The 72089-nt window shown below is 40.6% G+C and overlaps 1 protein-coding gene across 1 annotated transcript; it reads right to left on the reverse strand.

The window, feature by feature from the left end:
- Positions 1–859: 859 nt before the first annotated feature.
- mvb12bb (multivesicular body subunit 12Bb) lies at positions 860–31024 on the reverse strand. The gene is made up of 9 exons (XM_071927880.1): positions 30914–31024; positions 26144–26239; positions 24073–24163; positions 22908–23037; positions 22630–22740; positions 16766–16827; positions 5665–5720; positions 4929–4988; positions 860–901 (listed from the first exon to the last, which is right to left on the reverse strand). Exons 1-9 carry the CDS (start codon positions 31022–31024, stop codon positions 860–862), a joined length of 759 nt encoding a protein of 252 aa, XP_071783981.1.
- Between the last annotated feature and the right edge of the window lie 41065 nt (positions 31025–72089).

Consider the following 72089-nt stretch of genomic DNA (forward strand, 5'->3'; position numbering starts at 1 on the left):
CCAAGTGAGTTATCCTCTAGAAAACGCACGCTTTTCCCTCGGAAAACTCCTGCAGGATATTGTCACAGTCACCTTTTCCATCTTTTCAAATTCATTCTGCATAGAGCTGTATATAGGAAGAGCATATTTCAAAGCCGAGATGTAATGGTATTCTATTCTTTAAGACCTGACTCGGTGCGGGAGTCACTGCTGAGGTATTGTGCTGGAGTGGGTGGGCGTCTGGGGTAAAGGCGTCCATATCTCAAAGCTCTGCTCGTTCTTGCTGCACGCTGCTCATGATGAACTTTGTGATGGAAAGATGCTGTTGCTGGAAGATGAACGTCAGAGAGGGGCCTGTCTGTGCGTGATGAGGCTGCTCTCGATTCCCCGTTGTCCCGCTGACTGCTACTCACTGTCAGCGTGGCCCTCTTCTTCTCTTCTTCTGACGAGCAACACGGAATCAAGCGTGAGTCAGAGTTAACATACGTTTATGAATTCACCTCTTCCGGACATGAGTCATTTCAGATTTATTTCAAGCAAGGCATTCATGTAAAACTATTTCTCACTATTTCACGCTTATCTCACACACAAAAAAAACGAATTTTCAGGATAAATTACAAGTTAACATCTTAAAACTGAATGTCTATGTAAAGACTGTATATTTAACATACATAATACAGCAACTGAATCATTCAAGTTGAATTCATGAAGGTAAAAATGATACAATAGTTGAGACGTTTTCATTCATGAATTAGTATAATTGCATATAATTTACTTTAGTTTTACATTATTTAATATTTTTACAAACTATCCCCGTTAGTGATAGTGTTTCTGTCCTTGTGGTTCTGTCACTGCAGGCTTTCTGAGAGCTGGGTGGGAGTTACAGGGCAATGCTTCGCTCTGTGCTGAAGTTGTAGTCAAACTGCATGGGAAGAGAAGCACACACAAACAAAGATTAATAAAACTATATTCTCAAAAGTAAAACAAGACACAAAAATCCCTACAGGCAACCAAAAATATACATTTATAACAAATGCTGCAATAAAATACAGCCTCATACACAGGATAATACAACAATATACTACTTGTTGAATGTAGGAGACTAGCATTTAGTTGGCCTACAGGTTAGAAACGAAATGATGGTGCAAATGTTATTCAGCCTCTTGGAAACTACAGGCCTATAACTTTCCCTACAGCAGAGTGGTTAGATGGCAGTATCAGGAAAGAGGGACAAAGAAATATGAACAAACACTGCCCCCTTATGGCATGGCATGGCATCAGCATGGGTCTCGAACAATAAAAAAAAAAACTCTGCCAAGGACAGAACAACAAACAAACCTTTTAACCTGGCAGTTAAAAGGTGGGAGAAAGCAAAATTGGAGTGATTTTTTTTTTCCTGTTTCTCAATTTTCTGACAAACAACTCATGGTAGCCTTCTGACTATAGATATTCATTTCGGTACCTATTGACAGTCTGTTTTGTCTATTTTATCCCATTTTACCACTAACTCTAATATGAAGGTCAAAGGTAACAGTGGTTATAGCTCTGGCATTATGGCACGTGAAGCACGAACTGAAATAAATTATTCCAGGATTCTATAGAAGTGACCCTAGAATTTTTTTTTTTTTTTTTTTTGGTTTGTTTGATTTTTTCTGTTTTATTGCATTAATGTGATTTTTCCCCCCCTGAATCTTATCACAGCTGTACAGTATATGGTAACTGAGTCATATCCAAGCTATGTAACTTAAATCAATCAATACACTTTACATTACATTTATTCAGTAGATCAAAATTATGAAGAAATTAATGTGAAAAATACAAAATTCTACGTCATCATGGTTAAAGAAATTAAACAGTCTCAATGAAATAAATCAATCAAAGCAATGAAAACTATGATATAAACGGTATAATTTGTTATACTGAGGGTGTTAGACAAGTATAAAATAGAGCAGAAAACAAAAATAATACGCATTTTCTTTCTGGATAGTTGCATGAACTGAACAGTAAAGTGCCATTATATGAAGCAGTGATCATTTCAACAAGTTAGAGAGCTGTATTACTGCAACACAGCACTAGGTGATGCTGCATGATCACTGAAATAAGTTTCCAACTCCAAGAGAAGCCACTGAACCACAATGGCTGAAATAGGGTTCTCTCGATCAAAATACCTCCTACCCCGATTTTCATCTACTTGAAGGGAGCTGCAAGTTACCCAAAACCTGTCACATATCACAAGCCAGTTAGTTGCGAAGAAATCCAGCACCCCTCCCGTCCCCCACCCCACCCCACTGCACAAAAAAAAATCAGTCTCAACATCTGGCACTGTAAATAAATAATCCAGTGCGTGTGTGTATGTGTATGTGTGTGCGTGCGTGTGTGTGCGGATGATGGATGGGGGAATGGGGTGTTATCAGGGAGAGCATGTATCAATGTCTGCCACTTTTACACACAGGCTGACAGGACAGTGACACACTAGAACATGGGCGGCAGTCACCCAGACGAGCCGAGCTTCATTTCCTGTCCCTGCTCCACTGCCAAAAATATGTGACATGTTGTCTTCATTAATTCCACCTCTATTTGGAGCTCTCCCTCTAACACCTCTCACATAGCCCCGTACACTACTGTCCTTCCATACATTCAAATAGAAACACACACACACACAAGCATACACAGGCACACAAAGACACCGTATGCACACACACACACACACACACACGCGGATAACTCCCCACAAATGCTGAGAACCCATCATACATAGGTGCTAATGAAAATCTTGTCATGTGTGCGTACGCAGTTCCATCCACGCCGGCACACTCCCTCACGCACTCCCTCTGAAAATCATTAGCCAGCCGCCAACAACATTTTTCAGCAGAGCAAACTACATAAAGATGTCACTTTAAATCGCTTACTAATTAACACTTAAAAAGACACAAATTAGATATGCGTGGCTAAAAGCAATTATAATATCCGCAAGTTTTGCGAGTCATTTGGGAAATGAAAAGAATGCCTAATTGCTGGAACCAACATCATCTGAGACATGGCTTAAGTGATGCCTGTTAGGAAATGGTCTTATCTACAACTATGTCTGTGATTACAACAGTTTTCCTCAATTACATGTGCATATGTATAATACTAGAAAGTACATCTCTTTCATGAATATATATTTTTTAATGGATTTAGAAACTAGGCAATTAGATTCTGTGCAGAAAGTGCCTCTTACTTCCTGAGGAGGAAAAAAAGCCTTGAATAGAGCAGAGCATTGACAGTGACCTCTTCTGGACAACAGCAAAGAATGGCTGTGCAATACTTAGAAACCTAGGGTGCAGTTTCATATGAAAAACAGCTTTTTCTTCTGGACTTCAATCTTCTAATAATAAGAAAATGAGCCAAAACTTCCAAAGAAGTCTATAATAAACACAGTGGAATTTAGATTTATACTGTAATGTTGATAGACGAACAAAAGTCACAACATTAAAGTAACAACAGTACTACAAACACTCATCATTTCCTATAAGCAATACACTAACAAGCAATACTGATGTTCTGCATGTTAGTGGGAATATCACTACCACTATATTTCCCCCTTGCTCCGGAGATATCATCGTGGGATAATAATAAGAGCAGAGAAGTAAAAATAACACAATGGTGAGGGATGTTTCCACTTGGAAACTAATTATCAAGCTAAGCTGTGACTTCATCCTCATCAGCCTGGCCCCGCCATTAATCTTGTGCTGTCGTCCACTTCACTAAATCCTGTGTGTTACACTATCTCACATTTACTTCATCAGCTCCAGCGCGGCGGTAATTAATGATTTCTCGCGCCCTTCCCTTCCCTTCCCCAGCTCAGCTCACCATGTGTCCTCCTGCTAATCACACTCTCTGAGAGGAGGAGAAGGAGAAGGAGAAGGAGAAGGAGAAGGAGAGGAGAGGAGAGGAGAGGAGAGGAGAGGAGAGGAGAGGAGCTGGTAGAGGGGGAAAGGAGAGGAGAGCGTACGGGACGAGCTGCCAGGCTGTCTCCACACTGGACACACACACACACACACACACATACATGTGTATACGCCATTAATACCTGAGCTGACAATGAGCTTCATTCAGATGACCATATGACAAGATGGCGACTCTGTGTGATTTGGATAGTATGTGACAGAAGACAGAGGCAGAGTGCAGAACAGACACCCAGTTTGATGAGGGAGTGTTTGCTCTGTAACACATCTCAAACCCAACAGCACCTGTTCTTTTACAGTGGTCTGTCACTTCCTGGCAGTTCTGATACCAAGATACCGTGCTAATGAGAGAGAGAGGGGGGGTGTCACTCTCTTTAATGCACACACACACACAAATACGACGCACGCGTGCACACACACACACACACGTGACACTCGCACACTCACTCGCTCTCTCGCTTTCTTTCACTTGCTTTCACAAACACATGGGCCCGTCTCTATAAAGAAGCAACTGTACACACAGATGATTTTCTTCCTACGAATGCCTGCAGGCTACAGTGTTTCATCAGAAACGGGGAAGTATTTGTACTGCTTTTATTTGCTCTGCGTAAACTCCGCGTGATCTCCGCTTTTTCACTGTTGCTGTGGAGTGAGGAATGATCAAGCCGATCGGAGAACTAAAAGTTTAAAAACACACAGGATCCGGTCCTGGTCGTCATTTTGCACCGTAAAGCTCCTGAAAATCCAAAGCACTCCGAGATGTGCTAGATTGAGCTGTGTGAGAGAACAATTGGGGAATAAAAGTCAAGTGTTTTGGAACAGGACACGAAGCTTTTAAGAGAGAATGGCTGCCTAGGCTGGCCATGCTTTTATTCAATTGGGGCTTAGTGGAGCCAACAGGGCCTTGCTGTCTCAGACACTTAATTACAACCCCAAGACCGTTTGCTTTGCATTCTGGGCCAGCGGCGTCAGTGGCAGCCGAGCGTTGCAGCCCCTACTCACTTCCTCCTCGATCTCTGCCAGGGATTTGATCGTAATGCCCATTAAATTGACTTGCTGCATCTGAAATCAAAAGCAGGGAGAGGAGAAGAAAAAAAAAAAACAAGAAACATGGCGGTTAGGCTCATGGCTAAGTAAGCATGCTTAAAATCTTTAATCCTCTCCCTCTCTGTGTCAATACAAACGGGGCTATAGTGACAACCACCGCCAGCCAGCCAAATGGACTGCATTGAGCCAGCTCTGCCTGACTGCACGCATTCATCACTCAGTCTGCACTGGAGGAGAGGAATGCAGAGGAAAGAGGAGAGGAGAGGAGAGGAAAGAGGAGAGGGAAGAGGAGAGGAGAGGAGAGGAAAGAGGAGAGGGAAGAGGAGAGGAGAGGAGAGGGAAGAGGAGAGGAGAGGAGAGGAAAGGGAAGAGGAGAGGAGAGGAGAGGAGAGGAGAGGAAAGGGAAGAGGAGAGGAGAGGAGAGGAGAGGAGAGGAGAGGAGAGGAGGACTGATTGTAGTTCATGACCTGGAGAGAGGAATATGGGCTGCATGCTGTGAGGAGGGAGAGGACTAAATATCACTTGAGAACACCGTGCAGATCATAAGCATAATGTGGCCCATGATCCACTTAAGGATGCAGGATAAGAAACTGTGAATATGATGATCAATATCATATTAAATGTAAAAAAAAAGAAGAAAAAAAGTTGAATCATTTTGCATTACATTGCTAGTTCCACCAACAATCTTTACCTCTTTGGCGGTGCCATGAAATTTCTCAGAGATCAGGAAGGGAACGTCATCCATGGCTACAAAGAAGCAAGAAAAAACAAAGTTGAGCCGAAACACACACAAAAGGAAAATTATTTGACATTTTTATATGAAAAAAAAACATTACTCCCTATTTTTTGATCCCGAGTATCTCAACAAGACTAAACGTTGGATTATAAAGCGGCAGAGCTATCAACATCCCCTGCAGCCCCAACACCTCCCCTTCTTCCCTCCATGGAGCGAAGATGAAAGGCTTTTTTATTCTCCGCTGTATTTGAGCACCTCCGCTCTCTCCTCCACCCAGCCCTTCCCACCCCTCTTCCAGTTTAATTACTCTTGATTATTCCTGATTCTGTCTTGTCTGAGAGATGTTCACCTCCGAAACAAAGACACACTCGCGCTAGCACAGAAAAGCGGAAAGAAGGGAGACAAAACATTCACCAGATATCAAATTTGCATGAAAATAAGCCGCACTGTTCAGCCGGCAAAAAGTGGATTGAAATGAGGACTTGCCAAGAGCGTGGTGGTATAATTAGCATTTGACCAAACAAACGAGCTTCAACAGAGCTATAATTAAGCAGGCCTGTAATTAAGTGTATGCCCTTTATCATAATGATCGTGGTTAAAACGGTGTGATGGCTGCCAGTTGATTATTAATGGTGTAACCCTGTACTGCATGCATCCTGCACTGGAATCAAGGTGTCACGACTGTCAGGCTAGAGAGCAGCCCTTTGTTTATAAAATACATTAGGGCCCAAATTAACACGGGGTGACAGGGGACACAAAGCCTCTCGTTTCCAGGCTGAAGGGAAAACTACAGCTGCTCGGCTTCATTATAAAACTCCCAAATCTGGAGGCACAAAACTTGCTGCCGCTGGCTTCGGCGGGAGCCCCAACTATCAGGAGGCCGAGCTTCCAACTGGTGTTCCTTTACCCACAGTCCATCAGGCCGCTGGCACAGGAAAAGGAACTCATAAATGTAAGCCAAAGCTGTTCATGAGTCATCGTTTTGGAACTGACACTCTTTTTAGTCTTTCCTCTTCACGGCAATATTTAAAACTATGAAATTTTTAAATATCCCTCACTTTGACACTTATGTGACTTGCTTTCCTTTCGAGGCTATTACACAGATCCATGGCACTGCACTTTCCACGCGAGTGTAGTACAATGTGATCTTTGTAATCAAAGCGTGACCCTCAACCGTCGCGACCGGAGGAAAACCTATTCCGTTTCTTGGCTCCCCAAACTACCGTCTCCCACAGTAAATCTGCAGCATTAGAGAATTGCAAGGACTGAGAGGTTTGCCCCCCCGGCCCCATTTACACTCGCCCAAGGGCCATTCAACGCCCCGGCCTTGACACCCAACTTCCTCCGGCACTATTTAGCAGCGGCGGCTTCGGATACGTGGCCGTCCGGAGCAGCAAGCCAGTGTGATTGGGTGGGTATGATGGCTTGTTTAAGCCCATAAAAACAAGTGAATAAACATGTGCTACCGTGTCGCCGGGAGCACCAACACCAGGCAAAGAGGTAGGCGGGGGGAATACATTTGAATCAATACCCGGCAACGGGAGGCAGAGATTGTGGCCGCTGATGGATCTGTGTGGCACGGACAGATGAGCGCGCAGAGCTGAAGGCCAGAGAGTTTCTTTATTGCTCAAGGATTACATTTAAAACCAGATCTCACTTTGTATTCCTCGACCATCTATACTAGAGAGGCTATCTTACAGCCAGACAAATGGAGAGGCACGGAAGATGACTTGGTGGTAAGGAATGGATACCGGTACCAGGGGAAAAATCTGGAGGGGCAAAGGGCAAAAATAATGTAAATCCAATCTTCTGACCGGGAATCCCACTATGAAGCATGTTGCAGCCGCTCAAACGGCCAGGCTACAGTCCATTAACTCATGAGTGTATTGCAGCATGGGGAACTGCGTGCTTATTTGGCATTTGGAGTATGCGAACGCAGCCAATACTGAAACATCTGGCTGGAATTTTGGTACAATGACTACGATGATGATGATAATGATGATGATGATGGTGATGATGATGATGATGATGGCGGCGGCGAGCTCAGAGGTGGCGTTAAGTAAGGAGGACCCTGTGGCTTGAGTGATGGTAGTGTAAAGAACGGAGTCAGCACGGGCCCCGTGTGGATCATTGCCTTATTAATGGCTCCGTCAGGTGCGATGAGCAATGGCTGCATTGTCATCTCCAGCCCCTGGGCACAGATGAATGGCTGTTTCAGGGCGGGAAGGGCTCCCTCGTACGCTGGGCTGAGCACTAATCCCTCACTCTTCCATTGTTGGATGCACTGTCACCCAGGACTTCGGCAGCCCCACTCGCAACCATACATCGCATTTGCAGGGCTCCAACACACGTGGGCACACACACACACACACACACACACACACACAGGTATAGGTTTGTATGCCCGCACACACACACACTGACACAAACACACACACAGAGTTGCGCCCAGACATTGACTGATGGAAAAATGTGCGTGGGTGATCGAGCATACCCCATATTACCTGAACCACAACTCAAGAGTAACACCTTAGGAATGTTGATGAACTTTTATTTTACACTTCACTAATTCAGCAGAATTGCATTGATCTCTGTCTAGTATGATTACTCGGGTGAATCTGTCTCTGCGCCTGAATCAAGCGAGAAAGTCACACACAGTCAGAGTAATAGCTCTGACAAATCTCATAACTGCAAGTAGGCTAAGTGTGCATATAAATAAAAGTATCTATTATATGTTTTAACAGATGTTTCAATTGATTCCTATTGTATAATACCATCAAATAATAAGAAATAACAAGTAATCTATGCAAAAGAGGTTAGATCGGGATAGAGTTTGGAGCATATTTCATATTCCAAACAATTGGATGTTGCCATTCCCCCATGTGTAGCCAGCCTAGACATTGCACACATGCAATACCTTTCCTGTCGGCGTGACTCTCAATTTGAGGCGGATTCTTTATGCAGACCATGGAAATGCTATTCTAGTTGCAGACCCCTCTCTCTCTGTCACCTCTGCGGATAATGGTGAGTAGACGAACAGAGAGCTGGAGGAGGACCCCCTATGCCCACTCACAGCCCTTAGCCCCGCTCTGACATGAGAAATAGTGCCCGGCCCTGACAGCATCTCGGAGACATATTGTAGTTTATTTTGTCGCCCGGGCATGCCATCTGTGCCATTCCAATAGAGGGTGTGTGTTCAGGCTGCTGCAAGAGAGAGGGCGCGAGGCTCCGGGTCCCTCAGTAGCTCTGCAGCCACGGCAGGTCATTAGTCAAATTGCCTAATGAGAGAGAATACAAATGGCCCCCTACCCTGACAGGAGGAATTTTGGAGGTGTCAGAGCTCCTGACCCGTGCTATGAGAACAGATGATAGCGAGTTGCTATTTTCAGATTCTTTTAATGACTATGGCTCTATGAAACCCATTCTTTTTCTTTTATCTTTCTCCCCTTTTTTCAAGCCCTCCAGACAGAACAGTGAAAAAAAAAAAAAAAAAAAAAAAAAAGAAAAAAAGAAAAAAAATCTTCAATTTACAGAAAATCTCACTTGGAAAAGTGGAAGTGTAACTTTTGAATTATTAAAATGTTTACTGGGGATTCAATTAACATTATAAAAAAAAAAGCCTATAACGTCGATACTAAAATAGACCGTGCACTGAAATGATGTTGAGGATTTCTGATGATCTATTTTTATTTTCCTTTCCGCCTGCTGTGTACAGCTTATTTCCCTAGTCTCACTGTAGTGTATGCAGGCGGTTTTCTCTTGCAATTCTCCTGACAGCCAGTCAGGACATGCAGTTACTTCATACTAAAATATTCATCTCAAGGCTCTCTTCAGAAATGTGCGAAATAAAGGTCATAAAAATACTCCAAAAAGAATTAAAGTGTTTTTTAATGTTAAGAATTTTTTAATATATGGGTGGAATCCAGCGGGTGAATGTGTCTGTAGTTAGGTCGGCTGAGAGGGGGGGGTGGGGGGTGGGGGGGGGGGGCTGCTAAACACTTTTTATGGAGAGAAACTGGGGAGGGAAAGCAGAGGAGTAGTAAGGGGGGAGTGGAGTTGGGTCATTCTACATAAGCTTGCCATTCAACCACCTTGAAAACTATATTTCAAAACCAATTATTTTTAGCCATTTGCTGGAAAAAAGTGTTGCACTAACTCAGGATATCTTCTATTACTTTTTAAAACAATATTTCTGAAATGTATTTAATGCATCGTCAACCTTTAAACCAGCCTAAAATCTAGCAAAATACCATAACTGTATATAGAATGGACTTTTTTACTCTGAGTTTAACTCTGACAGTTAGGTGGCATGAAATGTTTCACTTTTGCAATTACAAATCCAGACATTTATAATCATAAACATCAGAAAATACTCTGTTCTCAAAAAAGCAATGAACAGAATCATACCACTGATGTCTTCTGATTGGTTCACTACAAATTCACCAATATTAAAATTTCACATTTTTTTTTTTATTATTATTTTTTACCAGTGGGATGCAAAATGACAAGCTTATGCAGAATGACCCACTTATTTTTCCATCTGTGACAAGCAGTCCTTGAAATCTGGTTGTGGGTAGGGAGCCAGGAGGCAGTCCCAGTCAGGCGCTGGTCCATCAGTCTTCCAGAAAGTGGGCAGAGCCAGCAGCACCTACGGTGAGTTGGCCACAAACACTGCTGCATAACACAGAATGCTTTGAGGAGGAGTGTACATGTGTGATAGCTTCTCCTATATGGGCACTTGTGCTGCACATATAGGCTAGAAAAGACATTGTGCATATAGGTTAGCTATGTGGAAAGGGTGTTTGCGGTAATACTGTAACTATTACCAATATCTTATGCTTGCGGTCATTTGGTATAATAACAAAACCTCAACCTTGTGCAGCACAGCAATTGTTCAAAAGGAAAGCATATATTGCTGTCAGGGTTTGAGAAGTACTGGGAGAGCTTTTCATGGTGCCAACTATTAAGAACCCTCATGAAATTAAATGGACAATCAGACTTTAATCAGCCGCACAGTGTCTTTTAAGACATTGCCATGGCACTGGCATTGATCCCCAGCTGTGGCTGCTGGTAAATGTGCAGCAGAATGTGTGTGTATAAATGGGGTACGCCTCTCTGGACAAGTGTAAAAGCTGGCAGAGTGCTGACAGTAAATTGCATGTGCCGGATGGGACACAGCAGAAGGCACAATTACACAAATCCCCTCTTAATTAGCGGTTCTGTGGGCAAACTAACCCGTAATGATGCGAGGGATGTGGCGAGCCCCAGAAATCCTAACAAGAAACACTCACCAACACTGGAGACTGGGTCATATGGCCCTGGTTCCCCTGAAGTAGTGACTGACGTGTGATCTGTTTTGATCAGTGCAGCTGTAGGAGATGATTCCCATGCTGCCCTGCTCCCCCCAAACCCCTAGCCCTCGCTGAGCTACTTGCCCTCTGGACTGTGGGTAAAGCAGCAGGCCCTGTGTGGTTGTGGGTGGCATTATTAAGTTCTCCATGCTCACAGTACCAGGCAATGTAAAGTGGCACCTCACACGGTGAGTAATGAACTGTGCCAGAGCGGAAGCAGGAGGGATGACAGCCAAAGAGGCCTCCTTGGCAGCCACTAACCTGGGCATCCACCAATTTATCATCCCCCAGAACCAATCCACCAATGCCGCTCTGCCATTTGTCATTAATTATGCTAATAAGGACACCATTACTCTCCTGATGAAACAGGCGACTGTTATTAGTATAATGCATTTACAGTTTGATACATATGCATTTAGTTATCAGTTGCATGTGGATTAGTCGACTTTGAAAAAGGATATCTTCCACTGCATAAACAAAACAGTTGCACAATGTACTGCAGAATGGAAACACCATATAAGTACAGATAAGCCTAGGACTTTACTGTACAGACTAATTGCCCCTTGTCGAATCACAAAGGAACAATTTCTTAATCATGCCATTTGCCTCGCTCCCTCACACGGAAATGGCCTCGTCTATGTAAAGAGGCTGATCGGTTTGAACTTTTTCACAGCAGACTTCATGGCTCTCAGCAAACCAGTCTGAGCAGAACTATTTAATATAGCTTCTGGGAGCCCCAGATGCCCTTTTCCAAAACGACTTCATTCCCAGAATCTCATTGTGCTTTCTAAATCACACCACAGTATGTATTAGAAGATCATTAATTACAAACTTAACAAGTCAGCAGAGCCATTAAAAGATCTTTAAGGCATATTTGACCATAAATCTCCTTAAACTATATTTAATGACTGGATTTTTGTGAAATATTTTTTATCAAGTTCTAATTAGATGTGTGATAACAAACCCTGCTGTACATGGGGCAAATGAGGGAGCCGTGACAGGCCCATCCATTGAGGCTGTCCACGTCTGGACACTGAAACTAATGGAGCACTGCTTCTATCTCAGGGATGGATAGAAAGCAATGAGGGATGAGACTCCAGAGTCCAGTCTGGCCTGCAAATGCAAAGCCATTCAAAGTCGCTTATTTGACTGTAATAAGGGCCCAAAATGCCTAAGGGCCTCATGGCCTTAGTCAAAAATTCCACTATGAATCATATAGGATTGGTCGCCAAATACGACATGGCACAATCCCATTGGGATCTTTCATATTTTGGAACCAAACCTGGATAATCCAATAAGATTTCTGACACATCGGAAGGATAAACAGCCACAGGGTTTGTACAAAAAATATGATTTTACTGTTGGATTCCAAAAGTACTTTTTGACTAGGGTGACGTATACAGTCTATAATACTCATATGTGTAGATTTGGGGGGACACAGGGGGACAAATTCCCCTCAATATCAGGAGAAGGAAAATTGTCACGTCCAATTAAGAGTTATACCAAAGCGCATGTTGTGACTGGCTTTGGTCACAATAAAGTGGAGACCTGCTCCTAATTTTAATGCATCCATTTAAAGTCATTCTGACAACAAACTAGACAGCAATGCAGTCTTCAATCTAGCAATTTCATAATAACCCATAATTCTCCTCACTCTCTCTCATACCTGCATACTTTTCTCATGCACATGTATAACTTTTGTTTTAATCTCACTGATGAAATGAGGGAAAATACAGTTGCATTTAACCTACCACTATGCCCATAGCATGCCAGTGTGTTTTTCTGCCCAAGGTTTGACTCAGAGTGTGTGTCCTCCGAAAGGTGAAACGATAAGCTATTTCAATATGGTAAATGCAAGGATAGCCAATGCAAGAATATGATTTAAGGCAAATTTAAATAAGCATAAACTACTGTTTAATTTACAAATCACCAACTCATTAATAAGAAATTCACCACCCATTGATAACACGAGTTGTTAGGAGTGTGTGTGTGTATATGTGTAAATACTGTTCAATAATATTCTAGTGCTGAACCTCTTTCTCTCTCTGTCTCTCTTTTGCCTTTATGCTGACCACGGGAATAAAGAAGCGAAATGTAGGTTTTAAGAGCGTTCCTTTCATGTCTTAATGTAAGCTTTGGCATTACTTCAGACATCAAGATCGGTTTCATAGAAATCCCGTTCCATCTAAAGTAAAAGCTCGGCAGTAAATCCGCCCATACCTCCCCCATAACACTTTCATAAATGATTCATTCAGCTCAATTTAGCTGATGCAAAACAGAATGTTAGTGAGTTGTGGATGGAGCCCAAGCTGCAAGTGGAGGACCAACCCCACTGCTTAGTAATTTCATCAATCCCTGGGAGAGGAAGAGAAAGAGAGGGGAAAAGAGAAAGAGAGAACGGCATACAGTAATAATAACTTTTGTGTCACTATCCAGAGGTCGTGTTTTTTAATCCCTCAGCCTAAAGAATTGTGTTATTCTAAAATATAGCCCCAGCGGTGCAGAAGCAGTTGAGATCCATCATGGTTTGAGATAAGAGCCGGCTGATCTCCTCCCTCTGCACAGCCTCGCCCAGAACTACACAGGGAGATAAGATGGAACTTTTGTTTGAAACCTGATGAGAACCCTCTTAATGAAAGTGCTGGGCCAAAAATAATCTTTTTTCTCCGTGTTAGTCAATCAAAAAATGGTGTAGTTGGGGGAAAAAGAGGAGAAAGAAAGTAATTTTGCATAATCAGTGAGCACCATCTGGAACAATTAACCAAATTCCACAGAACTCAGAGGATCAGTCATATTGGCTTATTAAAGATCCAGAATTATACAAGTAATAAATCCTTGGAAAAACGAAGCGTACCCCTGCCTGTCACGACTATTTTAACTTCAAATACAGTGGAATACTTGATAAGGCTGAAAAGAGGAGATTAATATATGCAAATTATGTCGAGCATTTAAAAGCCCCCCAACAACTGTCTCGTTTTTTTTTTCTGTCTCTTATTACGGGGCTTTATGTTTTATTCATACACCAACTCACCTGTCATTTCATAAGCTATAATATTATGAGGGTATTATTAAACAGCATAAAGTGGCGCTTTAATTGGAAAGCTCCATTGCATTTTCCAATTATTTGCAGCAAATTAAAAGCAGATGCACATAGTTTAATAAGAATTCTAATATTGTTTCCTGAAAATCAAAAATCATTGTCATCCTGCCAAGATATTTTGCAAACCCAAGTTAATTTTGAGTCTCCCATTTTTTCTCCCCTCTCCTCTAAAGGATGAACTGTCTCGTGTCTGTTAATTGAAGTTCTCCTAATGGATAGGGAAATAATTGCTCTCCATATTACGTTAGATCAGGGCCAATGTCAGGATTTATTTTTGATTAATGCGATAGATATGTAAATGTATTACTTTTTATTAGGTTTACCTTTTTATCAGGAGGATGTCTGCTGAATACTATATGTTGTTCCCTGGGTAATGAAGAGAGACTGCAATGCAACAGACTGCTGCTGAATGTCACATAGTGTTCTTTAAATTTGTCGCACACCTTCAAAAGAACTGGGACTATTGCGGATGTGAATAGGGCTTCAACTGGACAATTTTCACCACCTTTTATGTTATTTTTATGCAAAACTATGCTTTTTTAGGCACGTTTCATGAATGCAGGTTTAATTTTAATTACCTTTAAAAATAACCTGCTCCTCTGTAAATATATGGATAATAGACCTAATTGGCAAAGGAACTTGGCACGGATCAAACCGACCCTGGTGCAGAAAAGCAAAGGGTTGGAGCTGCTGTGAAAACTTGATAACTTTTCAAATGAGCTTGAACTGTCAAGTGAGAGAGGGCTGCAAAATAAATGTGAATTAGTTTTTAATATTCTGGTAATAAATGTCAAAGCGCCTGCACATCACATCTGTACATGATGTGACTGCAGATGACAGATTTCCCAGACATGTTACCTCTCCTCCCCTCAACTCGCTCTTTTTTTTTTTGTGTTGGGGTTTTTGTTTTGTTGGGAAGTGACAGAGGGTTTAATCAAGAAAGCAGGCAATTCATCAATCCTAAAGAAGGCGCCTGTACAACCCTGACAGAGCGCACATGGTTTTAGACCAACTCGAACCTGGCCAGCTGTCAACCCACACACACACACAGAGACACACACACGCACATGCACACACACACACGCGCGCACACACACACACACACACACACACCAGAACCACCACCACGCTAACAATTAACACAAATAGGCTGTCGGCTACGACCTCACACTTGGTCTGCAGGCTATCACATTGTTAATGAAGGGAAGTTGCGTTCTCTCACATTCACAATGTGAGGCTGGGAGGTTGACGAGTGCACAGTCTGAGGCAATAAAGCAGGAACCTTCTCAGGAGAACTCCATTAAAGGTTAGATCCTCTTTTCTTTTAAAATCTCACCCAGTGATGAAGAGACACATAAAGGTGGAGGAAATAGGGAGTGTGTGCGATTACAGAGGACAGTTTCTGGTGATAAATGATGATTGCTGGCAGCGTACTGTATCTGCATGTTCTTCACTGTCACTCAAACCCCGTCCCAGTGGACGAATCGCACACCAAATGCCACAAGCCATTCGGCTGTGTGTTAATGTCTGCTCCTTCAGGGGCGCGCTTTGCACTATCTTAACTAACTTATAATGTGACTGTCACAGCAGCACAATAATGTATTAATCAATTTCTAATAAATTATTTCTATGTGTTTTTATGTTAATATGAGTAGTGGCATACTGAAAAAAAACAAAATAAACAAAACAAAAAAAACAGTGTTGAGCAATTTGAATTTAGAAAGAGACTTTCAAATGAAAGAAATTATTTGAAATTTAAACATGTCCTTATAGAGTGCATCTGCATCATGTAAACAAAGCCCTATTGATCATTTAGTAATTGTTGTTAAATGCCTAGATGGCAGAATGGCAGTGCAGGGTGTAACGTGGATAACTGGTGTGGCTGTGGCTTGGGTGTGCCTCTGCTGGGGAAGCAGGAGGATTCCTCACCACATGGTGTCTCTCTCCAGCTGGATAAAACCTGCCCGCCTCGTTCACCTCGTCTGAATCACACACTCTTAAGGCTAGACCGCCTCAGCCAGCCTCTGACTGTACGGGCCGGGCCGTCATCGCTAAGCTCTGCTTCCAAACGAATTAGCCTTTCTCCTGTTTTAGTCACGGAGTATTGTAGCTGAATTCCTACTCGACAAAGAGAAGGGGAACTCGTCCAGCGCCGCGTACAGTACAGATGTAAGTATGGCGTGTGATGAATCATCTTTGACAGCTGTTAAATGTTCTCTTGAGTGTAATGCGGAGCTCCTCTGGGAAGCCACGTTCACTCAGATAAGCACGGCTCTGTACAGTACCCATCAGTGAGGAAATCTAGACGTACAGCATTTGTAGATCAAGTACCAGAGAAGCTGTCTCTGCACACAGGTGGAGATTACACCGTTTGTAAAGGCATGCAGTGTATTGTAGAAAGCATAATTCCTGGATAAATAACTGTTACCAAAGACTGAACCTGTTATCTAAACATATAAGGCCCTTTCTTCAAATAAGCTGCCTTAAAGTGAGAGATCTACAGTGTAAGAAACGAAAATAACACAGGGAAAACTGTTAAAAGCCTATATAGAGGCTGTCATAAATGCTGCTGACTTATATACATTGAAAGTGTGAGACAGTTTACCTGACATGGTGTAGATGCCACTGCTCTGGTGCTGATAGTCAGGCTTGCTGGTGGTCTTCCTGCTGGGTTTGGTGGGGCAGAAACAAAGCAACAACGCTCTGTTAATTGACCAATGCTATGTAACTCACTGACATGTTAAAAAATGCATTTCTCTGAGAACAGAATATAATGCATAAGGCCACGCGTGCAACATCAAGGACACATATTTCACAAAGAAACAACGCGTGACAGACAATTATGTTCAAAGAGACATTTCTCACACATTAAAATATAATGATTTAGCATCAAGAAGCTGTTTCACCCCTTATTCAAATGGCATTCTCATCTGTATATAGACAAAACAGAATAGGTAAGGTACACACTGACATAGGGGGCTGAATCTGAAGAGGTGAAATACAGTAAAAGTTAAACCGTGCCTCGGCTGCCCAGGGCCTCGAATAGACCTTTAACGGCGGTTTCGGAGCAGCATCTTGTTAATTCTGGAGGAACTGAGCGATTCTATTATTCAAGGGAAGTCTGTTTTTACCGTTCCGTGGCCTTGTATTACAGAAAACAGCATGGAATGCACTTCGCGGGCAGCCGAAGTTAACAAACCATATAAGATTGAAATCCTCATCAATCAAGCTATCATGAATTACACCCTGTGACTCACCCCCACGGATCGATAAATCCACAGCAAGCACGGAAAAAAAAAAATCAGAGCTTCAAGAGAGCTGCATAATGTGACATGCTTTGAAGGTAAAATGAGCTCCAGAGTGGCATTATAAAACAAATTATCTTATAATGATAATGCGGAGCAAAGTACTTGGCAATATCATTAAAATGGGAATAGCTTTGATTAGAGGATACGCGGGAATAAGAGGTTTTTGTTGAAGAAAGAGAACAAGGTGGAGAGGATCTTGAAGGAGAAGACGCTACTGAATCAAAAAAGAGGAGATAAATAGATTTTGGAAGTTTGAGCAAGTTTGAAGTTGCATATGATAAAGTGTGTTTTGTGTGTCCATGTTCTTTATTTGGTCTGTTTATGGATAACACAATCAATCTTAGCGTGAGGTTGGGTGTGAAATCTAAATTCTTAAAATTTAAGACTAATGGCAGATCTGCATATTCTGTGGGTGATGCTACTGTGCGTGAGTTGTGGCTTTCACAGCCTTATCTCTTCGCACGAGATAAATAAATGCAATAATTTCCATCAAGAGCAATAAAACAAGACTTCTGACAGGCTGTGGTATTTATGAGCTGAAGCCTGCAACTCAGATTTATTTGCAATGAAAGGGTCGACTTTTCTCCTCCTCATTTACATCAGCATTTGGCCATGTTAAATCCAGGCCAATGGTGAATTTTTAAAAGGTTGGCATCAATCTTGCGGGAACGATTGCCACATTCAATGCAGACTTCTTTTACCTTGCAACCTGCAAAGGTTGATTCCACTGCTGAGAAAGAAAGGTACATATCTTTCAAAGCGCCGAGACATTCCATAAACTGATAGAGTGGAGGGAAAATGGTTTAGATGGTATTTTTTTAGGCATCTGTGTATAGTTTGTATTTATCCGTTGATACTGAGAAGGACCATGAACAAAGAAAACATATTCCAATAAAGCATCATTCATTTGTTGAAATATCTCCAGAATGGTAGGTTAAAAAGGAACAATATGTTGAAAAAACACCTATCTATCTATCTATCTATCTATCTATCTATCTATCTGTCTATCTATTATCTATCTATCTATCTATCTATCTATCTATCTATCTATCTGTCTATCTATTATCTATCTATCTATCTATCTATCTATCTATCTATATATCTATATATCTATATATAAAAAATATGTATCTCCAAATGAACAAAACTTTAATTTCCATCAGCTTTTCAAATGGAAGTGTTCTGTAAAATAATTATTCACTCTCCATACAAATAAGAGCAAATGTGGCCCTTAAATCATGAAAACTCTGAAGTGTGTGAAAGCAGGAAAGTGTGTACATAAAGTCTTTTTCTACAGCCAACCTCTAGGGCTGCCATACCCATCTGTTTGAAACAGAAAACTGTCTCAATCCAAATTCGGTGACTTCTAAATACAATTTTAGGTGCATTGGAGAGGGTAACATATGGCAAATCAATTAGAGAACTAATTCTTAAAACAAAAACATGGCAAGTGCATTGCTAATCAACAGCAGTGGTTGGGCTCATATTACGTTGGCCACTGGAGTTTTGACAACAATTAATCCTCATTTCAGGCAAGGAGAGCCATATTGACACATATTCCTAATTTGAATATTCAATTATAGTGTAGTTCCTCATCAAATTAGTGTAAAACTGGGAACATGGCCTACAAGATTTACGCAATTACAACACCGATCAAGAGTCTTACGGTCCCATGAGTTAAAATCATATTAGTACAGCGGTGCAAAGCAGTGCACTAAGGACTGCTTGATAACATGAATTACAGGTCGAACAGAGTTTTTCATATGTTCATTCATATGTTGTTCCACGTGGAATAAGGAAACAAAGTTGTCTACCTAAAAAAAGAGAGAGAGAGAGAGAGAGAGAGAGAGAGAGAGGGAAGGGAAAGGAAGCTGTGTGAGACAGTGGGGACAGACAAGTGGTAGTCTGTAGAGAGGCAAGACGAGGATGAGAGTAATATCAGTGAAGAGCCAGAGCTGCGATCCAGAGAGTTAGAAGCTCTTGTTTTGACACACATCCAGCCTTTCCCGTGACAACATCTCCACACCTTCCTCTATGTGCCGACACTGCTGCTTTGTGGGAGCTGCTTTCTCACCCATCATTATCCTCCTTTAAGCTCGGTGTCAGGTGTTGAAAAGAGTATCTCTCTGAATTCGGCGGCAAATCACCGAACGGTCTGAGCCCATCAGATCTCGGCTGATCATTCTATCATTTGCGGCACCGCTCTGCGTCCCTTTTGCATCGATCGGAGATACTTTCGCAACTTTTAAGAACACAGCGAAAATAATGAATCGGATTGCGCTAAAAAGAAATGATTGTTTCCCCCCGACATTTCAGACGGAGAGATCTGTCACACAGCACACTGACAGTCACGGTGTCTCTTTCTCTCAAGAGTCATGTGCAGTGGGAAGTCTTGGTTAACCAGCGAGCAATGAAAGCAGATACAATGCTCCTGCAGAGCCGCAACAATGTGCGGAGTGTCAAAAGCAGAAGACAGTGCAATACAAAACATATTGATATGCATGCCAATCCTGACACTGATGACTCTCTAGGCTTCACGTGTTAAAGCAACAGCCAGCTATGCAACGGGGAAAAAGACACTTGGCCTTGACATTTTTATCGTCGGGCCGTTTGATTTAAAAAGTGTCCATGTGTACAATAGGCTATTATTCTAAGAGAAATGTCAAAAACCTTGATTCTGAGGGAAGGGAAAGAAATTGCAATATTAGGACAAGGCTAATTTATGCTACCAGTCACTGTAGAGGTCAGATATCAGCCTCAGCAATGACAGTTTTATCAGGAGAACAAATGGCAGTGTTGGCCAGGAGAAGGAGGGGGGGGGGGCGGTGGTACTATAGTGGACACATTAAAAGGCTGACCGGATGGTACAGGTTTTTCACATTATAAAGTCAGAGAGCGGCGATATGGTCTTTCTTGACAGAAAGCAAGCCAAAGTGGTTGACACCAGACTGAAGCCATGAATCAAATGGGAGCGCTGCCGCTGGTTCAAACGCTTTGGACAAACTTGATAAAGAGCCATTAACACACGCAGGGTTCAAAAGCATTTGGACAACAGGCCGCTACAGTCGTCTACAGCGGCAGTTTTAGTGGCTCAATATGGTGCGACAGCCTGAGCCAATAAGAAATAAGAATTTAAATTTGGGTATTTTTCCTTTTTTTACTTTGACTGAAATTTTACATGTTGACACCTGTTAATACCCAATTCCAAAATTTCAAAAATAATTGGGCATTACTGAGAAAATACGCATTCTTCTCTTAATTCCTGAAAAACGTACACGGATATATTTGATTTTCAACTGACAATAATGATGTGTAAGCGGCACAATGCAAATCAATACCTAAATACAATACCGCAGTCTGGATGTAATCACTGTGCGCATCACACACTGAATAAACGCCTCATGACGCAATGCCCAGCGGTTACTGTAGTATACTGCAGCTCCATACTGCTGGAAAACCTGCCTTGTGGTTTACGTTTGTACACAACTCTAACAAGCTCCCGCTGCCTGAGGCAACTTAACATTTGAGAGGGATCACCGCAGCTTTCAAAATTATAAGGGTCATTAAAAATTTACACATTATTGACTGTATTTAAAACATCTTTTCCACTGACTGTAAAGAGCACTTAAATTTAAGAGGTGCTATTCTCCGAAGGCCATAAAGTTGTTATAGATAGCCCCAAGGAGGCATGGAGGAGAGAATTTTCACATGCTGCATATGAATAAAGCACAGCCGAGTGATGCTACACAGACAGTAACATTGTGCTACTGTACTGTACTTTAGCAATCTGTGACTGGAGAGCAACTGCTTATAAATCACTGCGTCAAACCCTCTAATCTGTGACTTTAAAAAAAAAACAGAAATATCTATGGCTATATGAATAGCTGTCTAAAGTCTGTGTAACTACACAGAAAGGATGCCAGTTTCCAAAGATAAATAGCCAAAGAATTGGCACTGTCTAAATTGGCAAGAGCTTCTTCTGCCCACAGTCCTGTCCTTATGTGTCAGTGCATTATGGATGGAAATACACTAAAAAGAAGACTCTCTCACTGTGGCATGAATTTTAATGTTAATACAAAAACAGGAGCCTGTGATCTCAGCAGGGATCAGGAGGGGGTGTGAGTTGCTTCGAGGTGCAATTTATTCCAACCCCAATGCCTCACCAACTTGAAAGTGGGCTTCAAAAGAACTGAGGATTACCGGTAACAGTTGCAAGAGGGCATATGGCCTGAGCTCTCGCCATCATTTCAAGATCAAAGATTATTGACCATCAACCAGCAAAATATGGACGATTCGCAAAACTCCACTTCTCAGTTGTACTCTGTGAAATCGCAGTTTCAGTTTGAACTTACTTTTGGAATTCACGGCTGACCATTTTATTGTTCTTATCCCCCTGAGTTGCACAGCGGCTCGATTCCGAACACTCCCGTTGGCATTCGCCACTCTGGCGTATGTTGTGGTTTTTAAGTGGTTTTTACTCATCCCAGCGCTGGATGGCAAAGCACAGCACTTCAAGCTGGCGAACGCACCGGCGCCCGTGCCAAGCTCCCCTCTCCGCAGCGCTGCCACGCCGAAAGGAGTCTCAATTGTTTATTTACAATTTGCTGTGGAAATCCCCAGTTCTTCGTTGCGATAAATAATTGAGCTGTTTGATCTGGACACAGTACAAAGGGCTGCTCCTTCTGTCTGGGCCTGAGGCGGAGGAAGACTGAGCAGCTGAGAGGAGGGGGGGGGGGGGGGGGACGCTCCAGCATGGCGGAGATCTCGGAGCTCTCCTCCCTTCCTCTGCAGCTGTCTCTCCCTCTCCGGGCTACGGCTCTTCCTCTCTGTCTGCGCAGTACAACACTCCTGTCACCGCAGTCAGAGAGCGACCTGCCTCTGCCTCCTGGGACACACCACAAATAGCAGGAGTTTAGCCCTCATTGAACTCATGTTCTTGTTCAGGGGATCCTGTCTAGTTATCCTGTCTCTCCAGTTCACCCTCGCTACCTCTTTGTCCAGCCGCAACCTTTACAGCAGATTGCCCGCCAGTGATCAATGGCTTGCGTCTTCATTGTCATACATACAGTCAGCACACACAAGTACAATGGGCGTAAAATGAAAAGAAAGCAAGAAAGTTGAACTTCAAGAGGCACTGTTGAATATTCTGGTATGACATTACCTTGCTGTGGTGGGTTGTGTGTCACTGTTAGCTGTGGTGGGGCCTCTCTGGGATGACTGATGCTGAAGGACATCTCCCACTCGGTACCATATCCCCATACTGTTTACCTCACTGCGTAAAGATAAATGAACTTGTAAAGAGTTTATCATGCTTAGTTTAAAACAGCATAAGTGAGCAATCCTTCTCATCAAATATCATGCAATTTTTTGTGCGTAAAAGCAAGATTGACTGATAAATAAACATTCATTCATGTACTTTACCAGGACCAAACAGCTCACCCCATACAAGTGTAGTTAACCAGATGGTGCTTGGACTTCCCAACGATCTGAATGTCGTATACGGCGGTCTCGGCAGCTGCAAGAGGGCCGAGCTTCACACAGAGCCTCCTCTTCCTCATGGCAGTCTCCTCTGATGAGGCAGGAACACATGAGATGAGGCCGTCAGGCAGGAGCCACAGGCCGGGTGTTTAGCAGCAACTCAGCTCTATCTTCTCTGGGTTTCCAGCTAAAAAAAAAATCTCTGCACTTTTTGATCCTCCAAGAGAAATATGCAATCGGAAATCGCACTCACACTTTGTTCACTCTGGTATTTAGTCATTACCAGTCTCAGGATAAGGGATGAACTAATATCAGTTTCTGGGTGACTTGCTATGCTCAAAGGGAAATGACTGGACAGTGGAAAGCCACAAAATCCACATGTATTATTATCATTTTCATCATTTTAGTAGGTAAAATGACAGAAGCAAGTGAACCCTCCATCAGCTATAGTGCACAACAGGGATTTAAACTGGATATTCTAGATAGAATCTCATACATAATGTCACATGTATACATTAAACATGGATTCACATAAAGTAATAAAACATTAAATTACACCATAGCCAAACAAAACATAATCTCTTTTCTTCATTCTGGCAAAAAAGCATTGCCATGCCTTCCTATATTGCATCTGTGGCTCGCTCATTTATTTCCCCAGCAGCACTAGAAAGTGCAGTGTAAATGCAATGATAATAAAAATAATAAACAAGCTGTCCTCACTCCCCACACCAAAATATTATTACATTTCCAAGGCATGGATAGTGAGGGGGAAATACATAGCACTCAAAAAGCACTAAAGCATTGGGGAATGCATTTCATTAATATTAGATAACCCCCATCCACTCGTCCTCTCCCCAAATAAATACATAAATAAATAAGCCCCTCATAAAGAAAAGCACAGCTCCAGCTGAGATAAACAATGACTCATGATTCTCTTCTCTTGTACCTCCAGGGCAAAATGTTTATTTTATTCCCACAGTCTACCATAAATTAAGCTAACCTGCACCCATAAAACATTCACTATCTCAAGCAAAGCTGCCCCAGAGGACCTCCGCATAAGCTGGTTTGAGAGGGAAAACAAGGAGAGGGGTAGAGAGCTTGTGGTTGGTATTGACTGTTTACTTACTCGTGTCTACTGTTTCTTGTACAGGTGTGAAGCCCTCTGGCAATGTGTCCTTAATGTCAATCAGCCTCATGTCCACAACAACATCGCCTTGCTGGCTCTAACGGGGAACAGGCAGCAAATTTAAAGTCAAGTCCACCGTATGCAAATTCAACTTCAAAAGGACAGAGAGCAAGAAAAAGAAAAGGTTACTCATTTTTTGGAGGGCTCAGGAAAGAAAATGTAGAGATAATGGATTCAATGATTTACTAAAAGCTCGGGAAGTCTCTAAAGAGAAGGGTTGACAAAATAGCGGAAGTAATGACTCCCTAATAGCTTTTTTTTTTTTTTTTTTTTTTTGCATCTGTGAACTTGTAATCATTCTCAACCTTTGGAGAGAAACTGTGGGATGATGTGAGACAGGCCAGGCGGCCTGATCAACAGAATGGGACTGGTTAAAAACAATCAGGGACTGTGTAGTTGACATTTTCAAGCATGACTCTTCCCTGCCTCCCATTACATTTTCATTTTTTGCCATAATAAATTGCAATAATACACAGCGGCAGTAGAGAGTGGGGCGAGCGAGCCGTGACTTGATGCGTCCGAAAGGCTGGATTCCACTGCTACAGTTGCCCGACAGTCATTACCATTAGAGACATTTTTTATTCATAGTTTTTATACTGACTTAAGGAGGAATATGGATGAATGTTATTACTATGCATGGAACCTTTTTTAGTTTTTTTCCCCCTTTTGCTGGAGAGATTTTTCCCATCAGGACCTGACAAAAGGGCTATCTACCTCCAACCTAGAGTATGATAAATCACAAACTATTTACTTCCCCCCACATAATTCAGGGGCTAATTTTACAGAATCTGTTTTTGTCATAGACAATTACAGTGGGAGCTCCATTGACTGGCAGACAAAATAGCCTTTGTTGATGGCTCTGTCATGTTTTATTTGTGTCAAAGTCTTTAAAACAATGTGGACACACATTTTAAGATAATATACAGGAACTAGGAGAAGGCGATTTGTGTGCTATATACTAAACTGAGGACCAGATTGAGCTCAGGCATGAGGCAGCTGGTGCCAAGCTGCCTGGCTTTTAGAGGACATCAAAGAAAGACTTGATTGATATTTAGAAAATGAGTTGATGCAAAATAACGACAAAACTATGAACAATTGAAAATAATGCAAAAACGGAATCTTTTACAATACTGTTTACAGTATCTACCTGCAACTAAGGAGAATAAATGAATAGACTGACACAACTTAGTGAATAGTAGGGCACATGAGCTAAGGTTAGAGAGGCTGATAATGAGTGTACCTGTATATGGCTACAGCTGACAACCATGCAACAACACACCAGCAGTAGCAGCAGAAGCAGCAGTAATAACAGTGTGACATAAAAGCTATGAGTAGATGGACTCTTCTAAAAGGCATTAAAAAGGTAAAATGGAGCAATTACTGTTCAGGGACTATGCAATCCAGAATCACCAACAGCAATGCTATTGGGCAGTGAGAAGCTAAAATGGCCTAGCAGCTATTATACTGCGGGGAACATCCAAAGATCATTCAATTCACAGAGGAGTCTTCACTGCTATTCAAATTATAGAAGCTCTATTTACAACCATATTGAAAGGGCCTTTTGATGTGTCATTTCTTATAAAAAAAAGTATTTTCATATTCAAAATTTCAATATTTTGGATGTGTGCAACAACTTTGAAGAATCACTGGTTGGTATCCAAATTCTCTACAGGGACGGTGTTAATTGAATAAATTGGAATAGTTAAGATACAGCTCATTGTTATTTCATGAATAAACATAAATAATATTCTCTGGAGGACCCACAACATGAAAAATATCTCTCACTGAGGTATTATTCCTCTAGAATATGCATGCAAATACATAATACGTAGAAGTTAAAAATTGCATTGGCAATGCTTGGCCTTTTAAATGGGACTTTCGGTGATCAAAGTGCTGCATAGAAATATTCCAGTGACAGAAAACTAAGGTAACCGCTGGCAAAAAAGGTGTTGCAGATGAGGTGTTACTGGAGAATGCATAGGGAAAGGGAGAAGTTTACATTCGCACGTACATTTTTTCTGGTGAAACAGAGGTAGCGGGTGACCTTGGATTTGAATAAGCCGTCCTTCCACAGGTCGGCGTCGGAGCCATCTGTTGTTTGTGCAACCTACGTGAAAAAAGAGAGGAAAAAAAAAAAACAAGGAGAGAAAAACATGCAGGAGGTGGGATAAAGTTAATGTATGTATGCCATGAGCGTGTTGCTTTTGCCTCTTCCCTTGCATACTAGCCTTAATTAACGCATGCCTGCACTAGCGCTCCATCTCATTAGTGCTCTGTGTGGGTAAAGGAGTCTTAGCCTCCAAAAAGGTGGCTAAAAATATCATCCCTCGGGACCAGGCTGATTAAAGACGCCCTGACAAAGATCTGCTCTAATAAGGAAAACCAAACTTCACTGTGCATCTATGGCAATGCAGGGATTATATTTGGTGTAAATATGGAATATATCTTTTTAAAAACCTACTGTAGTCTCCCTTGAGCATCCACTGACAGATGTCCTCATTTTTGAAGAGGTTTTATTTGTTTCTATGTTGATTTTCAAGACACTAGTAAACTGAGAACATTGTGTACATGCACCTTGAATAGTCACGCTTCACTAACCCCTGTGTGGATTCAATCTATTATTTAATGAGACAATTCTTCTAAGAATAAATTACTGAGGATTAAAACCAATTTCATGTGTGTGCCTAAATAAATCTAAATCCAAAGAATTGAGCCGCTTGTCCTCTTGTAATGGGCTCATTCACAGTTGTAAATGATCAGTGGAGTTGGTAAAAATACAATAGATTGCATCATATTGATAGCTTGTGGCCACCACAAGTCAAGCTCAAGGTCTTCCAGAGCATCGCTATGTAAATGTAAGTATGCGGACAGGAATGATAAAGCAAAACATAACCTGCAGACTGCATCACAGAGACTCTTCCATCGTTCGAGCAAATATGCTTGGCTGAAACGTCATGTTCCATTGGCTATCATGTGAGAATCACCTAAATAACTGCCAGACTTATTTTCTGAAGGGATCCTTTACAAAGAAGAGTCAATCTAATGAGGTTCATTCAAATGAAGAAGTCATAGATCTCTGCACCCACCCACACACATTACCCCCTTGACAATAATGATGAATGACCCTGGTGACTGGGTGGGGGAAACGTGGCATGGAGAGATTCATGCAAAACCACCACTGACTAGATGGGATGAGAGCGCTGACTAGAGAGGGGGAACAGGGATAGATAGCGGGATGAGAGGGAGAAAGAGCAGAAGATGAGCAGAGAGAGAGAGGGATTGCGGGGCGTCTCCAACGGCAGCGCTGTGAAAGGTCCCAGAAGGAGCCTATACATCACCAGCCTCCCTCTTCCTTACAAGACAACCCGTCTTGGCCACTTTTTCCAGGTCAGTAGCCAGCGCATCCTGTCAGCGTAAACAAAGGGCTAGCTTTGTGAAACCCAAAGTCAAGTTGAGGAGTAACGAGGGCACGGTCCTCCTAGGAGGCACCTCAGGCATCATCCTGCCACAGCCCCCGGCAGCAAGGAGGCGACGCAGCCTGAATGTGAAACGCCAACTGCCGAGCCACAGCGGAGAAGGCGTGAGTAAAGTTGCGGTGGCTCTTCTCTAGTATTTTCAAGTCCGCCATTGTCTGGCTCCATCTTCACACAGGACTCAATAAAGAGAAAGCTACATGTCTGACAAAAAAGAGATATCACAGCTCCGAGTTGAAATTGATCTTTGAAATATGATCGTATCATTTGATTTGAAACCCGCTGACAGATTCGACTGCCAATTCCTGAAATATTCCGCTTAGGGTGATCTGAAAGCCTGCTGTGAAGCAAGTCTTTAGGGGGGTGCTGGAAATGTTCCTGTGAAGGATCTCAGGAGACAAACACCACCAGTGAGTTAGTATGAAGCCCTGCGAGGCAGAGATGTAACTAAAAGGATATAAAGGCATACAATCAAGAATCTCTGGGGAGAAAAGATAACAGAGTCACAGGGAAACAAACCAGTCCTTCCAAAGAGGAACAGAAAAATGCTTCTTTGGATCTTATCTTAAAACAGAAAATAGGTAAACTGACTTCTCACTATATTAAGCAACTACAACTGCATTACTTTGAAAAAGTTCTCTGACTTAAGTGCCACCTGCTCCTCATAAAAAAAGAAAAAACATGTTATACACCTATTTCACATCTTGCTACAACATAGGCTACAACTGGTCTCACTTTCCAGCATGCTATCCATCTATTGATGGTGTGAATAAGTTGCTACTGTAAATGACGCTCCCTCCAGTGCCAACAAGGAGCCATCTAAGGTTTGTATACCCATTCACCGGACGTCCCAGCCAATTACACAGGACTCAGATCTCCAGCTGGTACTATGCTTCTTCAAATAAACTTATGCTACAGTAATGAATTCATGAGGGTAGTATGTCAAATGCTCAGGTGAATTTGAATTACACACGTATCCCCTTTGCAACCCCTTGCAGAGCGTGTGTGTGAGTGTGTGTGTGTGTGTGAGTGTGCTCAAGGTGTTTGATGTGGGGTGGCTGCTGGTGCTTCAGCAAAAGCTCCTCATCCCAGTGGAGCGGTGTTTGATCTGGGCCTGTGCTCTCTTGTGTTGGAACAACCTGCTCAAGTTCAGAGATGTGAGCGCACTGTATCAGAGAGCAAAAGAGTTAATCAGCCCCTTGATCTGCTGTGCAAAAAGTACAGAATGGTAAGCAGTCACCATTGAGGATATATTCAAAAAGAAGTCTAGTATGAAAGGGAAAGGAAAAAAATCAATACAGCATAATATCCTGAGAATTCCCCCCTCGGTACTGTATTGGCACGCTGATGCCAAGTGTTGATATTTTTGTTTGTATTTCAAGTGTATAGATGAAAGACCACATAGTGATGTTGAAAAGATGTTCTTGAAGATGGGGGAAATGCACTTTAAATAGTGCTTCAGAGTCTGAAAGGCCTTGAATTTTATCTTGTAGGCTGACTTGTACTTGACTTTTTATTCATGGGCATAATTTTGACATTTTATTACCTTAAGGGATATTGAGCTTTTTTTTTTTTTTTACAAAAGTCAAATAAAACAACGGCAGAATGCAATATGCCACAGTGCTGAAAATCACAAAATATCATACCATCAAAGGTATCACTTAGGCTAAAGACAATAGTGTATTGTAACTCTGTTAAGTTTCAGACAGGCTGTCCCAAACAAGTGTTACTTTAAATGGACAAACAAAACAAAGTAAGCTATACTGCCAACCGACCAGAAAAACGGAGGGTTGGGGGGGACCAACAGGCAGTTACTAAACAACTAAACACAGATTCTTATAGACTACCTAGATCCAAATACATAGGGAGAAATAAAAAAAAAAAAAACAGACTTTGCAGACTTTACATTATGTTCATTGTGATTGATGTGACTGCTTTGTTTGCACTTAACAACTGCTATCTCCTATATAGTCTTCTAATTCATTTTTCATGACTTGCAACCACAAACGAAAATTCCAAAAAGTAGCTTAGTAAACATTAGTTATGGCATGTAATAAATGGCATTTTGAATGTTTATTTTGTTTAAAATAAATGTTTCATTCTTTGCACTTGACCGCAGAAATTGTTTCATGATGTTTATTAATATTTCGGCACTGGTGATGCCAAATTTGATGGTAGAAATCTGGATCCATCAACTAACTCCTGTACTACTTGGCGGTTGACATGAAGAGTATTTAGAAGTTAGCCGACATCCATTACAGAGGAAAACCAAAGCCGATAACAGCCTGTGACTAGGTGTAAGCCCTGCAGAACACGCTCAGTATTTGCACATCAACTGAAATGTATTGCAGCGCTGGAGCAGCGGAGCAGGAAGTCTGATGGGGTTTCTCTCTGTTTGTCACTGCTGTGTAGTGTGTGTGTGCAGTCTCCCTGCCAGTGGCTCCATTTCAATGCCAACCCACCATCATCTGCCAGAGATTACAACAAACAGGGTATGTAGGGTGGAGCAGGAAGAGGAAAAAAATGTGGATGGGAGAGGGAGGGATTGGGGGCGTAGGGTGAACGCAAGAAGAAGAGTGGATAGGGAGGGAGAGAGGAAGAGAGATCTGCCCTTGAGCTTGTTTTGTGCTTTGTTAAACTCACAAACACACTCTCTTCTCTTCCTAACAAGCCAAAAGTTTCCATAAACCAGTAGATGCTCTGTCCTACTTTACTTGCTCACAAAACCAGGATACTGCTGAGGTTGTTGGGGTATCAACCCGTCTTCACGTGAGTATAAAGCAGATATGGGGACAAAGTTACATGACTGCGGTGGGCATCCGCCAAAGATCATTAAACCTTAGCCTCTGGTGTGTCTGGAATACGAGTGGCAACAAATAATAATGTCGGGAAGTGGAATCCCCCTAATCATCAAAGTAAACTCTATGAATAAGTCATCTAACAGCTCTAACAAAAACTCGCTAACACCTTGGAAGGCTGCCAGCTTCATGGTGGTGTGTTGCATTGTACACGTTTCTCATTAAACTACAACATAAAGCAAAGACAAAAACTTGGCAAAAATAAAAGGATTAGACCTAATCAATTCCGTCAATCAGTGATTGGCCATTTGGAGTTTGATTCTGTCATACTGCTGCCAAAAACATTCTTTAGCAGTTTGGTGGGATCGTTTCACAGACATAGATTAACACTAGTCCCAGATATTTCTTAATTCAAGAAAGAAGTTCAAAGAAAATAAACAGCCTTCGAGGCTTAATCCACGTCTATGAAACCAATCCTAAGTGTTTCAACAGTTCGAAACTAATACTCACGACATGGAAGCCATCAGGGGCCTTGTTCTGTGACGCGACCACTCCCACTGCAGTGATGGGCTCTGTGGGCAGCTGCTCCTCCGCTTTACTGTGATCCGACACTTCAGACATATCCAGGCTCTGTAAGCAAAGCATGAGTCCCTCAAAGATAATTTACTGCATTGGTGCACTGTTGCCGAAATACTGGAAGACCTTAGATTTAAGAAAATGATTTGAAGGGGCATTAAGCAATCCATGACCTGCATCAACCTCTATCAGTGACCAGTTTGTGCTATGGGGCAGTAAAAATCATACTTATTGCCTTTAAATTTGTAACATCTTTCATAACGTGAAAACCAAAACGCCAAATGTTATCTCCCTTCCTTTGGTGCCTCGATTCTGCGTTTGAGTGACCTTCTTTTAAAGCAACAGGACAGCTAGACTGGAGGAAACCATATCTTGCATCCTGAAACAGATTACACATATTTGTTCCCCTCTCAAATTCAACTTTAGATACACAGAGAGCCACAGTGTAAAGCTGTAAAAGGTTTGGTTATACGCTACATGCAATCTTTGAAAACAATGACCTGTATTTTGAGTTGTGATGGGTTATAAAAGTTTGAAAGAGGGTTTTACACCTACAAAGTCTTCTAGAGTAGCCTATATGTGAACTCACACCCAAAATGTAGATGGTGAAACAAAATGTGGCTTGCATCTTTAAGGCTCATGCAGGGAGAGTGGAGAAGGTTTGTCTTGGCTAGAATGACTAGAACCCCACAGTATTGACTTCTCCTGGCTTATTAGGATCTAGAAGAAAAAGTGGCCTCCTAATCCAGGATCCAATGACAAGTGAGACCAATGACAAAAAAGCATTCGGAGACCACCCAACGACTTCACCAAATCACAAATTAGGAGGAGCGATCACATATTTTCAAGGAAGTCCCAATCAATTGCTATCTATTCCTGTCTAAGGGAATTTTAGCCTAATGGGTATGCAAGCCTTTTACAGGGTAAGTGGCTTTGTAAAGGTTCCTTTGCAATTTTATTAGATTAGGTTTAAAGCATTCTTGTACTAACTGACAAAGTTGCTGCATTCAATCTTGATGTTTACAGAATCTATTGCAATTAAGTTGATCAAATTAGGGGATTTGCTCCAGAAACAGCTGTCTCTTTAACAAATGTTAGATAGCTGTACTTATTCAAATGAAACAGGATAGCAAATTAGCTAATAGAATGAAGGATCTCTTTCTAACATGAATTTGTTCACCATCAGTTCTGTTCTCTACCACAACATGATGGCTAAGACTCATCCAGTCAGACCAAAGGAAAACCATCTCAACTTGCCTCTATCCCCCAAGGACAAAAAATCACTGTAATATTGCTAGAAAATACACATAGGGACTTGTATAGAGTGTCTGTCATATTCAGTAGTGAGTTTATGGTGACCATAGTGTACTTAATGTATTTTCTACCTCCTATGATATCATAAAGGAATCTTATAGAGATACCATAGGAGATAAAAATATTCCTATAGGGAATTCATATATGGAATGTTATGGTGATATTATAATATTCCTCAAATATTCCTACAGGGTTTTTGCTGTGATATTTGTGTAGTATGACGTGAGTAACTGTAAGCTTTGCATGCTACTTTTTTATGTGATTGGATGTCAATAACTCTCATGCTAGAATCGTGACAAGATAAAACTCAATAATTGCAGCAAATTATACAATAAGTCTTTGGCTTCCTAATGAAAATTACTAGGCCATAATTTATTTTGTCTGTGCTATTTATTAGCGAGTTTATAATGACTTTATCTGTATTTCTATGTCCTATGGTATCCCTGTAGTATTCTTATAGGGACTTCGTGTTTGCTGTTATATTTGCATATAGGCATCTACAAATGCATAGGATTAGGCTACTCTAGCTGATTCTTCGTCAGGAATATCTCACGTGTTTCCAAATTATATGATAGGTAGAGCTACATTACTAACTTGCAGACATAATTACAACTTGATAAATGCAACTTCTTCAACCTCTGACAGTTGGAATGCGAGACAGGAGGAGCCATGAGAATATAAAATTATCTTGTATACCAAGAAGGCTTGCTCATATCTTAATAGCAATTAGGCCCACTGTAAACCATCAGAATCTATATGCACGGACAAAAATCTAGGTAAGAAAGATCATCATAATATTTTCCATTTCTTTTTGTAAATCATGTTTACCTGATTAAAATGTTGTCTCGCTCTTTGGAGCGCAGTCACCTTTTCAACTTCGGACTTAGAGACAGCGAACCTGCAGGAAGTAAATGCTTCCGGGTATTTATTCATTTTGTATCATTATGCATGAGTAATTATTAACCAAAACCAAAGTCTAGGCCTATCTCCGCACGGCAAGTGCAACTTCCCCTGCAGGCACGTCATGTCCTAGTCGAGGGTCCACCTGCACTGAACTGTCATAAACTAGAGGCACCCACCCATAGGTTCTTATCTTCAGCTTGAGGTTCATCACCTTGCTTTCATCGTGAGTTGTTCATGGGAAATCACAGGATGCACTGATGATTGTGTGCAGGATTCTGAGAAAAAAATAAAAAATAAAACAACTATAAGAATTGCTGGATAAAAGGCAAAATCATATGCCAACATTGAATGCACCACAGAAAGCACTGGACTGGAGACATTTCATTCACAGAATAAGAAGCAAGGCTTATGAAAGAACAATCAGAAGGCCTATAATGGTAAACATAAGTTTCAGATTCATTCATTTCCAGAATCTATGCACAGAGAATGGAGGCCGAGTATTCTTGCCACACTGACTATTCGTGGGTGTATTTCTTTGCAATGATTTTTGAGATCCAATTTGGCTATGGTAACTAAATTAAGGTTGTGCCTATACAGTAAATGACTATCATTACGTTTATATATCTACGGGTCACCCCCTTCTGACAGTTGGTTGTCTCTCTAATCATCACATGTGATTAGTATAATCAGATAAAAATAAGATAAGCAGCAATCTATTAGCCTAGCTGTAACATTAGGTTGTACATCTCCCAGAATGCAAAACTAGAGAAAAGCCTCTGAGCTGAGTGTGTACACTGCCCGGGATATCAAGGGGCGACAGATGCTTTCCCTTGCCACGTTTATTATTTCTGCCCTCATCATACCCATCAAATAAATTATTTCATTTTGCAACTATTATCCTAATTTATTCAAATCACAGACTTATAGCTCTGTTTTGTGACAGTGCTCCATATGCCGAGAGGGTGTCTTTATTGGGGCCACACAGTGAAATGCATTTATTGGCTTGCCATGTCTTCACCTGATGTCATCAGTAAAGTCACATGACCAAAAATGTACACCAAGCCCATGTTCCCCTGTGGATGTTAACTCAGGAGGCGAAATCATGCCTACACTTGCAAACTTTTTAGTATTTGAGTTGCCCAGTTAACTGTCAGAGCGTCTGTTATTTAAATTCCTATGCAGTGGAATATTGTGGAGTCCCAGTGCACAAAGTTTCCTTCAATATAGTTTCTAATTCTAATACTGAGTCAACACTCACCCATCAGAGAAGGACCCCCCCACAAGAAAGAAATCTAAACTTGGGGGTCCATTACCACGTTATCGAACAAAACCCACATTTCCGAGAGAGCATACGGTGCAAGTCTGCCAAATTTAGGAGTTTCATGAATGCAGCATATCCCACGTCGGTAACTAAACAAACGCGAATTCATGACGAGTGGAGCTTCCCATTTGGCGTGCGGGAATAAGTTTAACGTTAGTAAGTACTTTTATAATAAAAACGTCCTCTTTGTGCTGGTCTCTTCAAAGATTTACATTTTGTACTTGGAGCACTTCCAACAGTAGTTTGCTAGCTACCTAACCTAACAGCTATACACCAACTGGGGTACACTAACGTTAGCTAACGTTTGCTTGGTCTAGCTAGCTAGCTAACTACCGTAGGCTGAATTTGAATGGCCAAACATAAACTGTGTCTCTGTATAACTTGGAAAACACTATTGGTGATGTAATATTGACCAGAAAAATGAATACCATTATTGTTGCATTTGCAGCCTCGGGTAATTTTCTTCATAAGTCATCAAATTGAGTATTTCATGATAGGCAACCACCACTCCTCCGACCACACCCCTTTTCTGGGTGGGACCGGTGAGACCACCAAGATTTGGGACTATACTGTAAAAATATGGATTTGGGACTCAATCCCATAATTTGCAGTCTATGGACTCAATTTGAACCCTGTGGTTAAGGTTAGGTTAAGATCAAGATCATGGTTAAATAAGAAAAACTTTTACTGGAGACAAAAACTTTTCTCGCAGCAGAAAATGCGTTTACATGAGTTGGAAATTGAACCTGGTTAGTTTGGCAAATGCATCCACCGCCCTGACTTCCACACCTTACTTCAAACTGCTGCTTGTTTTAGTCATGTGAGGCCCACCTCCTGTTTCACTCAGTGTCTAGAATATCATTAGAAATGATGGTGCATTAGGCTAGTTTTCGTAACTGGAACTATGAATTTGACATGAGAACAGGCTGATATGGAAATTGAGTGCTCTAAAAATTGTGGTGTAAGAATGTCATATTCATCCATTTCTCTGATTCTTCTTCTCGTCTGTCTTTTCTAAGAAGAATTGAACAGAGTAATTTACAATATACTCCCATTGTAAACATATATGTTACTGATCAAATATGTGACAGTGTTTGAGTTAATGATGCTAAGTGAGATCAAGCTCATATGAACTAAACAAGGTTTAATAAACATAATCAAATAATGAGACCTCTTATGCTCATCATTATTTGCAACAAACTGGCATTAAATCAATTGCCAGAGCTCATAGGAGCAGAGAGTTACTGTATATAGCCTTTATGTGTGTCAATGAGAGAGTGATGGAGGCAGTCATCGAAACTGAACATTATTGTGTACGGTTGACAGAACACCAACTATAAAGAGCCCAACCTGCTGCCAGACAATGTGCTCTCATATACCATACCAGTACCTTCACTTACGTATCTAGCTTACATCTATATCAGTGGCGTATAATTCTAGCAGAGAAATTTACAAGAGGATTTTTCTACAGATGTGCATCTTTGCAAAAGTCTTGTTCTCTCAGCAGATTTTTCCCCCTCACTTTCACATCAAGGTGTTGACAACCCACTAAAACAGGCATGCTCACTTTATCTGGAATTTGCGGCAATGCTGAAGTTGATAAGATAAAATCTCAGGTGTCAGAGTGAAAAAAAAAAAAAATCACAACACATTCTCCGACTGAGAAGAGGTGCACCTGCTAAAGTAATGGTCTAATTATGGAATAGGTGATGAAACACTCACTGAGAGTCTGGAGATATCAGCAACACATGCTAACTGTGAAAGCCATCAGCTATTACAGTGTTTTAATGCGCGGCACATCACATGCTGAGGATTGTGGGGTAAGATGAATGATGGCCATGGCAGATTTCTGTGGGGGAGCAGCCAATGTAGGATGCATAGCATTACAGCTGGCATTTTGGAAAGGTTCATTAAAACTGGGATTTCTTTGTTCATGCTTTGTTTGATGTATGCTTTATGACATCACTCAGTTAAAGTCAACACAAAGAACATTTGATCACCCTATCGTGTATGAAATATCCTTCACATATTTATTGGTAAATCCTAACAATGTTGTAGTGAGTGGTACTCAGTAGATGACAGAAGAACGCCTGGAACAAAATTATGCCTCAGTGAATCACTTTGCACCCAACTGATAAAAACAGCAAAGGTTTTCTTTTCATGTGTAAAGGTCATTCACTGTGTTTTGTAATTCGCTGACACTAGTCTGGGGACTGAAGATGGAGATTTCTGTGTTGCCACCCCGAGAGTAATAATATCCCTATCTCAACTTGGGAAATCTACTGCGCCCCAATGTCCCCATCACCCGCATGAACCCATTACGGGCTGTGTAGAAATCTGCAGGTCTCATTTCAAATATGACCCCCACCCCCTCCCCTCTTTTTCTGTCTGCACATAAAGAACCCCTGTGTCTCCTGAATAGCTTATAATAACATGCTTTAAGAAGCCTACCCTTAGTGCCCCCATAGGATACAGCCTTGCAAGGCTTTATAATATCCATGCTTTTTTGTAATTAAAGGTCAGTTTGGTAGTCTCATTGTCGCTTTGGCTGAAAAATCTCCTGAAACATGATGGCTTTGCCAAATATGATTTAATCTTTCGTTTATGCCATCTGTTTTCTTGGCTGAGCACTGAAATGCATAAGTTGAAAATGTAGCTCTTTCCCATCAGCTGAACTGTCTCATTCATTTTGTGATTGTACGCATTTGTTGTTACAGCCAAATAAAATCTAGGAAAGGATAGATTTTTAAAATCCCAAAAGATGATAGTGGATTACCTTCCTAGATCAAACAGAAGGGCTTTGTTTGGCCTAGATTGTGCGTTTTCAAGACTATATCCATTTCAATGATGCATCTAGAGACATAATGTTGTCCCCTTCAATTCTCAAGCTCATACAGATACGCCATTGTCGGGCTGAAGTAATTTCTTTGGTAACATTTTATATGCCCTCACTTATGATCTGCTACCACCTTACACTTAATCACCCAACTCAACATCACACACACACCCCCATACACCCACGCACACACTCACACCCACACACACGCACGCGCGGGCACACACACACACACACACAAACACACATATACTTTCCCCCGTCTGGTGGGGAGTCTGGACTGCTCCGACTGACTGCGCCTCACTGCCCTTGTGCAGTGGTGTGCCAGTTGTGCCTTCCCCCATCGCTGTGAATGCCACCATCTGGTGTGCCACGTGGACATCATAATCTCCCCTTAATTACATTAGCAGTGCAATCAGTTACTGCATTACAAGGCCGGGCGAAGAGCTTTTAAATCTTGGAGGAAATCATAAATAATTGCACTAAGTACCCAGCGCCAGATGTGCGTGCCAACTTGGCTGGCATGAGATAAATAGTAACCTCAACAACGGTGTTCAATATCGACTCTGCAAACATTTTTTGGACAGTATCATCCCCTTGTCCTTTGCTCTCGTCCCCGTCCTCGTCCTTTCCCGTTGGATTCTCTTGCTTGTGTGTTAAAGCGCAGGGAGAGGTTGGTGTCTATTGACTGTACAGTAACCTACCTGTTGCTGCAGTATTTCCCCACCGCACTGACTGATGGCATCCAGGAAACAGTCTGTAACAAGGTGTTTTACAGCGTCACCATTCAGTCCATTACTACATCCTTCAATCATTCTTTAGTCAGTCATGTAATTGGCTGTTTCTCAGGCATCTTGCATGGGAAATTGAAATGCTTTATGGATTTTGAATAGTTCGGTTTGATGTGTGTGTGTTTGTGTCTGTGTGTGTGACAAGAAGGCAATGCACATTATGAGGCAACATCATGTCTTTCTCCTTGGAGGGGATGTTGTGTTGTGTTGCATGGCACTTTTCACTCATCTTCCTGTCATGTTCGTGGTCCCCGGGGCTGCTCATACTGACACACATCTCACTTAGTTCATCGCCAGCCCAGGGCATCTCCTTTTACCCGTTGGCTAGACAGTGCCAGTGAAATACAATGCTGTCAGTACACCAACGGTCACCAAAAGTTTTTAATAACAACTTTGCAATGAAACTATGATTGTGAATTGAGGCATTTATGGTAGCTTTCAGTTTTACATACATATTACATATTTTATGTAAAAGGTGGCAAGAGGAGGGGGGGATAAAATATTTTTTTGAAACTCCACGATTTTGTTTTGAAATCAAGGAAAGCAATGTGGAGTTTGGAATATTAATTCAGGATTTACTGTATGGCACACCTAAAATGTATTTTAGAAAACTAAAACAAGGCTTGAAGTCCTTACAAATGAAATGTTTTCTTATTCACTCAATTCAGGTGTATTTTTTTAATTATAATCATTGAACTTAATCTAATGCAACTTAAAGGTAGCATTTTGTGTTTCTAAAAATTAAGACCACATTTCCTACATTCCAGTTGCGTCGCAAAGAGGATGTTGCCACTTGCCCCCCCTCCCCCTCCCTGGCGTTTTGAAAAGCAAGAAGGAGAAGAGCCAATAACAGCCAATATGCATTCTGACAAGGTAAGCTAATGTCAACTATGCAGTTCCAGAACTGGAATAAAGTTGTGTATTACCTGCAATGTAAAAATGGTCCCTGTTTTGTAAGGTAAAGCAATCTCCCTCTGTGCCCATTGATAGTGTAATTTCTTTACAGTGATTATACTAATGTCTCAAAGCCAGATAGCATGTACAGGCAGGGTAATATCACAGAGTTAGTTGCTAACCGATATATAGAGCTTGAAAAAGAACACTTGACATTCTGATGCCCTGGTCCCATAAAAAGTATGTAAATGTGACAATGTAAAAACTACAGAAGTATGCTGGGATTGGTGCTAAGACATGTGCAGCGAATAAACCCAAAATGTATTAATTATACATTTGTTTTTTCTGGCACCAGAAGCAGAGACACGTGCAGTGGGAATATGAGCTCTGATTGGTCGATTGACAGCCAGTCGCGTTGCTGGACAACTTTGCCCCCACAAAAGGACGACCTACACCAAACCCAACAAATAGAAGTGGCATGCTTAACAAGGTAAGAGTAAACATGGCATCCCCTACACTCCCCCTCTGGGCCAATCAGTAGCAACCGTGTTTTGAACCGTAATTGCAGTGTCCCCTTGGGCCAATGAGGGTAATTCTGAAAAGTGGTGACATGCATCATTTCCCCAAGTTTCTTCAAAATCTGATCAGTGGTTTTTGACATATAGGACGAATAAACAAACAAATAGAGACCCATCCATAGCGCCCCCACGATGAAATCAATTATGGAGAGGAAATGCTAACTAGCTTGTAAGTAAATCATGCTATTTCCCCAAAGTCTACACTTAACAAAACTTGTCAACTTTATGCTTAGAATGAAGAATTCACTCAAAAAACGACCAAGACCACAGGGGAGAACTTGCTGTTGTACAGTCCAAAATATGATAGAAGTCCCTGTTGTCGGAAGAAAAGTTTAAAAAAGCTTTTTTTCTGTATATAATGCCAGCTATGAGTAAAGTGCCTTGGATTTGTCATTTTATTTTATCACACTGTATGTGGACACATCTCTATGGCATGCTGAAGACAAGACAGTCTTTCTCTGTGCTAAATCGGTTAATCTATCTATAGTTTTTGTTTAAATTAATTGTATACATTTCTTTCATTCTCAAATTGAGCTCATGACATGGTCAAATACATTCAAAACTGGGCCATTGAAAAACTAGCCCAGTGTTGTAAAATGCCTGATAAAACATTCTTAGTACAGGCTTAGTGTTTTTTGGGGAGAAAAAAAAATAGATTAAAGGAAATGCCTTTGTGGTGTTTCAACATACTTTCTCTTACCGTGTAAATAAGATACAAAATCCACAAAACGGCACTCTACCACAATCTATCTCCTAGATGGAGATATTGATATTAACATGTACAATGCCCATTTCAATTTGATCGCAATCTGGCCTTCAAAGAGCTTTATTTAAATGAACGGGTGTCTCCTCAACCAAACAATGTGAGGATAAAAACAGAGCAGAGTGAAGAAAGAGAATTACAGGTATTGACTAAATACATCTTATCATTTATCATAATTTCTCCATCCACTTTGTCACGGCTTCAGCATTTAAGGAAGATAGATGATTCAAGATGTTGTCCTCTCTTTCATACTTTCCGTGCTCTGGGAAGTGTGTCCAATATGGACTTACTTTACCTCTTTGCTATTCTGTTAGTATGCGTTTGTCACTTCCTAGACATAGCATCTGTTTTATGTATTTATTTATTTATTTTTCTGTACTGTCTTTGTACTGTAGGACATCTGACAATTGGACTTTTTAACCTATATGATATGTATTTCATGGACAGTATTTATATACCAGCTTTGTCTTTGGAGCAGCAAGCTCATTTTATATTCTCCATCTTGCCAATAACAAATAGTTAGAGGGCAGCATGTCAAATTACTACACTGGTGTTTTAGCTGGCTAAGCGGTTGATATATGTTATGCAGGGAGTTTTTTGAAGTACCACAATGTTAGTGTAGTGCCATTAGGAAGCAAGATTTTGAAAGGTGTGGCATTTGCTATGCTGCGTCCCAGTGGGCATTATGCTGAGGTGGTCGGCTCGGCAAGGGCGACCATTAATATCTCAGAGGGAGTATTCCCATGGCGAGGTGACTGGTTGGAGAAGGTCCTGCTCCAACATAGACACCTATGAACATGAAAGTTCAAAAAAATGCTGACTTACTCATAAGCTTGGACAGTACCAACCATCTGCTCCCCCACTAACTAATGCAAAATAACCGCTGCGAACAAATCTGCAGGACGGATATGATCTACCGTCCAATTTTTCTTACAAGGAGCTGCTTCCTGCATCTAAAATTAATCAAATCACACATACAGATAAACAGATACACGTCAAAGAAACAGGGAATACAGAGAGTTATTAGTTTAATAAGATATAACAATAGACTTAAGTTATCACGACGTCAGAGTTCTCAGTCCTGGCATTTTCTTTTTTTTGATACAGTGATCTTCACATCTATTAAACACATAGGACTTTGTCACTCAACTCTCTTATGTATTTGAATGTGTTGTTTGCCCTGGTGTGGTGATTTAGAGGGAACATTTTATCAGAGCTAGCCAAGCAAGCCTGGTCCACCAGGGAGCCAGGCATTTTATAAGGGTATAAATAATCAATGACACTGCATCTGTAATGGCCTGTAATGCAGTTTGTTAACTCCCCCACTCCACCCCACCCCCAACCACAATGGCACGTTTGTTGCTCACACAATAGAAAAGGATTGCCATGGCTAATTGACAGGGCGAGGGGAATCTCCCTTTCTCTGTCTCTTTTTCTTTCTCTCTATCTCTTTCTCTCTTTCTCTCTACCCATACCACCCATGGCTACTCGTATATCATACAACAAGGTACCTGTTTTGGTTATTGTCTCAGTCATCTTTAGCTTTGAACCATGTAGAACATAGTTATTGTGTGCATGCTTAGAAAGTGCCATGGGCTATATCCACGTTTTTCTCATCAGGATACCGTATGTAGAGTGGGAGAATGGGAAAATAAAGGTCATAAAATCCTTATTGATCAATAACTGATGCATGCATCACAAACAGTGAGATTATGTTTCCCACCATGAATCCTATTTATCTTGTGTCATTTGAATTGTCGCTTATTGTGAGCATCAATCTCGGATTAACTTTTATTGACCATTAAAAATCTGAACCCACAAATGGCTTGAAACGTTTGCCAAAAAGTTTAATATTGTGACCTGAAATAGCACAGAAGTAGTACACATGTGAACTTGTTTTTAATGAATGTGGTTAGTGAAATGTTTGATAAGCTAAAAAAAGGAGCGTAGAGAGACTATAAAGTGTGTTAAATGTTTTGCAATGCTGCATATCATGTAAAATGATTTTCAAACACATGTACACAATGCCATTACTGTTGTATTCATGTCTCGTACGGCACATATTTTCAGACAAGAAAAAATACCAAAATACCACATGCATGCACACAAGCACTCCCCACGCCCTCCCCACATGCATACACCCACAGCTGAACATGATACATATTTTGAGTTTCACCCCCTCCCCCCGATCTCACCCATGAGCCTCTGATTTCCATTATTATTAATATCTGCCTGTTTAATTTTCGGCTCTGTCATAATGTGTCGGCCTAAACTACAAGAGACAATCCCTTATTGATTACTTTCCCAGCAGCCCCGGCGCATGCCCCAGCTGATCACGCCTCTCATGCACAGACATCTCATGCATTTCAGATAATAAGCCGCTGCTCTGGAGTTGAAACAAATTGGATGTGCAGTCAGTCACTGTCCAAGTGAATCATGTTGCAGTCTGTCAGTGGACTAGGCTTGGATTATCATCTTACCCAACCGAGGCAAAAAGAGAGAAAAAAATGCCATGAGCACCTGCCATGATGGCAGGGTGGTATGCTATATATGTGAGCATGATTCCCAAATTGTTCCTAGAGTTATATAGTGGGATTATTGATCATCATGTATTCAGTTTATATCCCATATACATTAATATTTGCAAAGTGATGTACATACATGAAGGGAGGATTTGAAATGGATTTTAACACAGGTTGAAACTTGGTATGCTTTTTATGCCCTAAAATGATCTATAACCAAACCTTGATACAAGACCATGGAGTCTGAGTCATATTTGGCAGCTTTACCGTGCAATATCTGTATGGGGGATAAGGATAAAGAAATTGCATTTAATTTGTGTAAGTCTCTTGGTAAATAAAATGTCTTCTTCTCCTTAATCAAATCCGTCCCACTGTAACAGACTGTGTTTAAGAAAAATCAATTTTTGGAGTGATTACACTTATCACCATTAAATTCAAGTGTAATTTTGCCTTCCTTTAATGGACTCTACTTCTTTTAGAGCCATGCAGCTCCAAACAAACATGATTGGTCTCAACGTCCATGGCAGGCATATCATTTGGGGTATTGTAAGGCCAAGTACTGGCTTTCAGCACAATCATTGATGGCATTTAGAAAAGTTCCCATGGGAGGAATTTGACAAAATATGGATGAAACAACTCATTAGTCCCCTGAATCGATGAAGAGTAAAGCCCTTATTAGAACAAAACTTTAGTTTACATGACAATTTAATACAATGCTTAAAAATCCGGACTCAGTCAGAAGAGTCAGCAATGAAATTTCTTGCTGTTAATGCAAATAACATTGGCAACATTATGTCAGTTGGTGGTCCCTGAGTATTCAATATATTTTCTAACCTGCCAACAGCTTTCACTATAGCACAATATAACTTGTGAACTTACAATTGTAGATGCTATAAGCACCTTGCTCCATGCTCATGTTATACTGTACATGGACAAGGCATAGACTGTGCCAAAACCATTTCCAACAGCATACAATGCCGCTATTGTATTTACTTGCTTGGGATTCTGTAACAGGAAAGAAAATAAAGCATCCTGTCACCCTGGACCTGGCTCAGTATCAAATTCAGTGCACTTTCACGTTAAAAATCAAAAAGGGAAGTTTTTTGGAGTTGCACAGGAAGACATGATTAATAATACATCAGGATTATAGAGCACAGGCTGTGCTGCACTGACTTTAATAAGTCCATGGAGGAAAAACAAACCCAGACTAAGAAAACAACCACGCTCACCGCCTGAAAAACATCTGCATTTAAACACCAATAAATCTGCATTTCTTTTATTTTTTTCCTAGGATTAAGTATTAGTTTGTGGTTCACAATTAAAATACACCCAAATGTTTACGATGGCTATCATATTTGGTTACTTATCTCAGATGTTGCTAGCTAGTATATCAATGAAATAAGGGGTTTATTTGGGAAGTACACCTGAGCTACTGTGGTTTGCTGCAAAATCCTGAGAAGTGGAATAATTGGCACCCTAGTGTAAGGCTCCCTCTGTTAGGTGCCAGCTGTTTAAAATATGGATGATATTGTTTTCATTGCTGGGCTTTTATTGAGTTCTACTTGGGCCGTGCAGCATAATCCTCTGACTCTGACCTTTTCTGGCATGTGGAAAAAGTAAATAAACAAGGCACTGATGTATTCCCTCTGTTACCAGAGGAGCTGAGCAGCAGCTTTTGAGTTGATCACATTCAGGTGTCTGGATTCAGAAAGCTGTCTGTGGGTGCCTAAGCAAGAGAGGGAGAGAAGCTTCTCTATGGAACGAGCAGAGAATAATGGATGATGGGGAGGAAGAGAAGAATTTATTGACAACTCTGATCGGTGTATAGTATCTGCTCTCTATCAACATATTCCCCATGCAAGCAAAACTAGAGGACGTTGACCTCGAGCTGTGTTAGTCTGAGCATTCTCTAGAAATGCACAATTCTTCATAAAGGTCACAATATAATACGGAACTACAAAAAAAAGTTGCAAGGCAAGTCACAATATAATAATAAAAATCATTTTTGATACAGTGAAGTCAATATTGTCGGTAAAAAATATGTTTTACACTACCCTTCTTACATTCCATATATGAAAAATCAACAAAACAAGATGAGCACAGTTCTGGCACAAGTTGTCTTTAGCACTAAATTTTCCTCCAGTTTTAGATATGACAGTGGCTATGCACGGATATCCCACTAATCCCAGTCTCATTGCATTATTCCACTCATGGCCATCCATTGTTAACTCTTGCATAAATACATAGATAAGAAAATGATTAAATTTAAGTCAAGTCCTTCCCGTTACACACTGTCGCCTTAAATCATGCATAAATGTGATAATTACCCACACTAGGCCAAAAGGGCCCATCACTGCCACTTTAAATCCAATAAACGCCACGACCTGATCACTATAATTGACCATCTATCAGGGTCATTGAGGAGTCCAATGTTGTTAACCACTGCTTATAATTCCTCTTGATCATTGCTAATTACAGATAGTGGGAGAAACCAATATTCCAGATACCCTACAGTGATGGCAGAGAGCAGCTGCCAACCAATTCAGAAAGGGAGGACAGGATGCTTGGATATCAGTTAATTTGAAAAGTGACATGCATTATAATTTACACTACATAAAATTGCAACTTTAAAGATTATTGTATTGTTGGAGCACACTTGTGCTACTGTGTCAGAACCACTCTCCTTGAACAAGGCTGTTTGATTTAATTTGCTTTAGTTGTATAGTTTAGTTTTCTGTGGTAAAAGTAAATGAGAACATGTAAGCAACAAATCTACTTAACATTGTAACATAGTTAACTTGGTGTTTTACTTAAAGGCTGCCTTAATAACAACGGCCTTTGTAACACCCAAGGGACAAAGGCTGGCTGGTCGTGAATTTCATACAGTATTGTAACATTCTATTAATATCAGGTGCACTTAGCAGTCATTGTTAAACAAATGTCATATGCAGATGACCTCTAATGACTTTTTTTTTTTCATGATGAACCCAAATACACAAATACTCTGCAAGCATATTGCTACCTTTTTAACTGTTCACATTTCAAAATTACAGTGCCTTTGCCAGCATTTGCACCCCATTTCTTCCAATCTGCTATTCTTACTGTACTTGCTGGGGCAACAAGTCATTGAGAAAATGCACAATTTATTGAAATTTTATGGGAGGACCCTTACCCCCTTTCACCACCACACAATTACGTAAAAGCCATCTAGCCCTTGAGTAACCCTTTTTATAGTAATTCATTTATGACTCTGGTCACAGAGGGGATGCCTCTCCTGCCACAAACACCCTAAACCATGTGTGGATGGCATGAGGATGAAATCCACACCGCACTGAAGGGCACAACTTTCATCAAGCCTTTCTTTTTTTCTTCATAAGCACATCATAAAATATTTCATTCCAGGCTTACAATCGACTTGTTTCATTACAAAGTTGTACATTTTATTTCCATGAATAGGTATGACATAACCAAGATTAATTTTGGTATTTCAAAATATTTCCTTGATAGAAAACATGCTGTCCAAGTGGCTTGTCTTATTGAAGGTGGAGGAAGGGAAGATGGACAAAACACAAACTAAAAGAAGCAAGAAAAAGATGCTACAGACAGAGAAATAAAAGGAAAATGAGACAAAGAGATTGAGTGAGCGGTCGAGAGACCACTATAGTCTCTCCTGAGATGAGTATGATGATTGCACCCACATTCCACTGCAGAGCTAAAACCCTTGGAGGCTTTTGGAATGTGAAAACCTACTTCTTCTCTCTTTATAGTACAACACTTAGGCAGCGTACCACTCTTTTTTTTCCACCCTGAACATTGCTCACATCGCTGTTCCCTGAAGCTTGAAAGCACAACATTTCTCAGCCAGCAACTCCCACTGGGACCAAAGCCCAGAGATGGAAATGCAAAGGATATGTTTTATTGGACAGTTGCAGACAAATAAATCTAAATATGTATTTTGGTCATGTTTGTGTGCAGACTGCATCCTGAGGGAGTTGAAATGATTATATGACATAAATAACAGCACTGTAGCATGATATTAGGTCACATGTTTACATACATGGACCTAAGGTCAACAAAAAAATATTCAAACACTATTTCTCTTCCTTTGAAGTGAACATTGTTTGGGTAGCTAACATGGCGCTAGAAGCCATACTTTCCAGTGTGTTGGCTTTCCACGTAGAGACTATTAATGAGAGATAAAACCAGACAGGTAAAATATACATACTGAAGTGGATAAAAGTCATAGCTGTATTGAAGCCTGCCAGCCAGGCACAAATCAACCTGTCCGTTGTGGGGGGACTACATGGGTCACCCTGAATGAAATGGTTTAGGCTCACTGATCTGCGTGAAGGAAAGTCAATGGGAGGTGTCAATGAGAGGGCAGGCGGGGACTCCTGCAATCACATGTCCTGTGATTGACATGCCCTAACCTGGGGGGCTGTGTGAGATGTCAACATAGTGCAGCCCCCTAATATGGCCTCAGCTGATGTAGCCTCATAGGACCACAGTGAGTTATGGGCAAAGGCTGTTCACCAACTTGGCACTGTATGTTAGGTGAACCACCATATCCCTCTTTGCCTATGTAGTACAGTAGAATAATCTAGGATTTCATATAAAAGGTGTGCTGTGTGTTTTTATACTCTTTCATGTGAAATGCGAATAATATACAAGGTATGGTAAAAAATAAAGGGAACACACGTGTTAAGAGTTGCCTCAGTGTTATACACTTTGCTATGGTGGAGGGTGCTTTTTTCTGGCATGATTTTAGACCACTAATTTCTCAGCAGGCGACATCAATACTTATTACTATTGACATATCCATTCTGATTGATTATCTGTTCCCTCCCACTTTCTGGTGAAGTTGATGGAAGATGTCATCTCAAATGCCATTCCAGAGCATCTCATAAATTCTCAGCTGGAATCTTGTCCTGCTATGGAGAAGACATTGTCATATGGTTAACATCATTATTATGCTGTTCAAACATGCTATACCTGTATGGTGGAGGGAACTATTTTGATGTTTTTTATTTTTTTAAAAACCTTAGAAAAATATTATGTGCATACAGTATGTGTACATGCAACACAAGGAGGTGATGTATTAAGCTATTAGATGAGTCATCTTCTCAACATTTTAAATTATTTCTCCCAGTGTTTAAATTAACTTAAATTTTTCATTTAATTGATTTTGAAATGAAATAACTAGATCTGTAAAATCTTTCCCTTTTGCTACATCCCAAGATTCCACTACAATAACAATGAAGGAAAACTGTGTGCTCCAACTTTCCAATCCAGTGTTGCTGCTTTGAAGGTAGAGCAAACTTGGGAAATAAAAGCGGCGGCCTATGGCAAACTGCACTTCAGAGAATTCAGCCCCTTTTTCATTCTGCCACTTGTGACAAGTGAGCCATGCGGCTGTACAGAATTATATATCTGTGTGTCTAATTATTTCTTTTCAACTCCGTACAATAAAAGACTGCATGCTTTCCTCTTGCCAGGGCTAGGACAGCAGGAGGAGTGCCCTCCAAAATATTCCCTCTCATGCTTCTGACATGCACATCTGTCTGCACGTCAGCATAGCAACTTTCTAGACATCTCTGGTTTTAATGAAAGAGATCTGGATTCTACAAATGCAGTAGGCGCTGTGATGACATATTTCAATTGCATTGTGCAAATAGAATCTCTTTCTCAGTCTTTCTTTTCATCTTTAATATTCTCTGCTTCATAGTTCAAACTACAGTGAAGATTTCAGACAATTGCCCTTCAAAACAAAGCATACCACATAGGCTACAGCTTTAATGTAGTAAAAATGTGTTGCATAGAAATAGTTTTTGCAGAATATTAGGCATCATTATAACAGTAACAATGTTGAAATTGTTTACATTAGATCCATTAGTCCGTTTTAATATTTCATACAGGCTTTAAAGGACACACTTAACACTCATTGCATACAAAAATAAAAACAAATTGTCATAGATTGTCTGTATGTTACTGAAATTAACTATTTCCCCAGTATTTATTGTAGTAAAAGACGGCTGTTGGAATAGGAAATGCTTCTGCTGCAGTGCGGTCACAAGGGGGTAGCATTGACACAGTTGTTCAAGCCCTTTAGCAGGCAGCCCAGCAGCAGGACAAACTGCCTTTGATGTAATTGAGGTCTTAGACCTCTTAGAAAAGCATATATTGGTTTGTATGGGGAAATGTTCAAGGAACAATGGATTTCCATAAGTGGATGTAAAATTGTATTTGGAGCATCCCCGGCATGCTAACCACTTTCTAAACAATAAGAAAAAGGACTCCTTCAGGATGGGACGGGTAATTCCAAGGCACTTACAGGCTGGAAATGTAATGGAATGTAGCATTAGGATTAAATGTGTGACTAAAAGATACAGACTTGACTAGTTCTGGGCCCTTTCCTAGGTGATTCATTCAAATAAATTTGTAGATATTCTCAGCTTTGTACAGCGGTACAGTACATCCTAATACAAGCCAGGAAGCAGCATAAAAATACATCTTTTTCTCTCTTTCAGTGGAATGATTGAGTGTGGATTTTTGCCATTGTTTAGAATTACAAATATGATAATTTATTTTCAGCCATGAAGAAAAAGATTTTGTCAGACAAAAAGTATGGGACAGAGAATTATGACCTGCAACCTATATAGATTAGGCTGTTAATTATCAATCATTCCATGGCCACACAGATATTCCCCTAACAAACATTTTTGTCTATCCATCTTATCATCCAAAGTAATACTTAAGAGTATGAGTCTGGCAGGGACTCATAAATAAAGGTTACCTATTTACATATTCAGTTTATCATGAATATTGCATACTCTGTACATAAAAATTCAAATGCAGTGTTTATGAAATATGATCATGCAGCAAACGTGAAAAGACACACAGCACAGTCCATTCATACAGAGAGGGGATTTAGATGGTCCCTCTGTGATTAATAATGAACAAAATAGACATTTGACCTACAGTAATTAACTCTTTTTTCAAAGACTTTCTTTTTCTTATATTAACTAACTATTTCGGAAATGGAAATCCAGTGTAAGCTTCCTTTTTTTATGTATTTTAAAAGCCCAGACCAAATTCGGGCTCTGACGGACAGGACACTGAGGAATTATAGATGGGTTAATGTCCCATTAAGTCAGTGACATATTCAAACCCTTACCTATATGTAACTCACCCAACCAATGATTCAGTAGAAAATAATGATAGCCATAAAACAACTATGGTTTACTGACTTGTCCCTCAGTGGTCAACTCTACTGTGTGTGATTTAACATGGACAGAACTACCAAGTTAAACAGACAACAAATCATGCATATCTCCAATGTCCATCTGTTTGAATACCTGGGATAATGTTTTAGTTTGTCTGTGTTAAAAGAAAGACTGAAACACATTCACAGCAATTCTGCATTATGATCTTCTTTTCCATTTGGAAAGGCTCAGAGAAGTTACTGCATGCTTTGTATGCACCGCCGCACCCAAGTATAAAATGCATGCACGAAAATGCAAAGACAATGATAAAATTCTCACACTTTGAACCTCCGATACAACACATACATGCATGCATGCACTCTCTGTCTCTCACACACCACATACAGCAGTGCAAATACATCAAAGAAAAGGTGTTTGACTGTGATATAGTTAAAAGGACTTTACGGTGTAATGGCATAAAGGAGCAAACACTGTGCAGCAAGTGTCTCGTCTCCTTTCATGAACTAGTTAACCTGAAAGAATACGATCTACAAATGTGTTTCAGCAAAAGCAAATTACCTGGGTTTTGTGGAGGGGAACTAATCTCTCCAAGCATGACACTGGACAGGAAAGGCCTCTTACTGTTATTATGATGTGTCGGCTTGTGTTAGATGGAGGGCCTTGATGGCCGCATCAGGAAGGAGCATCGAAGCCCCTCTACCATGACAGCGCTCTGATGGATGCACGGGTGGTGGAGGGGCAGAGAAGATGGAGGTTAGAAGACTGGAGATGAGGAAAGGAAGGAGGCTGTTATGAGGTGCAGTGGGGGTTATACAATAGTAAATACCTACACCACATTAGCAGTAGATGCAGTAACCAAGCTAACATTAACATGCGTGATAAAGGTTTCTATTGGACAGACGGTCTTTGAAACAAAATAAAGATCCTCTGTGTTGAATTTTCAAAGCCCAGTTTTGTGTAACCTGTGATATGATTTGTTCTATATTAAACAGACTAACGATAACAGCCCATTTGAAAATAACATCTCAGAAAATCAAAATATCAGTGCGCCAAACTTCAACACGTCATGGAATACCCTGCATGTATTGGCTCTTGACATTTGTGGGCAAAAAAGAATGATGTCCATAACACACTGACCAAGAGCTGAGATGATTTTAGGAGAGAAGTGGGTTGGTTCTTGAGTCAGTTTTTCTTACCATCAGTGCAACTGAATTGCAAGCTGCCAAACAAATTTTCCCAGCTACCGTGCGGTTCATCACCCACAGTTAGGAAACTAAATACTTTGTGATATTTCATATACAATATAACAATCATGTCTTTTAATCCCACGGCAACTTCACTAGATGTAACCTGGCTGCTGTTGAAATACTAGTGTATTGCCCCAAGTATGGATCATTAGTCTGGTTGTTTTTTTTTGCTGCCGCAGAGTAGCTTTGTTAGATTATGCCAGCATGGTAGCAGTCCTGTAGACAGGCACTTGTTGGTGTATCACAATGTTTGTTGTTGTTTTTTTTTTGGCTCAGAATGCTCAGAGCTCTTGTGCGGGGGTGTAGGAATCTTACACACACCAGCAGTATCCATACTAAAATATTAATGGCCAGTTTTCCCCACGTCAGCAGGCTGTAATTTGATTTCTGGTTAAGAAATGCAGTTTTGGGCGGCGGATCTCCCAGTGAACACCGGTCCCTGGGTTCCTCCTCGTCTTGCTCCTTTGGGTCCCAGGAGAGTATGGGTGGGGGAAAGTGTTATGGAGAGAGATGGTGCTCCTCCTTGGCCTGGTAAAGATTGGGGGTGCCGACGCACAGCGGGACAGGTGTTCTGAGCTGCACACAGGGGAGTCTCACCAGGCTGCAGTGCCTGGCCTACATCCATCTCTGTACCTGGGGAGATAAATGGAAAAATGTGACCCAAACAGTCTAACATCACAGCCATGGCAGGATCGTGTTCTAACAATGGGGAGTGGGGAGGGTTCCCCATATCATTACTAAAAATGAGGCACTCTCTGCAATTAATTCCACCCAAAAATGAATGTCCATAGCTCGCAGCATACCTCTCTGTGGCATAGATGAGAAATAGATTAATAGTGCAGAATAGAGAAAATAATCTCATTCGGTACCATGCCGCACTGATAGAAAATGGGCTTCAATACTTGGCTCATTTCTTGATCAACATTTTTTGTCATCTTGCAAACCCTACTTTTCAGCCTTTATTGTATAAAATGGTGTGATCTTTCGACTGCCCTTTGTCTTGGAAGAAAAATTAATTCTCATTTGCATTACCACGTCTAAATGTCAGCCACCGATATTTTGTTAGACATTAGTAAAGCTGGCAGCGAGAGGCGCTGGATAATTGCACTCAGCCTAGCAGAGGGATTTACATAATTTCAGATAGCAATTAAAGAATCCTTGGGAATTTTCTTCCTGGCCTCCCTCTCTCTAGCCCACTCCTACAGCCGTACAAAAGAAGCATTCGTTTACATTAAGCTCCATGCTCCTTGCTGTTCATTTGCATGAAATTAAAGGTTTTCATGATCTCGAACAGCAGGGTAACATTTAAAATGCTGTTTTAAAGCCCTCACCTTGGAATAATGAAACGCTTCTACTTTTTTTTCGAAGGCAGTGGGAGTTCATTGACTGCCTGTCCACAGCAAACTTTCTCATTTTCCATTCACTTATACAATATAGTGCTTTAATGCTTTCAATTAATAAAAAATGATTGACCTTTTTTCTCTTTCCAAGGTCCCTTGTCCCTTTGATCTGACCATACCTAACATCACCCCACCCCCGCACCGCTCACCAAGCCCTTTAAATATTATAGGCATCCTTTGGAGGCTGAAAGAAGAATCACTAAAGAGAAATTCAAATGTATCGGTTGGAATTTGCTCCTGTACATGAAATAACAACTATTTTTGAGCATAGGCCCACAGTGAAATTCACTTCCTGTCTCTTTGCCAGGACAAAGCCATGTGGGGACATTTGCTAGTGCTGTGAAGATAAACCTCTCATGTACAGTATCTTTAATTAGGTCCCTGTGGGTCCCAGTGTTATCTGCCATGCTGATTAGGATGAACATTAACTTGCCTTAGCCCTGAGTCTGATAATAAGCATTGGTCTATGGTGAGAGGAGTGCAAAATCCAATTGGACATCTTTTGCGGACAGCATAGTCCACTGTTTTCGGAGAATATTGTATTTCTGAGGCTTCTTTGAGCTTATAGAAATATTACTTTCATGCTATCAGAAGGCAAAGCCATCTTGCTTAAAATCCTGCATGCCTGTTGTTGGTGTGGTGTGGATGACACATTTGATATGGGTATGTATCATCAGGATTAGTTAAACCAAATTCCTCCTCTAGGAAGCTGTGTGGCTCAGCAGGACAATGTGCATAATATTATGTACTATATTTGCAACATTGTGAGTTCAAGTCTGGCTCTCTCATATCATACAAGCTCTCATTTTTGTGTCCAATCAGTCTTTACTGTGTACTGTCCAATAAGGCAGAAATGGCATCACAATAATCTAAAAAAAAAAGAAGAAAAAAAATCCTGATGAATAATAAGGCTTTGTTAAGACAATAAACCTTTGTCAGAAAGCTTCTTCAGAGATAAATACAAAGCTTCATCAGAACAATACCCTTCACACTTCTTCCTTGATTCCCTTTCCGTCCTTAAAGGCATCAGAGAACATTTTCACACTAGTCGTCCCACCGCTGTGAAATAAATTGTGACAGTAACTCAATATGAAGTGAAATAGCTGAGAAAGCCTTGAGTTCACTTGCGCTGACAGTGCTGTTTAATTCCATCTTGTGCCAGCCTGACATTTCTGCTGCCACTAAATATTAAACATGTGTACCCGTTTCATTTGCATCTGGTAATGAGGTGGGAGACAGCGCCCAACTGGTCAAGCCACTCTCATGGTAGTGTGTCTGTGCTACCTCCAACACAGTCACATGGACACGGATAAACCAACAGAAATATTTAGAGAGGAAGGGGAAAGAGACAGAATGGAATATAGAAAAAGGGGGAGGGGGAAAGTGAAGGATAGAGCACCCTTGCGTGTGCTCCCCAGAATTCAGAAACCAGTCTGAAATGACCCCAGCTCTCAAGCATTGTCTGCTTTGGCTGACATTTTTCCCTGAATCTTTTAAGATGCATCCCTTGCTGCAAAATGCATTAGTGGAGAGAGGAGAAACAGAGGCACAAGAGGAGAGGGTTAAATGTGATTGCTCTAAATGTCATCACATCTTCATAATGCAATATATATTCATGATCTGGCGGTCCAGGAGGGCAGACATCACAGTTGTGTTCTGTAATTCAAATGTTTTATCCCAATTTTGATCCACTATACAATCCTGTGCAGACATTTCAAACCATGATATGCATCAGTTTTATAGGCATTATAGATTTAGATGGACTGATGGTATCTGAGCTGTAGGCTATGTGATATGGGTGTTATTCAAAACGCATTGGGAAGTCTACAGATTAGGCAAGCTACAGTCTACCATTAGCCATACAGTATCTGCTTTACATCAGAACCAACCCAAAACTAGGCATATAAAAGACAGCGTTGCTTATTTCCTTGTATGTTGATGACTGTACACATTTTACCTCCTCTTTATTACATTCATATTAAATGAATATACTATTTAAAATACTAAATATAATGAGTTCATTCTTCTGGCCTGTACATTTCCAGTGGTACTGAAGCTACGTCAGTGTTTAGAATACAAAGCCAGGGCTTCTGATGCGCTGCGTGAATAAAAGGAAAGAAAGCACAGTATTCCCTTTCCTCTGTCAAATTCTCATGACAGTGTACAGCTATAATCACTTTGAAAAGAAATCACCTGTCAAGGACCAGTGTGAGGAAACTTTACACGTTAATTTTACTTGTATGACTTCTTAGGCACGGCTTTACCTTTTTCCAGCCAGTGTGGAAAGGGAATGTAGTGCTGTCATTGTTCTGTTCAGTACATCCCTCTGCAACAGTTAAAGTTTTGGAGACACCTTCCCTCTCTGTGAGGGCTTGTATTGCTTTCATAATATGTATCAGATATGTCACAGGAAATCAAACCTTGATCAAAATCAAAGCTGACTGTCTAGGAGAAACAGGGAAACATCAAAGGGCATACAGTAGAAAGGCAGAGGAGGAGGAGGGGGGGTTGGGGAGGGGGGGGGGGGGGTCCTCTTATTGTTAATTCTCTTCATAAGAGCTGTTAAGCACATTCAGCAGTCATTGAGAATTGTGTCCACTCCCGGGCCTCCGGTGGGACTGCGTGTCCTGAGGTTTACTGTTGCTAGCTTGTCATGTCCACGTCAACAGCACTTATCGCCTTCTGTCTGAGCGCTGAGACATTTCCCAGGCATTTAGCTGCCTGTTTGTCTTCTCTTGATTTCCCCTCCAAATCTGTCACATATAGTCTTCACCTGACACCTCACAGAGTGTTCCTCTCTCAAACACTGTCAAAACAGGAAGATCCAACAGGAAGAGATAGCAGCAGGGAACCACAGATTGCCAAATGTTATACACTGATCAGGCACTGCAAATAATGACCTGTGTATGAAAAGCGGTCTGGGGTCTTTTACTTCATCAACCGACTGACTGTTATCCAAATAAGAAAAAAAAAAAAAATAGTTTGTGTGTTTGTTCAGAGTTCTTGTTTTGCAGTTCATTTGTGCTCACAATTATCAGGTGCTGCTTTATGTTGCTCACACATTATGCTGAACGTCAATAACAGAGTCCAGAGTTTTCACATCACTAAGACTTTCTCTGTCCTTTTTTTCGTAGAGTGAAAGCACTGGCAAGAAAACAATGCACTTCATAGTGAAGGCCTGGCATAGAATCAAAGACTTCTCTTTGGTGCATTTTTCTTTCCTTGCCTTTCTTCCCCGGCAAAACCCTTCTATTATTTCAATAAGCACTTGGTTTTAATACATTATTGATCTTAAGGTTGAACTAAGGGCCATTGCATTAGGACCAGGATTCTAAAGCCCATCATGGCATGACACTCATGTACTTGTGAAAAATTATACCAATTATGAAATCAACCAACAACTACCTCAAAAAGCAATCAATTGTCACATTGGAAAGCATTTTGTCCCACAATGCTATTGGCTTTGTGGTTACACAGAAGGAGTGGGCGTTGGATGTTTAATGACTTCCAAATACCGATTTCTCTTTTCTTTTTTTTAACACTTATTACTATTCACCGTGGACTTGAGACGGTTTTACTCTGCACTAAAGCAAGCCTTCGATTATGTTTGATGCTGTATGTTGAGCTACTGTGTGCCAATAAGACAATAGCATTTTCCATTGATTAGTCTTTATGAGCACCAAAGCCTCAACACCACCATGTGCACTTAAAAGCCTGCATTAAGGCTATGAATTATGATTAGTATACCACATATCAGTGCATTAGGCAGGGATATATTCATTTTAATTCTGCAAATGCCACAAAACCAGCTGAGAAGAGAAAGCCATTTCTAGACCCCTGTAAAGGGGGAGGGCGCCAGGGGCTGAGTGCTTGCGGGGTCAAGTGCAAGCCATGTCTTTGACAATGGCTGCCTGGCTGTGTTTCCATATCACAACGTTCAATCATGCAGTGCCCTCATGCAGAAACCTTTAACTCAATGCTCATAAATGCAGGGGAGCAAAGCTTACTGTCTGTTCCAGCACCAGCAACCTCTGGTAGTATTTGTTGTGGTCAATGGGCATTTTCCATTCTGTTGTTTGTACACTATATCCAAAATGTGAAAGGTATTTGAAGAAATTTTTATGTGGCAATAAAGGGCACTAGTACTATCAAAATCAAACAACCAACGCTATCTATAGAGATCTAGACGTGGCATGAAAAACTAGAATTAAGGTCACCTTTATTGTTTCCTATCTAAGTAATCTTTGTGACGTCTAAATGACATTTTAATGAAAAATCCAGACAGCTTATTTTGAATAGTTTCCTAAAAGATGCAAAAGGGGTGAGCAATGGTGAATTGCGAGTGTCTTTGGGGGGACGGGAGGCTTGACGGGCATACGAAATCTGAGCCAAATAAATGAAGTGGAGATAGTAATACAGTGTGTTATAGCGGAGAGTGACAAGCCTGTTCCTCCCATGAAGCAGCTGAGCTGGCATTAAACAGACAAGACATCCCGTTCAGTCAGTTATCAGCCCAGGAATAATGAAGGAACAGGCCGGCAGACCAGGACGAGTCACCCTAGTCAGCCAAGTGGAGAATTTAATTTCGTGCAGGTTTCTCTGCAGCCAAGCATTTCCCCATCGGAGGTCCACTGGTGCTTGGGTGAGCATGGACAACTCAGTGCACCCGACTCCGAGTCTCTCTGGCACTGACAGAGATGTGTGGTGATGGATTTTAGAGTGGCTGAGGAGAGGGCGGACTTTAGTTTGGGTATGGCCGTTAAAGAGGAGAGAGAGCGATGACAAGCTAAGTTCAGAGAAAAGTAAGAAAGCGATCATTCGTGTTACTCATTTTCCAGAGTATGGATGTATTATTAAATAAAAGACAGTGAAATGAGAAATGGGTCCTGTCTGCCCCAAAGATCTGTTGGAAGGAAATAATATTGTCTGTGTTAATGTTACCCCCACCCCACCTACCACCATCTTGGCCACTACCTTTCCATGATAGATTTCTCATTGTTGTACGAAAACATTGTACTTTAAAATCTAAATACTGGACCTGAGTCCAGGCATTTATCTACCGACCTTATACTAGTAGCATTGCTTAATTTTTAATATTTAATTTGTTTGTTTTGTTTTAATTTTTTATACGGTCGACTTTCTCCAGTGCCCCAACAATTAAACATAGGTGAAACCCTTGCATGCTGTATGGAAATGCTGGTGTTCTCTCGTTTTACCCTCACTGAACATCATCATTCCCGCAAGGTCTCAATCATATATGGCTTTTCTGGTCACATGATCTTTTGTAGTTTCCAAAGGATATCTCTGAATGTTCAAAAAATTGACAACCAGTGCCCCCGGCCTCTGCCCAACACCTTCAGATTTCGATGCCCTGCAGCCATAGCACTGCGTGTCCCGCCCATGTGCACTCTTGCAGATGTATAAGGTCTACGCAGCACACTGGCCTTGCAGGCATTCTGAATACACTGGCGATCTCCCAACACACATGGCAGTTTTCCATTGCTGTACCATGCCTTACTGTGAAAATCATAATTTCTGATTCTTTTCTATTAATAGCACCCTAACCCCACCTGGTTCCAAGACCAAACCATTGCAGATTTAGATCTCATTTGGTATGTGGTCAGGGCTATGGAGCTTCATAGCACGGAGTTTCATATTTATTAATAAAGTAATTTGAACTCATGTAATAATTAAATTAATTAAAAGTTACTGGTGAGAGAGTAATGTATTCAGTTTGAAACTAACTTTGTTATCAACAAAGGTGAAGATACCTAGACTAAACAATGCAAAGGTGAAGATATCTAATCACATGCTTGCATTATGGGCATGATTGCTTTTACATTCATGTTATCTGAGTAGCAATGAGTCTGTTCACTTGGCGAACCATGATCACAGAATTGAAGTGTTGATTGTGCATATGGAAAGAGATTAGTGCCAGCAGAGGTTGTATACATTTGAATTTGTCTTGCTCATATTGAATCGCTGAATTCAGAAGCTGAATTTGTTGAATAAATGAATTTGAAATTGAATGCAGCGACTTGAAATTGAATGTGTTATTATTGAATTTAACTTTTAACTAGCCTATAATTTCATATTTAGTTTTTTCAATTCAAGCCCTTGCATTCAACTTCAAATTGTGCCTCACCAATTACATTTTTGAATTAATATATATTAATTTATTTATATTCAGTTCCGTATGAGTATGAGTATTAGTATGACTAATTCAAATGTGTGTAAATACAATCTCTGTTGTTGCTAATCTTTATATGTCTTCATTCACACTCCTATTATAGGTAAGAAAACCCTAGCATTGAAGCTTCCTTTAGTGATTCAGAGCCACAACAGTAAGCCTCTCTTTCTGGTGTGGGTCTGGTTCACTCATCACCTACAGGGCAAGGTCAGTGCTTACCACAACTGCCATATTGATTATGTTTGATCATGTGGCCTTTCCATCTTTCTGATGTCAGGGGAAAACACATCTCAGACGCCATTCCACAATCTCCCATAAATGATCCCATAATCTAGGATCATGTTTGGTTTTAGAAAAGACTATAGGCATATGGCTTACATTATCACCTCTTTGATACGTTCAATATCTCCTCATGATAGGGGAACTGTCCTTCTGGCAAATACTGCTGCCATCCAGGAAAAAAAATATGTCACGGGATTAAGGAAGATTTGTTATGTTAGCAGTTATTAGACTATTCCTATTCTTATACAAGGATAATACAGCAATAATACTCAAAAGGACATTCTTTACTGTGATTATGTGCTTTAAATCTTAAAATTATTATATAAAGAAATGCATGTTTGCATATTAGGTTGGCCTTACTGTATGTTTCTATTTGTGCAGGTGAAGGGCAGACTTCACACCAACAGTAACCACTCATTTGGAAGCTAACCAAATGCCTGTGGCTGTAAAGACCTGCCCAGGGTTCAGGTTCTTAAAGCGGAAATAATTGCAGAGGTGCACGCTCCATTAAAAGCAACTATTTAATACAATAATCATTCAATTAAAAATCCCTTGTAGCAGCTGCCATACTCGATTTGGATCAACAGAACATTTTATTTGTGGTATGAGGCAAACTGTTTGACCAAGGGCCACCATCCAGATCTTTCTGGAGTGTCATATGTATACAATTCTATGTGTCTATTGCATAATTTTATTTCATCTGATGTCTTTCCAGAATAATCCTTTGCTTAATTTCTTACCAGAAAATTACAATACTTTTTTCTACCTGAAATACACTAATCCTCCCATAACTGCTGATTTTTCTCATCACTTTGCAGTGAACTATTACTGCACTGCTAGGCTTATGCTATTATCTGCATGTGAGATAAATAATAATTGTGTTGCAGATTAGAGTTCTAGTTATACAAACATTTCTTGACAGCAGAGCTGCTCTGGAGGCAGAAATAATCTTACTGGTTGACTTAAACCTAAATGAGTGAAGCCCATTGGTGTAAGGTGTAAGAGAGGAGGTAATATTATGAAGTACAGCACTATTGCTACTAAATTAGCCATATTAGCCTATTCATATTCCCATGATGTCACATGCATTTCCTACCAGTATGGTGCTTTACCATATACACAGCTCATTGGCTGTGGCTGTCATTTGATTATAATCATATGTTAATTTATTACAATCACCTGTTATTTTGCTGCCAAGATGGCCGTGTGGTGATGGAACAGAATACTATGAATAGCTATCTAGATAAGCTAGTTAGCTAGCCTGCTGACCTTCCAAGATCATGAATGCCATGGTCATGAATAATTGAAAAAAGAAGTCATTACCTTTTGTATTTTTTAATTTTGACCAGAGATCATTCTATGCCATTCAGGTTTGCCAGTTAGCTAACTTTTGTTAAAGGCAAAACAAAACAAAAAATGGTTCTTTGGCTCCACCCATTGAGGTTTAACTCAACCAATAAGATTATTTCTGCCTCCAATATACTGTATGTCTGTATTACTAAATCTCCAATCTTCACACGTGTAGTATACATGCAAAGTGTGGCGCATGCAGTGGTGTTGAATTCTGGTGAAAGCTGTTATATAAAGTCAGACTGGACACATATCTTGTGTATAACCACTGACTCCTCACCCTGCCTCTGATCTCTGGTGCAATAGCCAGATGTGTCCAGTTGCCTCTAGACAACACTGTCAGCTCACCAGCTCTCCAGGAAATGTGTCAGCTGAGTTCCTTCCAACCAATGTGTGTCTGTTTAAATTACAAACCGACGGGCAAACAAACAACCAAACAAGTAAGAGTGTAACAATATAGTTGTCGCTGTCGGGTGAAAACCTCCTAACGCCAATGCTGATTTTCATGTTTTAACTTAAATTGAAGGATTACATGGTCCTGTGTGGTTGAGAAAATTCAACCACCCTTGGGCTTATGAAAACCCTTCAGAACCCATTGATAAACTGAAAAATGCACGGTCATCAAGCTAACAACAAGGTAGGTTTTCTTAGTTCCTGAAAAGTTAACATTTGCATATATGGGTATATGATGCTGTATTTTATAAGGCAATGCTAAACTGTGGTAAAGGATGCAGGTAGATAAATAGAAAATGTAAGTTTTAGAAACAAAAGAATGTTACTAGCTAAATGGGCTTTCAAATGGGAAACGTCAGGCGTTATGCTGTTGGTTTGCATGCAAGCCCATTCTTCATTACTGAGAGATGGCATTGTATTTTTATCTTGTTGGGTGCCTTTTGAGCAAAGGAGCACATTACGTCTCGTCTTTGTTTTATTGTGTTCAGCAAATTAATAAATGGGAAGCACAGTGGGAAAAATAGATATGAAAATGTGTACTTTGCATTATTGAAAAGCCCATCCACTAAAGGTTACCAGCAGCTATTGTAGTACAATCTGTGAAATGTAATTAGAGAGTGTGTGAGAGAGCAGCACAGATAAAGCTGCCTCTGCCATTACAGACTCCCTCATAACATTTTGCTTCCCCCTGAAACTTATTCTCTCTGAACTAATTTTGCATGACATATTACATTTCTGCTTCAGCTATCATGAGGCTACCTGTGAATTAAACTGGGTTTGCGATACAGCAAATTTCCAGATTACATTTTGGACATGCAGATATCTCATATTTTCTGTGATTTATTAATTCAAGCAAGACAAAACTCACAACATCACTTACAATTGTTATTGCTGGGGCCCCCGTGCATCTTGATGTGTATGGTATTACATGAATACAGAAGAGAAAGGAGCGTTAGGGTATGATGGATACACACATGGATTCATGAGAGAATTCTGAATATGAATGGAAGAATTTATGAGCGCACTTGTAACACATGCACCATAATTTAACTTCTTTCACGCTAATGCATATGATAACTGTAGACATTTCCAGGTGTTTCATGAAGTCCCTCACACACAATAATTTGATCAGTCAAACGTTCAGGTAACATTGTTAACGTAATGCTAAACTACAGCTGCCTCTGTATTGGTATCTATGTTGTAAGACCACCGTGTGTCAACATGGTTTTGATAAAAGCTTCACTTTTTGTTTTGGAATGGCACTTGCATACAGTTGAATTGATTGTGTTGTTATCAAAGTAATATGTAATAGCGCATGGGCATCTTAAATGGAAAATCCAATTGATAATGGATTACACATATAATAATCCTATAATCATGGATAGTTCAGTCTAGATCTGTGATTCTACTCTCTACTTATTTGAGAAACCAGAGAACTAAGACTATTGATATTGCAGTCAAGACATAAATCCTAAATATGACACATGTACATAGACAGTGAATGGGAGACTGTATGTGTGAACACAATGACAGCACCCAGGATGATTTTATGGGATACTGGCACATTTTCTGGTGGTTTGTAGCTGTTCATTTGGAGGTGAAAGAGTAAACAATCATTATATGATTCCATAAGGTCTATCTCAATGTCATTGTCCATGGATTCAGCTTCAGGATGTGTCTCTTGAAGACAGAGTAGAATAGAGACGAGCTTCTCTTGTTTATAGTTTTTGGGTCAAGCCATTCACATTTTTTTCAAACTGTTTAAGATCATAAGAAAATCGTATGTGATCACATTTACATACAGGTTTTTTGAGGTTATGTGGAATTTCAATAACGTTATGACCCACTGAATTTCTTTTTCCATGCTTCTCTTTTCTAGATAAGCCACCCCTTCTTTTAATGGTCCCTCTCCATAAAAAGAGTGATAATAGAAGCCAACCAGGCCAAAAGTTGAGCAAAAAAGAGAAATGATTAAGGAACCTTATTAAAAGCAACCTTGTAGATTCAGACACGTGATGGAGAGCACATTATGAGGCCTGATCCTTTTCAAATGACACCACGGTTTCCCGAACACGCCGAAAAACCTGATTAGGGTGACAAGCACTGAGTGATACTGCAAACCTGTTAATAACATGAAAATTAGAAGGGGCTCATGCAAAGAAAGGAGATTAATTTAGCTGGAGTCCATCTTGCGCAAATTGCGAAGTTGTGAATATGTTTTCAGATAATGAGCCTTCCTACTTGTCAGCTCACTTGTCATTTTCTGTAATTAATGTTAAGGAAGACTCCTTCCTGATGGTTCATATTACTCATGTACCAGGAAAATTTCTCCCCAGAAATAATTTACATTTATTATCATCAGTCTGTTTGTGTGGTTTATTTCACAGTGGAGTAATTTATTGCAGCACCATTTCGCTCGCCTTGATTAGTCACTCGTCAGACTGAGATGTAATTTTTTTTCTTCATATGTCTGGTCCGGGGAAATTGAAAGTGTTTTTGGCACAGCGTGGTTTCTTCTCGGCTCTACCTTTTACTATTTTTCATATTTTTTTGTGTGTTTTCCTCCTCATTCTTTCGTGATTAAAAAATACTCCTCCACATACAAAAATACACATGAACAATGAGATTAACATGCAAACGCACTCACTCTCACTCATACAAACACACCTATACACACACACATTTGTATTGTTCATCCCAAAGACTTGCTGCTCTCTATAAGAAGCTGCAAATGCAGAAGATGTAAAAGTTGATTGAACACTGAGAGCTGCAGTGACTTGCTAGATGGATTGTGAATGGCATTAATTATTTTAAGCCATACTGGGCAGAGAAAAAGAGTGTAAGATGTGGTCAAGACAAAGCCTCATCAGAAGATAATCAAATAGTATCAATTGCTGTTCAAACACATAAGTTATGCCTGTGATTAAATTTGCAAACAATATTTTAATTTATCATACAACACAGCATGTCTATATAGAGTGGAGAATAATGAAGTTACACATTTGATTTTTTTACACAGGGATGTTTATTCCCCTGTGTATTCCAGAGATACCAAAGAAACAGATTTACCCCACTGTGGTGTGACCATAACTCAGAGAAATATTCATTTGAGACAGATATTTAAATCAGCCTTGCTTAGCTCCTAAGCTTTGCTTTTCTTTGTGCCAGTAAATTTATAAGCCCACTTCTTAAATGTATTATTCATCCAAGCATGTAAATAATGCATGCCTGGTTCCACAGTAAATTAACCCTTTACCTTACCAGGGATACAGGAGTCATTGTTTTGAAAGGCAATTATGTCATTTAATTAATGTTGTAATTAATACTGTAATTAGCTTAAACACCCTGCAACCGGGTGCCACTACTAAGCTGTCTTAATTAAATAGATTGAACGGTTTCATATCTTTTTGCACTGTCACGTTGCAGGGTGCAGAGAAATATGCCATCATATTTATACATTTCAATGCAACTTTTTAAAAACAAACACGGATTGAGAACTCATTAAGGGGTAATTTATAGTCATGTAAGGGACAGAAAGATTATTAATAAGATTTCTGTCTTTTAAGCTTCCACTAAAAAAAGGAAATGTTTACTTTTTTGGCAATCATTTTTGAGCAACTGTTGTGAATCCTCTGTGTATCTGTGGAACCTGCTTGGTCACAATTTGATATTCTATTACAGTGAGAGTCATTGTCTACTAAAATTATGAAAGAAAATAAATCCAATTCCCAATTCAGCTTTCAAACTAAAGGTGAGGGAGTTGTGCTAGAACGTGCAAGTCTGTGTTTTATTGCTGCAGTACAGCGGCGGAGCAGGCAGACAGCTAATCCGCTAGTAGAGAGTTTTTATCCTTGCCCAACCTGACAGTGATAGAAAGTGTTTTCCCCAAACTAGAAAAATAGTTGAGGGAGGATGAAATAGCAAAGAGGTCAGTGAATACTGAAGGATTTCCAGTCCACTCAACTCCACCGGCTGCAGGTCCAGCTTTGTATTCATAGGCTGTGAGCATCCATACAGCTCATCTATTGTGCATGTGTATGTCAGAATCGCTTTTGAACCCAGACGGCTAGGCAGCACCAAAAAGCAATAAGGAGGAACTCCCTGCTTGTAAAATTAATTCCCCTTAGTATGTCAGAGAGTGGCTCAAGTTACGGGGAGTTAGTGGGGAGATATATGCAAGCTCATTACACAGGGTTTCTCTTTCTGTGGGGTTGTTGTCGTTATATTGTCTCTTAAGATGTAAAAGTTGTGTAAAGATTTGGGAAGCATGAATTAATTGTTAACCAGTGTCAGAACAACAACAACATTTTAAATGAGTTTACTCTCTTTATATGTAGCATACGTGCATCGGTGGAATACCCTGGCTTTCTATTTGGTTGCTAGTGATTTTATCAACGTCGTTAGACCATTCATTGAACTAAGTGAGGAATCCATCAAAAGCTGACAGGAAGCTGTAGACTAATGGCTGTTAGGCTGTAATATTCTTTAATATGATTTTTATTTCCCTTAATTTCATCTTCTTTTTACGCAGGTCCCAAGTCAGTAGAGAGCTGCTGAGCACATAAGGGCCTATCGCTACAGCTTACAGGGATCAGTTTTACAGCAGCTCTAGTCTCCATGTGGATTTACTCTTAGCTTTCAGTATACTGAAGTGAGAAGCGCATTGTGTGACAATTGTGTTTCTCTGCAGGGACATATGAAGCAAATTAGGATGAGTATACATTATGTGTACGGTGGCAACAGGAACAACAATTTGCGCACATGCAGAGCCTCTGCACCCTGTGTTTTTATCTCTTCATACTCCTCTGCATTTGGAGCCACCTTCATCATACACTCCAACACGCTAAATTAAAAATAGCTCAGCGGGTTTCAATTTTGTGCTGACACAAACCTAATTTTACACCTCCTTTCAGTAGTTTCCCCTGTTCTTACACTTCATATCCTCCGGAACAATCAGCCGCTGCCTTGAAATTGCCTGAAACATAACAAAACAAATGAAATGGAAATTAATTTTTTGCAACAGGATTATCTACCCGTGTGACTATTATCTTTCCCTGCTGTTTATCTGAAGTAAAAGGAGAAGATAATTTTACAATTAATGGCAGAGGATTCAGAACCCTACTGTAATCATTAGATGACACATCTTGAAGAAATAGCCCTCCATATTGCCTTACCCTGGGCTTCAATAATCTTGACCCTGGGTATTAATGGATGAGTTAATGGCCTGCAGAAATCCTTTAATTTATGCCAGGGTGAATTAAGAATAAGTAATGGATTCTGCTTTTCAAAATGTCCAGACAAGGCATTTCCGTTCAGCCTATCTGAGAAATCAAATTATCATATTATCTCTTTGAATGGGTCTTCTGAACCCATATTTCACAATATCTGATGGAAATAGTTTTGACATTCATTACATGACTCTTGCTTTATTGTGGCTTGCTAGTACATGCTATGACAAAAGAGGATAATGATTTTCCAGCCCACGGTGGGGAGAATGGACATGGGAAAAAAAAAAAAAAAAAAGATCACAAATGACAAATCAAACTTTCAGTGTCCTAATGTAAATACAAATGCAATTATGGAAGTGTAAATTGGTTTGACTCTGTGAAGAAAGGGCACTACCCTTTACCCCTTTCTACACAATACATTTACAGAACATGTGACATGTGACATGTGACAACATGTTTTAAATCTAAATATTAGGCATTCAGATGTCTCATCAAGTGTTCTAATGCCGAACATTTGTGTTAAAAGACACTAAGTTAAAATAAACACTTTAGATGGTATTAGCCATTGTCTTGTGAATACTTTTTGAACACTTTCAGAATACTAATATCAGTGGAGCACCAAACATGAACATGTGTTAGGCTCTAAACACTGAAGACTGTGCACTATAATCCTGTCTTTACTCTCTGCACTTACACTTCACAGGGACACTTCTTAGTAGCTTTGATCTCTGTGTGAAGAGGATCTGAAAGAGGATCTAAGGTAGCCCGACTCTGACCCACCTCTCAACCCTGCATGTGCAAAAGCCAGGAAAACTGGCTTTTAAAGAGAAAAACTAAACTAAACTGTAGTCAGTGTGGTACAATGTTGTATTAGTTGTCTTGTGAGTGCACATGTAGCCAAACTAGCAGGTAGTTTCCCTACAGAAAGATGATATGCTGTATAAATAAGAAAAATGAAAATGGATTACACTGTAATTAAATACATGTTTCACCACATAGAATATTTTCAAAGCACAAAGCACATTTCCTGAGATATTTAATGCAAACATTCTCCTTTTTACTGTGTTTCATTGTATATTGTATTTTTTGGGGGGGATTTCAAACGTCCCTAATATCCGTTTAACAGTGGTTGCTAGTGGTTAAGAGTTGAATAAATTAATATGCTTGCCTTTTGCTTACTTTAAAATAACTTTTGCAGACACAGCACCACTCTTCTGACTTAATTGAAGACACCCATGGGGGCTTCCCATACAGCCTGTGCTTGGGGCCAGGTCTGCATTTTTATTGCCTGATGTCATGCATGTGTAGAAGTTTGATGTGAGCCATAACGCTGTCAGTGGGTTGTCCTGTGATGATGAAGTCATCCTTACATTTGAGCGAGACACTTTTTTTTTTTTTTTAAGACACCATTTGGCTCCTCAGGTTGTACAACACGCTGCATTGCCAACTGCTATCATCCTGTAAGTGAACCTGAGCCTCCCCGACCCCCAAAACACACACACCACACTCACACACACATACACACACCACGCTCACACATACTCTCCCGTCAAACAGCAACACAACACTGGCAGTTATTTGGGGTTTGTTTGTAATCTTTTCGGGCGCTTTGTCAGGCAGGCGCAGTGATATTAGTGTGAGTGCACAAAAGCCCCCGAGTGGTGTCACGCACAATTAATGTCCCCAGGTAGCAACTCCATTAGTCTTATGAACTCAAGTCGCAGTGGGGAATGCTAATGGTGGAGGTGCCGTAGGGCATTAGGAAGGAGTGCAGCCAAAGCTACCACTTTACCCTTCTATTTGACCAGTGTGCACCTCCATCTCACTTTAGAGCCCTACATCCAACACCCCCAACCTCGACACTTTAGTAAGACATACTGTCGAGTAGCAAGCAGCCTCTGAAGAGTCCATTGGCAATGCATGCCACTCACTCACACAGCTGTGCACAGTTACTTTTAATGGTTACTTTTAATGATCATTTGTATATCTCTGGCATTTTATCCAAATGTCCCCCATTACATAACAGCGCCACATACTCCTGCACCAATCCAGTGGACCCTTTTGAAAGTCCATATTTCCAGTTCTATGTGAAAACAGCCCTATGTGGTTAATCAGTGTCAACTTTCATAAATGTTGACTTCCATCTCAGCAGCCTCAAATCCCTCTTGGTCACATGACCTTCTACACTACCGATCCCCAGCTTGACCTTGCTGGCGTAGAAGCGTCCAGCGGTTCATTTGATCTAACAGGCCTACAGCTGAGCTAAACCCAGCGGTGAGGCCTGCCTGCTCCCCCGTTTCATGTCTGCTCTAGCATGGATGTATTTAGGAAGCCTGGTAGCTACCTTTACATCACAGCTCAATAGAATTGCGTTGCCTCCAAACCTACATGTCAATTCCGTGTCACACAGTCCACGGAGCGAAAAAAGAGGTAGAGGTGGTCTGTGATAAAGAGTGAGCTGACAGAAAGCAGGGCAGCAGAGAGAGAAAAGCTGGTAATTTTGGGAGAATGAACCCACATCACCAAGCAGCCTCCATTCAGGCATGAAAAATACAAGCCTGCCATGACAGTGACTGCAAACGGAGAGAAGTCACTCTGAGCCTATTCACAGCCTTTATTACATTATCAATTACAGATTATAAATGTACTCCAGACGGTCTGGTTCTCTATGGCTTACTCCATCATGTTGTGCCGTCATCACTCAAACTGAGGCCCACACGGGAAGGCCAGTATAGCTCTTAGGTTCTTGGGCGCCCTCTCACCGTTGCTATGGAATGCAGTGGCTGTTTTATTGCTTGTGGCAGTAATTGCACTTACATTTGACGGTCTTTTGTGGAGATAAACCCCACAGCTGGCTTTCGGTTAGCCCCTGCTACAGGCCAATACAATCATAGTCCTCTTAAACGTGTGACAACTTATCAACCTCAAGCCAAATGCACGTCTTTGGCCTGCTGTGTGTAAAGTGTAAAGATTAGGCATGTAAAGATTAAGGGGCTGGAGTGCATTTTTTTCTTATGAGAGAATGGTTAAATTATTGTCTTCCTTGCTGTTTTTATTCAGGATTCCCAGCAACACAAGTCCTTAACCACTGTGTTAGAGCATCTGCTGCAGTCATTTACTGTATGGATCAGAAAGCGTCCACAGCTATCTGAAGCTCACATCTTTGATTTTACGGCCTTCCTATGAATGAGCCAAGCAAGTGTTCCTATTGATTTGCACATTAAATATATTAGTAATAAAACAACATCCTGCTGCAAACCAATTGTAAAATCAATAGTAATTGGAACCAAAATATTATGAGTGCTTGGTCTGCAGTCTTATTGTCTCTGTAACTGACCAGTGAAATCCTGTATGTTTGCACGATAAATGCGATAAATATTGATAACAATGTCAAATGAATGTATGGGTGTAATTCTGAGAGTCTAAATATAAATTGAATAAAACCTGGAAAGGTAGTCTGCGATGAAAAAACAGAAGGTTAACAAACTGAACCACACTGTACGGTGCTGTACTTGATGAACATGTACAGCAACTGTTATTGATCCATAGAAAATGAGAAAATTTGAGAGGGACATACACTTTGTGCGTCGTATGAGATCACACCTTTTACAAATTGGTGCCATACACCATTAGGATCTGAATGTAGTTTATGAGACGGCATTTCCTAACATGTGTTATTAACGCTCTAGCTTTAGTAAATATTTTATACGAATGAGGACATCCAGAGACATGTTCAGATGACAGGAGGAATGATGGGAAAGGGCATGGGAGAAGGTGCTTCTTGTGCATGTTGTACCAGAGAAATTAATGTAACTGCATGCATTATAATACAACTATGGGGAATTGATGGAAGTAATCACCCTGCAGAGCTCATTCTTAATGTTAAAATATGACTCAGATTAACTGTGCGATACAAACTACAATCTGTACTACCTGACTTTCTGTGATTTCTGTGATGAGCGAAAAGAGAATAGAGAAATCTATTAGAGAAATCTATTAGACTATGTATGATTAAACTGTATGTGACCTGTCAGGACCAATCTAAACATACAGAGAACAATCATTAGAAATGATCCTAAAAGTTACATAAACAAATTTTCAAAAAAAGAAAAAAAAAATCTTAATATACTGTAGTATTTCAGACTTCAGAAACAGCGATGGAAAAAAAAAGCTCCTTTACCTGAGAGATTGTGTAACTAGAGGTATACTTTTAATAGAAAGAACTGAGACCGCTCCTCCTTTTATACTCCGGCTCTCCTCTGGTGTGGGATCCTGTGGAGCAGGAAAACAAAGCATGAGGTGCGTCTTATTCTCCATAGAGTGCCCTGGGGCTGAGGAGTGAGCTTGCTGCCATCCTGGAGGCTTTGAGTGCTTTATAACAGTGTACACAAAGGACCAGCTTCCCACAGCCCAGTCATTAACAAGTGGGCAGCGGTGAAGGCAAAGCCGGAGAGAGGCCTTCCACTGTCCTGCCACCACACCTGCTTCCACACTCACGGAGCCAGGCTGGCCTAGCATGAAGGATGACTTTTAGTGCTCTGAACTCCAGGGAAAGCAACCCGGCTCCCCTGTCATGTTTGTTCGATAATTCAAGAGTACTTCTGACAACAGTCTACGGCTCAGGACCACAAAAAGAGCAGGATTTTACAGCTTTGTCATCATCATAGTCCCATCAGTAAAACAAGCGCAGGACTTTAATAAGGAGTTTCATAGACTGCAATACAATTCCCCATTAAGAGCAAAAAGCATCATTATTCAGTAATCTGCATTTGGTTTACAGTATACTACTGTAGCTGCTACTGTAGCTAATATCAGTAGCCAACATTAAATATACAATTCAATTTATTTGGCCATCTCAGTTTTGGGTATATCGACATACAATATGTTCTTGAAGACTTATGCACAAATACTTTTTGAAACTTTATGAAGGCATCATATCTGAAATCTCTAGTGTTTGCAAACACTACAAAAGTATACAAACCTTAAGCCTTACAACCTTGCATGACATAAACATACATTGATATACAGTACAGCCTTGAATGCATTATAATGCCCACATTTAGCTGTTATATACTGTCAGTCTTTATATGTAAAGCTCAGACAATGATTTTCAGTGTGAAAAATGTTCTGTCCACTGTGTAAACAAAGACTGAAGTAGGTAAATAATGTTTCAACAGTGGGTGCCATACTACAACAATTATGGATTGGGCCTTTAGCATTTATTTTTCCAGTGTGTGGAGAGTATCAGATACCAGCACCAGGTCAGACATGGCAAAGAAGATGAATAGTTTTTTTTTTCTCCTGTCTAAAGAGTTTTGTCTCATGTGTGCGCCTGCACACGCACACAATGACTGATCATCTTTTGAAAGCTGCGACTACCTCACTCAATCTATCCTATCAAGCCTTAAATTTGTCACTGTACTTTAACATGGAAAGGCATACAGCTCCTCATATAGTTTCTACACATAGAAAAACAAATCATCATGGTCTCTACATGTCATTCCCCAGAATGACAGGGGGGGATAAATCAGGTCTTAAATTTGTTAGCTACACGTGAAAAAAAAAACAAAAAAACAAAAAAACTCCTCATACATAGCTCCTACACATGGCAAAATGTATCCAAGTGGTCTATCCAACTTATTCCCTAGAATGACAGTGGGGTATATGAGAGGCAATATTTACTTTCGACCCTTTTGGAACAAATACCAAACCTGCTATTTACTCAGTGAGCAATGTCAACGGACCCAGACACATCACAGACTGGACTGGACTAAATTTTGATGGATGTCAGTTGGGACTGCTAGATTTCAAGTGA

The sequence above is a fragment of the Centroberyx gerrardi genome, chromosome 8 (assembly GCF_048128805.1).
Source record: "Centroberyx gerrardi isolate f3 chromosome 8, fCenGer3.hap1.cur.20231027, whole genome shotgun sequence".
In the NCBI taxonomy this organism is placed as follows: Eukaryota; Metazoa; Chordata; class Actinopteri; order Beryciformes; family Berycidae; genus Centroberyx; species Centroberyx gerrardi.

Bases quoted from the DNA above. Each gene is read 5' to 3' on its own strand.
- mvb12bb (XM_071927880.1), bottom strand. From the start codon at position 31,024: ATGTCTGAAGTGTCGGATCACAGTAAAGCGGAGGAGCAGCTGCCCACA. The intron at 24,164-26,143 runs GTACGTGCGAAT...CGTTAGAGCCAG, and splicing joins TCTGTTTCACCAGAAAAAAT to CAAGGCGATGTTGTTGTGGA. The intron at 22,741-22,907 runs GTGAGCTGTTTG...ATCTTTACGCAG, and splicing joins GTTAACTACACTTGTATGGG to TGAGGTAAACAGTATGGGGA.